The 67,033-nt window shown below is 55.8% G+C and overlaps 5 protein-coding genes across 15 annotated transcripts; 1 reads left to right on the top strand and 4 right to left on the bottom strand.

Moving 5' to 3' along the window:
- Positions 1–18,388: 18,388 nt before the first annotated feature.
- CNGA2 (cyclic nucleotide gated channel subunit alpha 2) lies at positions 18,389–25,713 on the bottom strand. Of its 2 annotated transcripts, XM_039731100.1 has the most exons (7): positions 25,553–25,713; positions 24,653–24,785; positions 24,018–24,128; positions 23,357–23,527; positions 21,057–21,164; positions 20,567–20,673; positions 18,389–19,930 (listed from the first exon to the last, which is right to left on the bottom strand). In XM_039731100.1, the coding sequence occupies exons 2-7, from the start codon at positions 24,739–24,741 to the stop codon at positions 18,504–18,506; spliced, it is 2,013 nt and encodes a 670-aa protein (XP_039587034.1). In that variant the 5' UTR covers positions 24,742–24,785; positions 25,553–25,713; the 3' UTR covers positions 18,389–18,503. The 2 variants fall into 2 exon arrangements, with proteins under 2 accessions (XP_039587034.1, XP_039587033.1); XM_039731099.1 differs by lacking the exon at positions 25,553–25,713 and having other exon boundaries at positions 24,653–25,054.
- A 2,928-nt stretch (positions 25,714–28,641) lies between these two features.
- LOC120512608 (mitochondrial fission factor homolog A-like) lies at positions 28,642–39,320 on the bottom strand. Of its 4 annotated transcripts, none has more exons than XR_005630055.1 (8): positions 39,045–39,320; positions 35,378–35,573; positions 34,727–34,875; positions 33,919–34,007; positions 33,202–33,363; positions 30,856–30,930; positions 30,280–30,447; positions 28,642–30,208 (listed from the first exon to the last, which is right to left on the bottom strand). XR_005630055.1 is itself a non-coding variant. In XM_039731105.1 (8 exons), exons 2-7 carry the CDS (start codon positions 35,571–35,573, stop codon positions 30,316–30,318), a joined length of 807 nt encoding a protein of 268 aa, XP_039587039.1. In that variant the 5' UTR covers positions 39,045–39,318; the 3' UTR covers positions 28,642–30,208; positions 30,280–30,315. The 4 variants fall into 4 exon arrangements, 3 of the variants coding, with proteins under 3 accessions (XP_039587039.1, XP_039587041.1, XP_039587038.1); XM_039731105.1 differs by having other exon boundaries at positions 30,852–30,930; positions 39,045–39,318; XM_039731107.1 differs by having other exon boundaries at positions 28,642–30,447; positions 39,045–39,319.
- Positions 39,321–39,815: 495 nt separating this feature from the next.
- Positions 39,816–50,006, bottom strand: PRRG3 (proline rich and Gla domain 3). 7 transcript variants are annotated; one of them, XM_039731101.1, is made up of 7 exons: positions 49,905–50,006; positions 46,574–46,615; positions 45,804–45,972; positions 44,861–44,930; positions 44,690–44,775; positions 42,576–42,736; positions 39,816–42,069 (listed from the first exon to the last, which is right to left on the bottom strand). In XM_039731101.1, exons 3-7 carry the CDS (start codon positions 45,919–45,921, stop codon positions 41,530–41,532), a joined length of 975 nt encoding a protein of 324 aa, XP_039587035.1. In that variant the 5' UTR covers positions 45,922–45,972; positions 46,574–46,615; positions 49,905–50,006; the 3' UTR covers positions 39,816–41,529. The 7 variants fall into 7 exon arrangements, 3 of the variants coding, with proteins under 3 accessions (XP_039587035.1, XP_039587036.1, XP_039587037.1); XM_039731102.1 differs by lacking the exon at positions 49,905–50,006 and adding an exon at positions 46,935–48,483; XR_005630052.1 differs by lacking the exons at positions 39,816–42,069; positions 42,576–42,736; positions 44,861–44,930 and adding an exon at positions 44,407–44,594 and having other exon boundaries at positions 44,690–44,852; positions 49,905–50,005.
- Positions 50,007–50,036: 30 nt separating this feature from the next.
- Positions 50,037–54,023, bottom strand: RIPPLY1 (ripply transcriptional repressor 1). The gene is made up of 4 exons (XM_039731109.1): positions 53,521–54,023; positions 51,066–51,141; positions 50,614–50,678; positions 50,037–50,536 (listed from the first exon to the last, which is right to left on the bottom strand). Exons 1-4 carry the CDS (start codon positions 53,703–53,705, stop codon positions 50,308–50,310), a joined length of 555 nt encoding a protein of 184 aa, XP_039587043.1. The 5' UTR covers positions 53,706–54,023; the 3' UTR covers positions 50,037–50,307.
- A 47-nt stretch (positions 54,024–54,070) lies between these two features.
- CLDN2 (claudin 2) lies at positions 54,071–55,479 on the top strand. The gene has a single exon (XM_039731108.1). The coding sequence runs from the start codon at positions 54,334–54,336 to the stop codon at positions 55,027–55,029; it is 696 nt and encodes a 231-aa protein (XP_039587042.1). The 5' UTR covers positions 54,071–54,333; the 3' UTR covers positions 55,030–55,479.
- The last annotated feature ends 11,554 nt before the right edge of the window (positions 55,480–67,033 follow it).

Below are 67,033 nucleotides of genomic sequence, written 5' to 3'. Positions count from 1 at the left end.
CCTGCTGCTGCAGTGCCCCTTGTCCCAGGCTCAGGAAAGAGGACCCAGCCCCACAGCAGCACCCCAGAGCTGAGGAGGTGCTTTCCTGCCCAGCACCAGCGGTGCCTTGTGGAGGCTGGGCTAAAAGAGAGATTACACAGTTAAAGAATAAAGTAGAGATTTATTAAGAGGCTTCAACAGATCCACTTTGGGCAGCACAACTCAAAATGGTCACAAAAATGTACAACCAGTCATGAGGTCTCTCACTTTTATAAGTTCTGCTCCATTTGCATATTGGAGTTAATTGTCCAGTTACAGCTCCAGCCCATGCAGTCCCATCATTCTTGTTTTTCTCTCTCCAGCCCACGTTGTTTGTGCTCTTGGGGCTGAGATTTGGATCATTTGTCCTTGGTCCCCAGCTAGAGCGGGAATTGTTTTGTCTCCCTGCTCTGTGCACAGAGCTCACCATCCCCTCATGTGAATCCCAGACCCACACACTAAAGCAGCACAGAATCTGAAAAATAGAAAAGCTGAACCCTGAGGCATGGCCAGGTGTACAGAGCCCTCAGAGCTGCTCCTGTGTGTGGCTGCCATTGCTCAGAGCCCGTGCTGGGGGCACAGCCCTGCTCTGCCTGCCCTCCACACGTGCCCTGCTCTCCTGCCCAGCTCTCAGAGCAGCAGCTCTGCCCGGTGGGCTGAGCTTTCAGCAAGGCCTTGGGGAGTGTGAACCCAGCCAGCAGCAGGGCTGACCCAGGGGCCTCTCCCCAGCCTGGGGAGATGGGTCACTGTCACCTCCCACGGGCAGGGACAGCTCCAGCCCGGGACATGGGGACACAGGGACATGAGAAGAGCAGTCACAGCCCTGCAGACCCCACAGCCACAGAGGGAGGCCACGGGAGCTGCCTGCCTCCCCCTCTGCAGCCAAGCAGCCTCATCATCTGTCCCCAAGAGAGAAAGAAATCAGGTAAGCAATGTCTACGAGCCCATATGGACGGGCTGGGATGCTGCCCAAGCTTCAGCTCGAAAAAAAGTGCACATTTTATGGTATAAATATTTTGGTTTGCCTCCTCCTCGCCAGCCCACGGGCTCCAGCACAGGAAGCACAGCAGCAGCCCTCCTCAGTCTGGCAAGAGGCTGATCCCCACAGCTCCCAATGTGTGCTGCAACAAAAGCCCACACACGCTGACCTGCCTGCCCACACACTCCCAGGCACTGCCACCAAGGAGAGAGGCTTCTGGCAGAGTGAATGGGGCTTTCAGCCCCTGGAAGGTGCTGCTTCCCAAGGAACCTCAGTGGCTGCCACATTTAGGACCAAGGAGATGCCTCGTGACACCACCCGGTTCTCATGGAGCTGTTTGGTACCTTTTGTTCCTCCCATGACAGAAAAGAGCTGATTCCTTTCCTGTTAGCAGCCTGAAATCACACAACCACAGAATGGTTTGGGTTGGAAGGACCTTAAAGCCATCCCGTGCCATGGGCAGGGCCACCTCCCACTGTCCCAGGCTGTTCCAAGGCCCACCCAGCCTGGCCTTGGGCACTGCCAGGGATGGGACAGCCACAGCTGCTCTGGGAAACCTGTGCCAGGGAACCCTGCTCTGCCCACCCTGCCAGAACAGCATTTCCTAACAGCTAATCTCTGGGAATGCTTGCTCCGAAATGCAAACAGTGGCTGTAGTGCAGGGGGACTCTGCCCACCCACCACGAGCCCTGTCACCAGCAGTGCAGCAGCTCCCCAGCACACACCCCCACCCCACTTTCCATTCTCTTCCTCTTTTCTCCCCCCAGTACCCCTGAGAAGGTCTCAGTCACCAGAGCTGCTCTGTGCCATGGCAGGAGCAGGGTCTGAGCAGAAATAGGCAGGAGCAGGAAGGGGAGACAGGGATGTGACCTTTTTAACCATCAGAGCACCTGTGGCCATGTCTCCAGTGCTGGAAACAAAGAGGACCAAGGTGCCACACCCCCACAGAACAACAGTGATTAAATCCAGGTGATGGCCTCAAAACATTCTCCAAGGGCTTGGAAAAAATACAGTGGGAATTTAGTGCTGTGAAAACGTGTTTATTTGATTGAACAGGAATGGAGAGGAAATCCATCAGGGCTTTTCTTCACTGAGTCCTCTTGATACAAGAACAACAGAGGGAAAGAGAATTTGTCTAAGAGTATGAAAAGCAGTTTTTCATCAGTGTAAACTCTAATTTAATTATTTTCATTCTTGATAAAGGAGTGTAAGTCCTGCCTCGCCCAGCCCAGCCTCGGCTGTGAGCACAGCTGGCCAGAGGCAGCCCCTCACCTGCCCTGGTGGCACTGCAGGTGCCCAGGGAGGCTCTGGAGCAGCTCTCCAGCTGCTGCACTGCTCTCAGACACCCAGGGCAGCACAAGGAACCTGCAGCACTTGCTCAGACAGTGCCTCCCTGTGTGTGTGCTCCTCAGCTACACACCCAGAGCCCAGGCTGAGCCGGGGATCTGCACTTACCTGGGCAAACATTTGTTTTGTGCTCTAACAGCAAGGTGAGCGTGCTATTCCCCTGTGTAAACAGCAGCTCCTCAGACATAAGCACTTCTGAGCTGTGCTGCACTCCCCTCTTGGAACAGCCACTTTCCACATGAAATCTGCTGCATTCTCCTGTGTCAACAGAGTCAGTGCTCGAGGCTGTCCTGGGCTCCTGTCTTGGATGGGAACAGTCCCAGGGTGTTTCTTTATCCTTTTTTAGATGCACTCTGTTCCTTGCGCCATCTCAGTTGATGGGTCTGCAAGGCAGGAGCAGGAAGAAAGGATGATGAGCAGCAGAGACACAGGAGGAAAAGGGCTAAAGCACACTGGGTTTGTCCTGCCAGGCTGGGTGGACCTGTCTGAAAGAGAAAGGCAAAGGGATAAAGCAGTTTCCCCTCTCTGCTCTTAGTGCTGGAGCTCCCTGGAGATGGTGACCAAAGCAGGGACGTGTGGGGAGTGGGAGGACCCAAAAGCAGCCAAAAGTGAGTCCTGGAATGGGAAGAATGAGGCTGGAGGGAAGGTGCCAGCAGGGCTCCCTGCAGGGCAGGTTTGTGAGCCATCCCAGGGTCTCTGTGACCTGGTGCTGGTGGCTTTGGAGCTGGGCTGGGGCCAGGAGGGGCAGATGGAGCTGCCCAGCCCAGCCTGGGGCTGCTCAGAGCCCACTGGGAGGGGAATGAGGAGCACAACCTGCAGGAGCAGCTCTTTCCACTGCCCAGCAAGGGCTCATCCACGGGGAAGGGCCAAGAAAGAAGATCATCTGAGTCAATGAGCCCAGGAAAGCTTTGATAAACCCTGAGTGTGACAGAACACCCGAGGAGAAAAATGACCATGGGGTCCAAATGTCTTCTGAGACACTCAGGAAACCTCTTCAGCCTCAAGAGATGGTGGCACCACACAAGCCCCCAGCTGCTGTTTTCACTGGAAAACATTTTTGCCGTGACTTTTCTCCAGGTTTTAGGCCCCTGTCAGGACACGTGTGGTGATGTGGGGGTGAGCTATCCCCATCCAGCCCACTCTGGATGCTCAGTTGGGTTGCTCAGCTTTTCTGAGCTGCCTGCAGTGGGCTGGGGCAGGACTGGTGGTTCCATAACTCTGCTGTTTGTGTTTCTGTTGAGATGGAAATGCACAAAATACTGAAATGAGCCCACACTGAGGAACTGGGCTGGGAAGGGGAAATCTCCTGTACCTCCTACAGCACCTAACTCACCCCATGCCACAGGATGGGGTCTCTATGGGTAGGGAAGCCAAGGCAAGAAAAGTAAAATTATTCGCCCAGATCACCCATCAGAAGGCTCTGCACATTCAGGAGGGTTCAAAAGGAGCAGGGAAGGGCACCTGAGTGAGCTGGTGAATGGAGGACACATGGTATAAAAGCTTTGTAGAAGAACAGAGCTTGCTCAGCCTTGATAAAAGCAGACTGGCAGTGATGTGATTTTTTTTCTCTATAAATACACCTGGAGGCCAAACACCAGGGAGGAGGGGAAGCTATTTAAGCTGAAGGACAATAGTGGCACATGAAAACATCCATATTTATGTCTGAGGAAGTGAAAGAGCAGGTCTGGGGAGAGGGAAGGGAGAAGTGAATGGCCTGAAGGGGAGGCAGAGGAGATGCAGGCAGGGGCCAAGCAGGAGCTGCCTCTCCCAGAGGAGGATTCCTGGAGGATCAATGGCCCAGCAGAGCTCAGGGGCCTCACCCTTCCTGCAGGATTAGACAAGGCCAAGTGGAGAAGGGAGAGGAAGCAGAAGCAGGGATGTGGGGGAGAGGAGGAGATGTTCAGCCCCGTGTGGTGTTCAGGGGGCCCTGGGTGTTTATCTGGGGGTGTGTTCTACCCCCATCTGTCAGAGCTGGGGCAGTTCTTTCTGTTCATGGGGCAGTTTTTTCTTTATCTCTCCCACAGCCAATCCTCCCTCCAGGAGATCTCTGCTGTTCATGGGTTGTTACTGCCTTCCTTAGCAGACACCTGGGTTTTCCAACCAAGACACTGGGGAAGAAGGTGACTGCCAAACTGCTCCTCACTGTGAGCAGCAGGAAAACAGCTGCCTGGGCCCACAGGAGGAGCTGGTGCTTCATCTTCTCATCCCCAGGCTTTCCACACACACTTGGCAGGTGCTGGGAGGAGTCCTCACATCCCTGGGCTGTGCCTGGGCCAGCAAGGGGTACAGATCCCCCCAGAATGTCACCACCCAGCAGCCCCAGCACACCCCTGTGCCCTGCTGTCCTCTTGGCTCGAGCAGAGCCAGACATTCCTTTCTCACCCCCGCTTCTAGGAGCAAGCTGGGATTTCCATAACCATTAAAAACAAGCCTTTGTTATTAGCCCTGTGAATTATTTATCCTGTCATAATTAATGCAGGACTGTGAAGGGCCGTGGCAGAGCTCCCCAGCTCTCCTGGCAGCACACACCACTGCAGTCCTGCTCACCCCTGGGGCATTAAATATGCATTGGGGCTGATAGCTGGCCCCAGCTCCTGATCACTGCCCTGGCCATGGACACTTCCCTGGGGAAGGGCTGGGCTGGCATGAGCTGGAGGTGAGGCAGGGAGGGAGGCAGCTCCAGGGAGCCCAGCTCACCCCCCTTGCAGCTCTGCCCTTACCGTGAGCAGAGACGCCTTCCTGGGGTGGGATCTGAGCCATCCTCACACAAATCTCTCCCCTCAGGCTCTGGATTCATGTCTGGCCCCTCGTTTCCAGGTCAGGTTTGGGCAGGATGAGCCCCTGCAAGTCCTGCTTGCTTTTCAGAGATGCCAGCTGGGCTGCAGGGCTGCAGGGACACTGACCCCAGAGGGAGGTGCCCACCCTGCCTGGCTCCCGGGACCATGCAGAGGAGGGCTGGGCTCCTCTGCCTCGCTGGCTTCACAGGTTTTAATCAAATGCCTGCCAAGAAGGAGGGAGATGGGGAATAGCTTGCCTAATTAATAAAACAAGAGGAAATCAACAGCTGCTATCGAGCTGCTGAAATCTTTTGCTCATTGCTCAGACCAGCCCTTAAGAAGCGAAGCAATTCCAGAGTATGAGGTTTCTCAAACTCAGCAGGCTTTTAGGCAGAGAGCTGTGCTGGGGACCTGGGGAGCAGGATCCCATAAGGACAGGACACCACAGGGACTCTGTAACAAACTCACTGGTCATCAGGTGGGTGAAAAACAAACCAAACCCAGGCCTAGTGCAACAGGTCAAGCTGCCAGGGATCAACACCTGGATGCTGATACTCCTTACCCCACCAAAATCCCCTCCCTTCAACTCCCCTCTGTCAGGCTGGGTCCTCCAGGACACTCTGTACCTCAGCACCCCAATGCTGCTTGGTTAACACCTTCCTCCTTTCCCAAAACTGCCACTCCTCATGGATGACAGTGGCAGGGTCCAGAGAAAAGCTGGTCCCAATTACAGCTAAGTTGATTTAAATCCAATGTATGATACAGAGCACATAGATTTGATCAAGAGATATATATGTCTGTGCTCAGACATATATAACTGTAAGAGCAGTAGTTTTGCAGCCTGGCCCCATGAAGTTGCTGCAAGCAGCCTTTTCCTGGCTATGGTGGTGCCTGAGAAAGGATTATTTCAGAATATTCAATGAACTGACTCTACCACACAGGCCTGAACCCACTGGCATGAGTGGAGCTGCCCCCATCCCACCACTTAGGAGTTTTAAACCTAGGAGAGGAAAAAAGAAGCATTAAAACTTATTGTGTGGGCTAATCCTGGCCCAGCAGTGAAGTGCACTCAGAATGACCCTTCCCTCATTTGATGTTTCTCTTATTCGAGGATCTTTCTGGCTCCAACATCTATTTCTCTGTCAACAGCCCTCAGTGCATCTCTCTTGCTATCTTTAGGCTCAGTTTATTGATCCCTCACTCCTATCTATCCATCTCATTCTTTTGTGCTCATTCCTGCCTGTCACTCCATTTACAGCAGGACGCCTGTGCTGCTTTACAATGTGCAGCTCATTTCAGCCCCTTTTTTCCACATTTCCCCTGCCCTGGCGAGGAGGGCCATGAGGCAGGGACCTGCTGGGCAGCCTGCAGTGCCCACCCAGCTGGGAGATGAGCAGACAGAGCTGCTTTCTGTCCAGGAGCAACCCCCTTTGGCAAGGCTGGAACATCCCCTCGACCGCTCCTGGGAGGGAGTTAAATAAAAACCAAGCACCAGAGATGGGGTGTCAGACCTTCTGCCCTGCAACTCCTGCTGTGACACTCCTTATCTGAGGAGATTAGTCAGAACTCTGTCCTGAAGCTGCCTCTGAATCCCAAACACCAGCCATACCCTTGGAGATGAGGGCATCCGTGTCAGCGGCCTCAGTGCCCCACACGCGGGATCACAGCAGAGCAAGGAACAGGGAAAGGCAGGGGAATGGAGGGGAAAAAAGGGCTGAGAAAAGGGGGAGGATGAAGGTGTGCCCTCAGAGCTGCTCTGGTTTTGTTTTCTCCTTTCATGTCTCGGAAGGTGAGCTGGGGAAAAGAGAGGCCAAGAACAAAGCCCTGTCCCTTATCCTGGCTGGTTAACTCATTATCCCTAATGTGTGCCACGCTGTGGCAAGCAGAACGAGGTGAAGGAGAAGGATTTTCTGTCTCAGAGCAGGGAAATAAAGTCCCTCCCTACTCAGCAGACAGCCACTTTTCAGAGGGTTTGACCTCAGGGATGCCCAGACTGTCCAGAACCCCTCCCCAGGGCTTGGCAGGGCTGAGACCCTCACCAAGGAAACCCAGCTTCCCTAAGCATGGTTTGTAACTAAAAAGCACCCTGCCCTGCAAGCAGGGACACACACAGAGTGTGGAACCACCTGGAAAACCAGCTGAGAGCCCAGTGCCTCAGTCTGAAGGAGACTGAGGCCTCAGAAAATGTCAGGGAATCCCCAAATGCTGAACTCACCAAGAGTACAACATGGGGCAGTGAGAAAGGCTGAGGGGGAACAGGCAGCTCCATGAAAATATGGGTATGAAAGAAGGGAAGTGCCAAACCTGACAGCCCTCTCAGTGGAAACAGGGCAATCATCTCCATCAGAGCTTAGGGGTTTCACTGAGGACTGCCCTGTAGGCTAATATCCTTGAGGGCACAGCACTGCAGATGTGTCCTGAGTCACAAAAGCCTTGTGCAGTAGAAATCTCAGGGCTGAACCTCATGGCCCAAAGCAGCTGAGGGGCAGAAATCTGCTCCCTCCATTCCTCTGCCTGAACCACCACATTGCCCCTGCTTGGGCAAGCAACACGCGAAGACACTGATGCAAGAAACATTTTTTGTCCTTCTGACAAAGCCACAAAAGAGAGAGATGAGGGAACAGCCATCCATGGCAGACAGACACTGAAGAAGATTCATGCCCCCAGTAAAAACTGTCTTCACATTGTAGTCCCAGCAATTCAAATGGAAATTGTTTTTACAGAAAAAGGACAATAACAGGTAGGCTGGAAGGGCACATCCTCATTTAAGAAGTCCTGTTGGATTCTGGGGAAGGAAAGGAAAAAGGGATGGGATGCTCTGGCTCTGGGTAAAACTGCAGTCCAGAGCTTCAAAACCAGGAGTTCAAATTACTCCCAAGCTCTTTCTAAGCTGGTGGCATCTGAAGGTGCATGCTTGCACTTCCCAAGCAGGAGTTTCCCCCAGCCCTGTCTGGTGCTCTCTGGCTGGATCCCAGGCCCAAAACCCTGAGCCAGGGTGGGTGGTGGTGCCTGGGCTCAGCCCCTGTCCTGCAGGGATGCTCCAGCCAGGCCACAGCAGCAATGGCACTCACCAGACCCCCCTTCCCATGTCCCTTGTTTCGGGTTCCCTCTCTGGTTGAGAGATGATCCCGAGGTGTGTTAAAGTCTCTTTTCCCCAAGCCAGCTGTCTGAGAAGAAATCAGAAATCTTCGGCTGTCATTCTCAAGGCTGTTTATTATTTCTTATCTAAAACATTTTCTGTCTGGCCTGCCAAGGTCTGTTCTGCAGGTCAGTCTGAGGCACACTGCCCGCCCACGGGGCTGGTGTTGTCTTTTATACTATAAACTACGTATTGATATTTACAGTTATGTTCCAATACCTCTCACCTATGTTAGACAGTGACTTTGTATCCTAAACCAATCCCAAAGTGCCACCATCACCAAGCAGATGGAGGCTAGGAAGAAGAAGGGAGAAGGACAGGACATCACCAGGCCAGGACAGAGCTGGGTTTGGAGGGGGCAGCTGAGAAATTTTCTGAGCTCAGGAGACAGCAGGACCTGTGCTGGTGAGCAGGTAGGAAACACCTCAGCCTGAGGTGTGCCAGCAGCAGAGCCCCACCAGCCTCCCACTGAGGCTGGAGAGGGGAAAAGGAAAAATAGCCTCCGTGCAAACAGGTCTGTCAGTCTGAGCTCTCCCAGAAGAACAAGCTCTCTGTGTCTGACAGAAAGCAATCAAGCCAAGGCCAGCTTACAGGGAACCTTTGCCACTGCTGTGCAGTAGAAAGATTTCCATAAACTGCTGGTTTGGTTGTTTTTTCGTGAGACATTTTGTCTCAATTTGTCTTTCCCTAAAGGTCATTCTTACAGACAGCAGCCCACTGGCGCCCATCAGTCAGGGCTCTGACGAGCCAGAGGATCTGTCAGACCTCATTCTGCCTCCCAGCTACATTCAAGGTTTTACATTCAGCATTTTTAATTCCCCTAATGGAGTTTTCCCTTCAAGGCTAGCACACTATCAGAAACCAGGGAGCACCAGCACGAGGCAGAAGTTGGCACAGGAGAACTCTTACAGCGCACATTACTGCCAGGGAAATGCAGGCTGCCACAGCAGGAAAGCCCAAAGCAGACTTCAGGTAGGAGGGCACAGAACAGCCCCAAATTTAGGAGCATCCAGGGAAAGGTGAGAGACACAGGGATCACAGCAGCTTGAGGAGCAGTCAGACTCTCTGTGTCCCAGGTGAGCAGGCTGGGGAAGGCATCAGGAGATGGCAAAGCCGTGTCTGGAGCAGGACATGTCTCCGTGTCACCTGCTGGCTGCAGGGCTGGCAGGAGACCCAGTCACAGGGTGTGGGCTCCTCCTCCAGCCCTGAGAGTGGTGAAGGAACTCCACAAGAAACTTGTTCTGCTCCTGCCAGTCCTGGAGGGCAGCCCCTGAGCAGGGGCTGCAGCTGGATGACCAAAAGCCATGAACGTGGAAGGATCAGCTCCAAGAAGAGCTGTGGCAGCACACAGCATGAGGTGTAATCATTTCCAGCTCCTTCTGTTGAGGTGCTGGGGGCAGGTGTGAGCCATGTCTGGGCTCACAGCAGCCCAGATTCACACTGAGGGTGTGAAGGGTGGCTCTGGGTACCTCAGGACTATTGTATTTGCGGGGTGCCCCAATGAAGGAAGGAATGATGCATCTGACTCCATGATCTCAGAAGGCTAATTTATTATTTTATGATGCCATATAATGGTAAAGAATAGTGTACTAAACTATACTAAAGAATACAGAAAGGATACTTACAGAAAGCTAAAAAGATAATAATGAAAACTCGTGACTCTCTCCAGGGTCTCAACACAGCTTGGCCCCAATTGGCCAAAGAAGCAAAACAACTCACACCAGAAACCCAGTGAAACAATCACGTGTGGGTAAACAATCTCCAAATACATTCCAAAGGAGCAAAATACAGGAGAAGCAAATCAGATAATCATTATTTTCCTTTTTCTCTGAGGCTTCTCAACTTCCCAGGAGAAGAATCCTGGGTGAAGGGATTTTTCAGAAGATGTGAATGCCACACAGGACAGCGACCTGGACTGGGAAGCAGAGACCAGGTCTACAATGGTCTCACTGTAGAGTTCAGCACCATAGAGTTCAAAATCATTATATAAATAAATTATTTAAAAGCTGGGGTAGGGTGAACCCCCTAAGCCCCCGGATAAGCTGCAGAGGCAGCGTTTTGCGCCTGAGTCTTGAAGATGTGGGCAGAGATGATGTGGGACCCCCACATCTCAGGGATGGCCGTGCACACTTGTGAGCTGAGCAGAATTCCCCTCAGGGAACAGGAGCATGGGGCAGGGGCTGTCCCGTGGATGTGCAGGGGAACAGGTTTAGTCAGATGCCACACGAACCTGCAGACCAGAGAAGAGTGAGATGGGCATAAAGCCTGTTGAAAAATACATAAAACCTGTCCCAGGTGGTTCCAGGAGGAAGATGAATGGCACAGTGCTCCTGGCAAAGGGCTGAGAAGGGTGATGGCTTCTTGTCCCTTCTGGACCCCAGGGGGAGCCCAGTGCCAGGGGCACGGGGGAAATGCTGGCTCTGACCTGCCCAGCAGCTCTGCAGCTCTGCTGATAGCATGTGTTAGGCATTGATTGCACAATCAATAGGCTGTCAGTGCTAGCAGCATTTTAACTGGACTCATAATAACAACAACTGTTCATTGCATTTTTGGTTATAGTGTTAAAACTTTTAATTAGACAAACAATAAATTTCGGGCTTGGCATAAGGCGTGTGTAGAATGGCCTGGGTTTGGCTGGTGTGTTTGGCTTTTGTTAGCACCTCGCAGCTGGATGACACATCTGTGTCCTGCCCTGCCTCCAGGGGGATGATTTCAGGGTCTCTGAGTGCAAGGGAAAGCTCAGCCCCACACCAGCCTGATGCAGGGTCCATCCCTGTCTGCTGCACCCCTGCAGCCTTCCCCAGGCTGCTTCTGGGGACAGATGTGACAGGTACCACCATGAAAATGGGCACAAGCCTGACAGCCCCGAAATTCTACCCCAGTGTGGGGCTGCTCAGCCCTGGCAAAGCTCCTCTGTGTGCCCATGACAGCTTCACCTTCTCAGTCCAGAGGGCTTCCCACCACGAAGACACAGAGGAGATTGGCCAACCAGCACAGAGCTGGTTAGCCCCAGGTCCCTCATCTCAAGTAGAGACTTCATCCACCTTCCCTCAGCAGCCCAAATAAGACAGGCATTTCTCCATCATCTCCCAAATAAACCAGGCATTTCTCCATCTCCCCTGCATGCCCTCCCTTGCCACTCCTCTGACTCCCTGTCCCAGTGACTGGCAGCATCTCAGGGCTTCCAGGGGCAAGAAACAGCCTGTGCTCACAGCCCACCCAAGGTAACACTCACCACAGCATGCTCACTTTTAATTTGCTTGTGCAAGCAATAAAGCAGAAATGAGGAATGGCAGCTAATTAAAAGTATCGATTCCTGCGGCATTCAAAACCACCCGGGCCAAGTCAGGGCGGGGAAGGAAGGAGGGATGAGGGGCCTGGAAGAGAACAGGGCACAGCAGGACTGCAGAGCTGCAGTCAGGGGTATTCTTCCTCCTCCCTGATGTGGTTTCCTACATGGGGAAAACTCTGGTCTAACAACTCTCTCCTACAAGGCACCATCCCTGAGATGCTGTGTCTTTACCAGAGGAATCTCCAAGATTTCCGTTCCCTCAGCTCCCTGTGAATCCTCGTTTGACTTGCCCCATGTATTTTTAAGGCTGGCTGGCAGCAGGCAGACAAGCACCCAGAAATGGGGGGGAGACACAGTCAGGATGTGTTTCTGCAGCGAGGCTCTCAAAGGTCACTGCTTGCAGAGCCCTCTGCCCTTCACGTCAGGAGAAGAGCACAGGGAGATGTTTGTCGTTGTGGCTCAGGTACGTGCAGGACTCACGGCGTGCCTGGGGCCAGAAAATCCAGACAACTTCCAGCTCACCTGCTTTGCACACCATTGCACAAGGTGGTTTTAAAAACCAAAGTCAGTGTCTGTCACTCACAGGGGAATGGGGGTGGGAAAGATGGGGCCAGCACCAGGGTCTCAGGTGTCTGCTGTGGCCAGGTGTCTCTCAGCAGAGAGTTGGTGGGAATGGGTTCAAACTGAGAGTAGATTTAGGTCAGCTATTAGCAAGAATTTTTTTCTGTGAGGGTGGTGAGGCACTGGCACCAGAGAAGTTGTGGCTGTCCCATCCCTGGAAGTGCTCAGGTCCAGGCTGGATGGAGCTCTGAGCAACCTGGCCTAAGGGAAGGTGTCCCTGCAGACAACAGCAGGGCTGGAACCAGATGATCTTTAAGGTCAACCCAGGCCATTCTACAGTTCTGTGAAGAGGAAGATGCCCATGACAAGACAGGAGCTGGGGTTCCCTAAGCCTGGCCAGTGTGGGTCTGTCTGGAGGGGAAGGTGGCTGCTGAATCCTCACTTCCCACAAGAGTAAAAACTTTGCATCTCAAGAGACAAGCCAAGTGAGGAGCATCCAGACAGTGCTGTGCCAGAGACAGAGCTGGGAACACACTCAGAAGCATCCACAGCCACTCATGATGTAAGAAACTGTCACTCTCTTCTTTCTCTATTACCCATCCATCACCTCCCCATCCCTCTGTGTGGCATAGCCACCAACAGCTGTTCTCATAGGATCATCAAAGAGCCAGAAACTCTGACTGGAAGCTTGCTCCCTGTCCCTCTGACCTCACACAGCAAGCAGGTGCCACCATGGCCTGGAGTACAGGGAGCAGAGTCCCCAAGAGCATCATCCCACCCCCATCCCAGGACTTAGAAGCAAAGAGGAGCCTGCAGGAAAAGGGCTCCTGCTCTGAATATGCTCCAAAAGCTCCTCAGAGAAGTGACAAACTACCTTCTCATTTTTAAAACTGCCCTGGCAGCTCCTCAGTGAGGTTTGCACCCACATGGTGGGCATGGGCCAGGGGGGGTTCTCCATCCTCTGCCTGTGGAGTTATCAGTGCTGCCCCTGAGCTCAGTGGGGACTGCAGGCACAGCTCAGGCTCCTGCTCTGCTTCCTCTCCTGCAGCCTGCTCCACCCAAGCCATTGCAGACCCTCCTGCCTTGCCAGGCACCCAGGCAGCTCTTCCCAGAGCACAGCCACACACAGAGGGCAGTGGCCCCTCCACAGCTGCCCTGCCCCATCCCACAGCACGCCTGGGCATCGCAGTGCTGGAGGAGATCAAGGATCTGCAGTGATCCATCCAGGCAAGCAGGCAGAGGGATCCACTCTCTGTGACAGACTTTATCTGGCTCCAAGGAGGATAAGCCTAAATCCTCTCCCGTGTTTCCCCTCCACTCTCCAGTCCAGAAGATGCAATGTGACGTGTGGCCAAGACTGAAAGGCAACGTTTAGGATCAGGCAGGGCTGGGCACCAGAGAGAGCCCCAGGATGGGACAAGGCAGCCCCTCAGAAGCCCCAGACTGGTGGGTCAGGGGCAGAAGTGCTGTTGGGAAGGCATCCCAGGATCTTCCATTCCATCCCTCCAAGGGAGGTGGTTGAGATGGCTTCACCTCCTGCTCACCCATCACCCTGAGCTGCTGTCATGGCAACACATGCTTGGATTCAGGAAGGAACAGGTACTTCAGCTTGTTTACCCAAGAAGGAGGCAGCATCCTGGTATTCTGAAGAGGAGAGAAGGAGGGGATGAGCCAGCAGTCAGCACGGGAGCCCACAGACCTGGACCTGCATGGTGTGCAGGTCTGCAGCCTCCATCCACTGTGGTTCTGCTGCTGATGGCTGGGAGCTGTGCTCGTGGGGATGGTGACAGTCCCCACACCACGCTGGGGCCCCACATGAGCATGGGGTGATAGAGGACAGGACAAAACTGGGACATGCTGGGCACTCAGCACCAGCTTTGCCCTCCAAAGGAGGGACCACACCTCAGAAAGGTCCTTTAATGCTCACCAGGGGCTGCAAGGAAAACACAGATTGCAGCCCCACCAGGGCTCTGGCAGGGCTCCTGCTTCTCCAGCCATTTCCCAAGAGCAGCCCCAGGACAGGGCACATCCATCACCACCCGAGGACCACGAGAAAATGCAGAGCCTTTCCTTTGGGACCTCCCTCTACCTGGAGGAGAAGCAGGCAGTGCTTTGATTTCAGAGCTCCTGAGCCCAAAGGAGCCTGAGCAAGATCTTTCCCCCTGCAGGAAAGGGCTGCTTGGGAGGCTGGTGACCACCTCCACATGCAGCCCCTTGAGAAGGGGTGGAATCTCACTTGCAGCAGCCCTCTGCAGTCAGTGCCTCCCTCCTGGGATAGCAGCACCAGCACCAGCAGCACTCCTGGCTCCCCTGGGTGCAGAGCAGGCAGGAGTTGGGGGAAGAAAAGCTGTCTAGGAAGCTCTAAAAGAGGCCCATGCTGGAGGGTTTGGAGTTGCTTCCAAACTTTCTTGATTTTCAAGAGATTTGGTTGCAACCAGCCCGTAGGAGAGCCACAGTGTGGTCAGGATGACAGAGCAGGATGGGGGCTTGCCCCTGTGCTTCACACCATTCCCCTGGCACACAGATCTCACCAGGCTTGCCCCTGTGCTTCACACCATTCCCCTGGCACACAAATCTCACCAGGCTTGCCCCTGTGCTTCACACCATTCCCCTGGCACACAGATCTCCTCACCAGGTTGTGCCTGCTGTGCTTCAGGCTTCATGTAGGGTCTGGCTCAGAACCAGACCCTACAATCCCTAAATCCACTGCTCCAAACTCACAGGAACCTTGTCTGCAGCTTGCTGACCCAACTCAGCTCTGGAGAGTGGGCAAAGCCAGGTGGCCTCCTGTGCTGCAGCCCTGCTGCCCACAGCCTGAGCAGAGGTTATTTTGGGGCTCGCTCACTATCACCAAATGGCCTCTTCATGAACACCTCAAGAAAAACAAAAAGCAGGCAGTTATCACCGTGGTGTCCTGCAGGCTCCCTCCATTTCCCCAGCTGTGAAATGGGTACTTGCACTTCCCACAGGTCGATGAGAGCTTTTTCTGGGTATCATCCAGACACTCATTTCATTCCTGGAAGCAATGCTCACAGGGGAGGGAAGCCCAGAGAGGCACAACGCAGTTATGGGTGACTCAGCTGAGCATCCCAGGCCTTTTCCTGAAGCTCTGGTGCAGGCAGGCCAGTCTGAAGATGTGTCCTTTGATAGCAGAAAACATCTGCTGCAGATGTCAGGGGGCTTCCCTGGTCTGATAGGTGGCTGTCTGGTGAAGTACATGTTTCCCCCTGGCAGGACCTCTCCCAAAGTCAATATATTTGCTCCATATTTGATGTGTCCCATCCACAACACACAGCTGAGAAAACTCCCTGTACAACAGAAGCTATCTTTGGAGAGAGCTAAAAGAAGGAAATTATTAATAATATATGGACAAGGCAGCTCAGTGCTTTGTGGCACATGGGCACATCTCTGCAGGGCGCTGAGCAGACCCTTACAGTGGGGTTTTCCTCCTGGATGCCTTTGGCAGCTCTCTGCTCCCCATCTCCAGGACAGCCTTAGGGAAACCACCTGTAAAATGGGCAGCAGCCAAAGCTGGATCTGCCGAGCCCCATGTCCGCTCTGCAGGGAATTTAGGCAGCCTGCAAGTGCAGCTGTGCCACTGTGTGCTTCCCTCCAACATCTGCCTGTCCTGCTCACTGAAAAAAAATCATGGAGCTGCTGCTAATTTCATTAGCAGGCCCGTCAAGCGGTTCATCAATCCATGATTTCCTGGCTTGCCGCCTTGAGGAAACAAGCGGGATCTGCTCTGAATTCACAAAGCCATCCCCTGGGGTCATTTGTCTGAAGGCTTAAAATTTCCCGAGTGCATTATTATCTCGGATTAGAACCGGGGGAGGGAGGGGCCTCGGTTTGTTTTTCTGCCCATCCCGGGGGGCGAGGCAGACCTCCCTCAGCCTCCAGCAGCTCCGGAGCCGCGGCAGGAGCTGCCCCGTGCGGGGCACGGGCGGAGCAGAGCCCGGGCCCTGGGGGTGCAGGGGGCACCGAGAAACACCCGTGCTGGAGCTGGCAGAGGCCTGGCCCCGCGCCCCGAGGGGCTGCGAGCCGCACCGAGGGTCCCGCACGCCGGGTCCCACCCGCCCGCAAGGACGGTCCCGTCTGGATGGTCCCGTGCCCGCACCGAGTGCCCCTCCCGCACGGGGATGTCGCACTGAGGGTCCCGCATTTCACACTGATGGTCCCTCTTGTCGCATGGGGATGTCGCACTGAGGGCCCCTTGTCACACTGAGGGTCCCCCCCTGTGGCACTGGGAGTCCCTCTGTCTCACTGAGGGTCCCCCTGTCTCACTGAGGGTCCCACTGTCGCACAGGGATGTCACACAGAGGGTCCCTCTGTCACACGGGGATGTCACACAGAGGGTCCCCCTGTCACACTGAGGTCCCCCTGTCACACTGAGGGTCCCCCTGTCACACTGAGGTCTCCCTGTCACACAGAGGGTCCCTGTGTCACACTGAGGGTCCCCCTGTCACACTCTGGGTCCCCCCTGTCGCACGGACGCTCCGCAGGGTCCCGCGCGGGCGCGGCGGTTCCGCGGCACACAGCGCCCTCTGCCGCCCGCCCGCGGCACCGGCTGGGAACGGGGAAAGGGAACGGGGAAAGGAACGGGGAACGGAACGGGGAACGGAACGGGGAAAGGAACGGGGAAAGGAACGGGGAACAGAACAGGGAACGTCGTACAGAACGGGGAACAGAACAGGGAACGGGGAAAGGAACGGGGAACGGAACGGGGAACGGGCGGTGCGGGAGGGAACGGGCGGTGCGGGAGGGAACGGGTGGTGCGGGGCGGGCTCTGCAAAGTTCCAGCTGCAAATCCATGGCCGGTAATCCCAGGAAACAGGGAATTTGGGAACCGTGGTTCGTGACATTATAAGGAGTAGGAACTGCAACTACGCCGACTTCAGCCAAAAGCATCTTGATAATAAAAGGAAAAGAAAAAAAACCAGAAGTGCCACCCTTTAATTCAGATATGATGAAAAACTTTTATTCTTACCCCATCTTCTAATTTTGGTAATGTAACCACTCCTACCCCCACAGTCCCAAAAAGCAAGGCCATTATTTTTAAATGGTAAACATTCCTATAAAATGCAGAGAGGCAGTTTTATATTGGAGGGAAAGAACAAAGGAAAGAACAAAGGAAGTACCCCCAATTTTCCACTATGAACCCTTCTGGGTTGATATTTATTTCCCTGTGTGTCCTACCATCATTTTAGCCAAACTCTTCGCTCAATTTCACTCAGAACATGAACTCCCTTCTGCACCAAATATTTCCCTGCTTGGAAACAGCTCAAGCCCACCCCACGGGTGCACAGGCCCAGAAGCAAGAAGTGAGGGGTCATTTATACATACCCTGAGGCATGGGTGACAGTGCTGCTTGCACTGGTGCTGCTGGCAGGGGTTTGGGGGCTGTCCCTGCACTGTCCCTCTCTCCAGCAAGCTGCTCACACCATGGAGCCCCCATGGCTGCAGCACAGCCTGGCAGAGCTCTGCTGGCTCTCACAGTGGTGCCACATTTCCACCCTCACACGTGTCCCTGTGGCTCCTGCAGAAGGCAGGGGCCTCTGCAGCCTGCAAAGCCCCAAAACTCCCACTGAGTACAAGAAAACCCCCTGCCTAAGAAAATAAATGTGTTCTGTGCTCTCTCTGAGCTACCCACAGCCAAGAAAACATGGGCAGTTGGCTCCTGCCATGGCTTTGTTCTTTAAAAACATGTCCTTTCAGTCAGACCTGTCCTGGCACATCTGGCTGTCACTGGACAGAGGAGAGAGATGCTCTCAGTCTGACTCCTGCTCGTAGCACTGCCAGCACTGCACTTGTCACCCAAGGCACCCACAGCCCCAGTGGGAATCACACTGCTTCCACGGGAAGGGCTGGGGAGCGCTGTCCCCAGGAAGGTGCAGTGCTCAAGGCACCAAGCCACCTGCACCAGCTGCCCCCTGACAGCACCAGACAACAGAAGAGAGGGGCAGCAGCTGCAGGCCTGCCAGCTCAGTGCCCAGCCTCAGCGAGGGTGCTGAGCAGGGCAGTGGCACTGACCCAGACACGCCTCTCCATCTGCAGGTGTCAGAGGCACAGTCTGGCCTGTCTTAGCTGAGGCTGGGCATCCTGTGGGTAAAGAGTTTGTGGGTGCAGACTGGGCAGTGTTTGCAGACCCTCACTGAGGACTGGTGATCTGGAGTGAGTTATAGAGGCTGAACCCAAAAGGCAGTGAAAAAAGTGACAGGTCAGAGGAGGAGCTGGGACAATCCCCTGATTTGGAGCTGCCATCAAGGCAGTGCCAGCAGCAGTGCTAAGGGCATTAAAAAAGGCCTTGGCAAGGCAGCCACAGGGTCTGCCTTGTGAAGCAGCAAGCACTGCCTCAGCACCAGGTCAGACATCATCCAGCTGTGTTCCCCCTCACTGCATCCCACCCCCAGGTGAAGCTTCCTCCTCATCCTCAAACAGACTGTCTGAGCTGTCAGAGAAGAAATCATCCCATTCCTCCTGCCTCATCTTGGACTCCAGAGCAGTGATGCGCTGCTTGAGCTTCATCTGGGCGTCGTTGTACTCAGCCAGCAGCCGGCCAAAGCGCGTGTGCAGCGTGTCCAGGTTTGAGGCCACCCTGTCCAGCCTCTCCTCCATGCTCTTCCCTTCTGTGCTTTCCTCTGCAGCTGACTCATCCAGCAGCCCTTCCTTCATGAGGATCTCCCTGCCACGCTCCTCCAAGATCCTTTTGGCGTCAGGATACTCTGTGACTGCTTCCATGAGATCTTCCTTAGACAGGCAGAAGAGATCAGAGTAGCCCAAGCTGCGGATGTTGGCTGTGCGCCTGTTGCCCATCTTGCTGCCTTTGATGTTGAGGATGCTGATCTCGCCAAAGCAGCCCCCTGCAGTGAGCAGAGCATACTGTGTCACGCCATCATCCGCCACCACGGCCAGCTTGCCCTCCTTGATGATGTACATCTCCTTCCCGATGTCCCCTTTCCGGCACACGTAATCCCCCGGGCTGAACACCTGAGGGCGAAGCTTCAGCACCAGCTCCACCAGCAGCCCTGCCTCACAGTTCTGGAAAATCCTCACCTTCTTCAGCGTCTCCAGGTGAACGTTGATGGCAATCTCTGCCCTTAACTTATCAGGGAGGTTCTTGAGGACCTCCCGTTCGTCTACTGCCTTCTTGTTGGTCCACAGGTAGTCAAACCACTTGATGACTTTGGTTTCCAGGTCTTTGCTCACCTTGCGGAACTGCATGTAGTGTTTGACGGCATCAATTTTGGCCTGGAACTCCGCCCTGGTGGCGTTCATGTTGGAGATCATGGACCCCACGTTCCCCACGATGGTGGCGAAGATGAGGACGCCGATGAGGAAGTCAAAGATCACGAAGAGGTACTCCTCATCCCGCACAGGGGGAGGGGTCTCCCCAATGGTGGTCAGGGTCAGCGTGGACCAGTAGAGACAGTAGACGTACTCGCGGGTCAGAGAGCTGTACTCAGGGTCTGTGAGGTTGGGGTAGACCCAGCTGTCCTCCCCGAAGCCTATGGCCTTGGAGATGGCGTAATAAATGCAGGCGTTCCAGTGGATGATGACCAGGATGTACAGCACCAAGTTGCTGATGCGGAAGATGTTGGGGTGGCTGGTCCTGGTCTCGGTCCTGTCGAAGAACTCAAACATGCGGGAGAAGCGCAGCAGCCTGTTGAAACGCAGCTCGGGGCAGTGCAGTCCCACCCAAAAATAGGCCAGGTCTGTGGGCAGGGTGGAGAGAACATCCAGCTTGAACTGGAGCGTGGGGATGTAGTTATCCCGTAACTTCTTCAGGTCCTTAACCAGGAGGCCCTGCTCCAAGAAACCTAAAGAGAAGCAAATCACAGGATTATCTTGGCTGAAGTTTGACTTTTCTGCAGGTTTTGTCTATGGTATGCCATGGATTTGTTTGCATAAATACACAGGGTCACACAAATATTACCAGTTCCTGCTCTACTCAGTTTGTTATCACTCAAGGCAAAAGCCACCCAAAGATATAACTCAGGGATTTAGTCTCTTGCCACGAAGAAAAAGGAACACAAAGGTTTCCATCCTGCAGATCATGAATTATTGCAGTTCTGTCAGAAAACGTACAGCCAAGTGCTGCCTTCCGAGAACATTAAATTCTACCATTTTTCCATGCAGATAATTCATTAGCTGAACTGATGCAAAATCAGAGATACAGACCTTCAACTATGCCCGAATACGAATAGTAATGCAGGTAATTTTGTACAATTATTCGAAGGTGAAGTTGAAAGCTGGGATGATTAATCTTTCATATTGAAACTTGCTCCATTTCTCAGATCTTCTAATTAGATTCTTTCTCTGGAGACTTTTTCATACCAGTGAACGCCAAGGTAGGCAAAACCCTCCTTCTAATGGAACCGTGGATTGGGCCTGTCCCTTGCAGCTCATCTCCACTTGTAAGGGATTGAAGGAAAGCCAGCTCCTGCTCTGCTCACCTGTGTGCAGGCGGATCACTGTGTCCCCGAGGTAGAGAGCATCTGAGATGTAATCCAGCACCAGCCACAGCACAAAATAGGTCTTTTGCAGGTCAGTGAAGCAAGCCCTGGAGGAAGGTCATCAAACAGGGTGTGAGACCACAAATCCCCACATCTTCTCTAACTATTACAGCTGAATGTTGGCTGATCCTGAGGCGCCCAGCTCTGCAACAGAGCTTGGCCACTGGGCACTCCTCTTCTAGGAATTAAAACTCCCTGCTCTGAAAAATCTGCCCTCCCTTGATGGAGGTAAAGCAACACCTTGAAACCACCTCCCAAATGACCCTGAAACCAAGGCCCTTTCCAGAATTCACAGTGACAGGGGAGGGTCTCTTTCCTCTCAGTGCCCACCAGCCCCAGCACCACCAGTGTCAGTTTGGTCCTGGAGCCACGGCCACCAGGTGATCAGGAGGGTCAAAGGAGGAAGGAACTCTACAGGCTCCCAACTCACCTGGCTATGAGCAAGCACCAGTTATAGAGGACAGGAACTGCAATCACAGCCAGCCAGTGGTAATAGCAGTCCCCCGCAGGGTCCACCACAAAGAACAGCCATTTCCTCCTGGAAGCAGAGATAGGAGCAGTGTATGTGGAAAACAGGGCTGGAACAAACCATGTGAGCCACGTCCTTCATCCCTTGCACCACACTGCCTCCAGCAGAGCTGCAGTTGGGTGCCAGCCTGTGAGCCAGGACCAGCCCCAGCAGTGCCAATCCCAGCTCCTTTATCCCTAAAACTGAGCCAAGAGCGCAGCAGAAGAGGAACCTGTGGGATGGTGAGGCAAAGCAGGTGGCCCACATGACAGCACCCCAGTGGCAGAGCCAGGAACAGATGCATGGAAGGGGGATCAGAAAAGTTCTCATGATGTGCATGACATTGCTTCTCCCAGGTGAGGCAGGGACCAGTGCCAGGCAGATCTGAAGAGTAATTGGAACAGGAAGGAAATTGTGCTGCAGATCAGCGGCAGCACCAGGAGGGGCTGCCCAAGCCCCAGAGCAGTGGCCCCGGGGGCAGCTGGCACGGCAGGGCTGCCTCCTGTGCCTCCTGCAGGCTGCACAGCCCGGGCTCCAGCCTTTGAACTGCTCCCAAGTGTTTGATCCTGCTCGCCTTGGGACTCTGAGATAAGAAGTGTGTGCTCCAGTTGCCAGATTCACTGGAGAAGCTGGGGAAGAGAAACTCTGTGGCTGGGTTGATAGGCTTATAGCAGCCTGGTGGGGCAAAACACCCTCCCCCTCCTTCCCTCCCTCCCAGCTTTTGAACACACAAAACTCCCTCCAGTGATAGAAAAAAAAAAACAAACAAAAAAAAAAAAACCAACCCCCTTGCCAACAGATTCCCCATGCCCACCCCATTACTCCTGGCAGCTTCAAAGACAGAACCCCTGCTTGGAAGTCTCCTTTCCCTAGGGTACAGGCAGTGCCCAGAGTTTGGGGACTGGCACTCATCTCAAAGCCAGCCCCAGTCCCTCATGTTCACCCTCTGGGCACCCACAGACAAGTGGTGAGCCAGCCTCCCCATTAAAGGGCTTATTTTTGACCAGAAAGTGCAGCTTGAACATTTGTTTTTTGAGAAAGGGACTCTGCTCCCTTTCCCAGTGCCAGGGGAAGTTCTGACCCACCTGCAGCCAGCATCCACAACCACCAATAACCTCAGTAATGCTGTTAATGATGTTGGTAATTTCAACTTTAAATCACCAGTGCTGCCATGACAGGAGGCCAGAATCACTGGTTTTACACTGGCAGCAGGGCCAGGGCTGGAAAAACAGAGTTAACCCAGGAAGAGGGAATAATCATCTGCCTCTTCCCAAAGGCTTTGGAGCCGTGGAGCCTGCCACGGCCATGAGCAGCTCATGTGTGGGATTGCCAGACTTGGGGCTGTTCTTACCTGTGGAGCTGAGGGCCTAAAAAACCCCAGCAGTTCCCACTGGAGCCCCAGAACCCACTGGCACTGAGCAGCCCTTTCCCAGCACACTCCAGCTCCTTCTGGTCATGAACAAGCCCCCCTGGCCTCACAGGGCAGAACAGTCTTTTCTTCCATTACTAGTAAAGACCCAGATACAAGGCTCAGATTATTTTTCTCCTAGAGAAAACAATTATTTCTTGGTGTTTTAATTACCATGTATAATGGTAGGGTCCAGAGTAGTCTGTGAGCTTTGCCCTCTAATTAGCCAGCAGAAGAAAAGCCAGGTTATTGCATCTCACCAGGAGCGTGAGCTGAGGAGATGAAAGGCCTGGATTTGAAAGAGCCTTTTCAGAAAGCTGCTCTTTGTGGGGGCACAGGCAGCAAACACGCTCCCTTCATCCTGCAGATGATGAATGAGAGTGGCAAATCCCAGTTTTGTGCCTCCTGGGTGGAGCCCTGCATCCCTTGGCCTGTGTCCAGCCCCTCACATGCACAAGCTGCAGGTGCATCTTATTGCAGACCCAGGGCTGGCTCCAAAAACAACCCTAGCGTGGGACTGGTGTGAAACTGGGGAGGTCTGATGTGTTTCCCAGCAGGGCATGGACCAGGAGGGAAGGTTCCCCATGGCTGAGGGACAGGCCAGGTCTGGAATTTCCACAGGCACAGTCCAGCAGCTCCTGTGTGTCAGGAGAGCCAGGCTGGCTGCCAAGACAGGGGCTGGAGGGGGCAGGAGGGACCCTTCCCACCACTCCACCCCACCTCCTTCTTTCCCACCCCCCCTGGAGCCCCCTGAGCTCCACACACAGCAGATCCCCAGCCAAGGATGGCTGGGACCACAGGAAAGGGACCCTACTTTTTGTTTAACCTCTCAGTCTCCTCATCCCGCAGCTCATCACCAGCTCCTGCAGGCACTGTCAGGAGCTCGGGGCCTTGGAAACGCTCCAGGAAGGGGTCTGGGCTCTGCTGCTCCTCGTGCAGGCTCTTGTTGGCCCAGTCCCTGAGCACCAGCACCAGCCGGACTATCCTGCACGGGGAGACAGGCACGCCCAGGGGCTGTTAGCAGAGCAAGGACACAGCAAAAGCTTCAAAACAGCATCAGGGGAGCTGCAGCTGGGGAGAAAACTCGCACAGCTCCCTCCCCAGCACTAGAATTTGTGTTTTATCCCTCTGAGTGAGGATGTGGGACCAAAAATATGCAAGCAATAGAGAACCCCTGATGGAGTTCCACAACTTCTGCCCCAGTGCTGCTGTCAGTCCCACAGGAATAGGAGGAATCTGTGGGGGACTGAGGCAGGGGGAGGCTGCCTGCAGGGAAAGGAGCCTCTGAGCCCAGTGGGGGCGAAGCCATGCCCCACCAAAACCCTCTCCACGGGCACTGGGGCACCAAGAGCAGCATCCACAGACACTCCTCCCATGAATTCCATGCAGCAGAGGGGGATCCTCACCCCACAGAAGGCCCCGGTGCCACGGCCAGGCACAAAAGGCTCACCCCACACCAGGGCACACACCAGTACCTGGCCAAGGCTCCCTGGCCTTGGAAAGTGTGGGCAGCCCTCTGCTCCCCCCCAGGCAGGCTGGCTCCTCTCTGCAGCTCTGAGCTGGTGCCATCCTGGGTTGAGCAGGTCCTGCCGTGGGGAAAAAGGGGGATTATTGTAACAGTGAACCCTGGAACGGGGAATAATGAGTATTGACTCCATGATTATAAAAGGTTGATTAAATGTTTTACTAAGTTATACTATATTAACACTATCCTATACCAGACTAAAACGAAAAACCCATGACCCTTACAGACAGTCACAACACCATTTTGACCCAATTGTTTAATTAATTAAAACACTATCACCAGAGTCTAATTAAGAAATCCCTTTTGGTAAATAATCTCCATAATACATTCTACACGTGTCAAACAACAGATGTAGCAAGTGAAGATAAGAATTGTTTTTTTTTCTTTCTCTGAGTTTTCTCACAGCCCTCCCCAGAAATCCTGGGAAAGTCTGTGCCTCTGTTCAGAGGGAATGTGACACCAGAGGGGATCACACCCACTCCGTGCCCCCGTGGCACTGCCACTGCCAGGCTCACTGCAGCAGAGATTGGGCAGCACAGCCCTGCCCGTGCCAGGCGTTCCCTCCCCTGCCCAGCAGGGACTGACCTGCTGGTGCTGAGCCCTGTCCCCTCGGCGTCACCCGCGGGCTGGTGGCTGGCCGGGGAGCTGTGCACACCATTGCTCTTGGCTGGCATCCTCAGGGAGAGGGGAGCACGGGCACACGCCCTGCCCCGGGCACCTGCAGCAGGCACAGAACACCACAAGGGAGCACATGCAGGACACAGCGCAGGGTTTGAACGCAGGGATCCAGCACAGCGTGGGAAGAGAGGGTCCAACACCACGGCATGGCCCACACCATGTTTCCCAGGAGTCCTGCAGGGCATTTTGTTCTCTCCAAGAGATCCCCCAGCTGCCTGGAGCCATGAAAGATGCTCTCCTCATCATTCAGGCTCCTCATTCATTGCCAGAGGAACGCCTCTTTTCCCTCCTCTTCCCTGCTCCTGCCTCCTCTCCTTTGCCTTTCCTGCTCTCCTGGCCTTCTGTTGCCTGGCCTTGCCTGCCTCTCCCCTTCCCATTCCTTGCCTTGTGCACTCCTTTTCCCTGCCTTTCCCAGTCCAAACCCTCCTTTACCATGCTTGCTTTCCCCCTCCTTGCCTTGCCTTCCCCTCCCCTGCCTTGCCTTGCCTTTACTTGCCTTGTCCTTCCTACCCCTCCCTTGCCTGCCTCCTCCTCCTTCTTTGCCTTGCTTTGGGTTGCCTTACCTGGCTTCTCTATGCTTTGCCTTGTCTTCGCTTTCCTTATCTTGTCTTCCCTTTCCTTGGCTCCTTTCCTTTCCTTGTCTCATCTCTCCTTTCCTTTTCCTTTCCCTTTCCGTTCCTTGTCTCATCTCGCCTTTCCTTTCCTTTCCTTTCCTTTCCCTTTCCCTTTCCTTTCCTTTCCCTTTTCCCTTCTTTTCCTGTCCCTTTCCCCTCCCCTCCGTTCCCGGTGCCACCATCGCCCACTTACGAGCCCGGCGTCCCCCGGAGCGCTGCCTCAGGCGGGCTGGCAGGGCTGCCAGGGGAGCATCCCTGCCCCAGCAGCTTCCAGGGCTTTTCAAGCACGCAGGCAGGGAGGTACGGGCATGGTGACAGCGGGGACAGTGCACACCCCGTGTGGCTGCCACCGCCCCGCAGCAGCCCCGGTGCCCCGGGCAGCAAGGCGCTCTCCGAGGAGCTGGCAGCAGCAGCACCGTGCCTGGGGATGAAAGGGGAGGAGGGAAATGTGCTGCTCGGGGATGCTCCATTTCCCCATGCACGCGTTCCCTGCTCCACCCACCCCGCAGCTCCTCGGGGGCCGGAGGGACAGTGCCCGGCTGGAGACCACAGCCACCCTGAGCTGCTCTGTGTCCCTGGGAGATCACACCATCCTGAGCTGCTCTGTGTCCAGGGACAGTGCCCGGCTGGAGGTCAGACCATCCTGAGCTGCTCTGTGTCCAGGGACAGTGCCCAAGATCACAGCCACACTGAGCTGCTCTGTGTCCAGGGACAGTGCCCAGCTGGAGGGACAGTGCCCAGCTGGAGATCACAGCCATCCTGAGCTGCTCTGTGTCCAGTGCCCAGCTGGAGATCACACCATCCTGAGCTGCTCTGTGTCCAGGGACAGTGCCCGGCTGGAGACCACAGCCACCCTGAGCTGCTCTGTGTCCAGGGACAGTGCCCAGCTGGAGATCACAGCCATCCTGAGCTGCTCTGTGTCCAGGGACATCCTTTCCTTTCCTTTCCTTTCCTTTCCTTTCCTTTCCTTTCCTTTCCTTTCCTTTCCTTTCCTTTCCTTTCCTTTCCTTTCCTTTCCTTTCCTTTCCTTTCCTTTCCTTTCCTTTCCTTTCCTTTCCTTTCCTTTCCTTTCCTTTCCTTTCCTTTCCTTTCCTTTCCTTTCCTTTCCTTTCCTTTCCTTTCCTTTCCTTTCCTTTCCTTTCCTTTCCTTTCCTTTCCTTTCCTTTCCTTTCCTTTCCTTTCCTTTCCTTTCCTTTCCTTTCCTTTCCTTTCCTTTCCTTTCCTTTCCTTTCCTTTCCTTTCCTTTCCTTTCCTTTCCTTTCCTTTCCTTTCCTTTCCTTTCCTTTCCTTTCCTTTCCTTTCCTTTCCTTTCCTTTCCTTTCCTTTCCTTTCCTTTCCTTTCCTTTCCCTTTCCCTTTCCTTTCCTTTCCCTTTTCCCTTCTTTTCCTGTCCCTTTCCCCTCCCCTCCGTTCCCGGTGCCACCATCGCCCACTTACGAGCCCGGCGTCCCCCGGAGCGCTGCCTCAGGCGGGCTGGCAGGGCTGCCAGGGGAGCATCCCTGCCCCAGCAGCTTCCAGGGCTTTTCAAGCACGCAGGCAGGGAGGTACGGGCATGGTGACAGCGGGGACAGTGCACACCCCGTGTGGCTGCCACCGCCCCGCAGCAGCCCCGGTGCCCCGGGCAGCAAGGCGCTCTCCGAGGAGCTGGCAGCAGCAGCACCGTGCCTGGGGATGAAAGGGGAGGAGGGAAATGGGCTGCTCGGGGATGCTCCATTTCCCCATGCACGCGTTCCCTGCTCCACCCACCCCGCAGCTCCTCGGGGGCCGGAGGGACAGTGCCCGGCTGGAGATCACAGCCACCCTGAGCTGCTCTGTGTCCCTGGGAGATCACACCATCCTGAGCTGCTCTGTGTCCAGGGACAGTGCCCGGCTGGAGGTCAGACCATCCTGAGCTGCTCTGTGTCCAGGGACAGTGCCCGGCTGGAGACCACAGCCACCCTGAGCTGCTCTGTGTCCCTGGGAGATCACACTATCCTGAGCTGCTCTGTGTCCAGGGACAGTGCCCAGCTGGAGATCACAGCCACGCTGAGCTGCTCTGTGTCCAGGGACAGTGCCCAGCTGCAGATCACAGCCACGCTGAGCTGCTCTGTGTCCATGAGGTCACCGTGCACCCAGGGACAGGCACAGCCAGCAGCCCCAGCTGGGCTCAGGTGCTGCCACACCAGGGGATGCACCTGGATTGCTGCCAGGGTTCTGCTCCACTCCCCTCCCAGCCCCTGTCCTGGGGAAGAGCAAAATGGTGAATATTTCCCTGCTTCGGAGGCTGTGCTACTGCTAGGATGGAAAACTGGGAAAAGCAGAGACATTTTAACACCCTCACATCCACCTGTTTGCCTGCTGGCAGAGCAGGCGACCAAAAGTGCTGCTCTGGAGTCCCAGCAAACAGAGCTGCAGAGTTTGAAGGTGACCATGAAATGCACCTTTCACCAATTTCTGCCCTCCTAGTTTGCTCAGGAAGTCATTCTAATGCCCAGTTAGCAAAAAATCTGCATCCCCAAGGCATCAGGAAGAGGTCAGTTTTTCTCCTCTCCCTCAGGATGTTTTTGCAGGGGCTGAGGCTGGATCTGTCCCTGACAGGCACATGGAGTGCTGCACCTTGTGCAGGGCTGATCTGAAAGCACCAGCACCGGGAGTCTCTTTTATCTTTGCTATCAAAGGTTTACCTTTTCCTTTCCCCTTCAAAGCCGTAAATTCCCCTTGTTCTGATCTCCCTGAGCACCCACGCAGCAGGGAGTCCAAAGGAGCACACAGAATTTCTCAGCCTTGGCTGGGGCTCTGGCTCCTGGGCGAGCACCCAGCAGCACAGGATGTCACCCTGCTCTTGTCCCCACATCACAGATGACAGCAGGGTGACAGCTCACCAAGAGCACCAGCAGCAACATGCGGCCCTTCCACCTCTCTTTTGCTCCCTGCCTGCAGCTGACTCCAAAAGGAACATGGGAACTCCAGGAGCTGCTCCCTCGAGCACCATCGTGCACAAAACACTTTATTTGCTGTGCCGTTGTTGTGGCAGTGGCCCTTGGGGACACCCAGCTCTGCCACGTGTGCTACCTTGGGACAAAGCAGCCAGGAGGAGGAGGCAAGGAAGAGAAAAAAGGAAATAAAGGCATCACACTCCAACAGGGACAGCATTAACCAGAAGCTTTTCTACTCAAGACTCCCCCTCAGCCAGGGCAGCTGGGGCTGAGACACCCATGAGCAGGTGACAGTCCTGCTGCCAAGGGAATAAACCTTACCTGTTCCCACTGGGACATCAGGACAGACTCCACAGAAAATAAACACGTCCAGAACACACAGAGTTTATTAAAATATGCATTTTGTGATCAGTGCTTCCAGGTTTACACCAGCATTTATGCCTTACATAGAAGTCATATCATCCACAACCTGACAGTAACCAGCTCATGAGAACACATCCAGTTTGGCCACCTCTCCTCCAAACACCTTCAAGCCACACTTTGAAGGTGATGTGCCTTCCCAAAGTCATCCCTTCTCACCCTAAAATAAACCCCAAACACAAGCTTCCTCCACAACACATTAGCACCTCTCCAAGGAGAGAAACCAGACCATTTCCCTCATTTCCTGGCCCGACTCCCACCCCCTTACACAGACCAGGAGTGCCAGCTCCTCTGCTGACCCTGCCCACAAGGCACAGGAGCCACCCGCCCTGCCCGTCCCCCTGGCACAGCACAGCACCCTGGCTCTGCCCTGCAGGAAATGCAGCACTCAGCTCAGCAGTCAGCCACAGGTTCAGAGCTGCAATTACTTGGGGACAGTTATTTATTAGTCCCTGTCCAGCTGCCAGGTTTACAGTCACGGACGCTTGACGCGGTGTCAAGCGGAAAACACCCGAGCACTGATGTCTGTAAATAAGCTATTGGGACATCTGGATGACATGTAGATCCAGCTATAATTAGGTACAGGTGACACGGAGAGGTCCTGTTAAGCCTTGCCAAAACCTGCCCCCAGGGCCTGCAAGCACAACTCCAGCAGATGTGCTGGATGAACCTCCAAAAACGTCTCAAAGTCACCTCAGAATCAAGTGTTAATAAACTCTGGAGAAGGGAACAAACAGAAAAGCTGTTAAGCTGAGCTTGTTCACAGCTAAAGAGCATCTGGGTCAGGAATTTCCCTCACCCATGTTCTTGCAGCATCACTGAAGTTGCAGCTTGGCAGCAAGACCTGGGAGAGACACTCCTCCACTCCCCTCTGCCACAGGGAGCCTAACAAATATCTATTTTCTCTGACCTTTTTGGTGCTATTGCTGTTGCTCTGAGGTTTTATAATCCAGAGAGTCACCATGGGGAGGTTTCCCACGTAAATCTCTCTGGGAAAGAGCCAAGCCCCTGGATAAGCCCAGATGTCAGCAAGGCTGTTCCATGTGAACATCTGCAAACCTGCTGTGGCTGCAGGGATGGGAGCTCCTGGCCCCTCCAGCTCCACTCCTGGAAGAGGGGCTGTGCCACAGGAGACTGGCAGCACCACCCCCACCAAGCAGCAGCTGCACAAGGAAGAAAAGAAAACCCAGCAGAAGTTTAGAAACACTCAGTCACACTACAGGAGGTGAGGAGCAGATCACAGCAGCTGGCTGAGAACTTTTATGGGGTCAGAGTTGAGATCTCCAAGGTGGGATGTGGCCAGGCTGTGTCTGTAACAGGACCACACAAACACCCAGCCCCTTGAGTTTGCATCTCCTCTGGCAGCCTGGGGGCAACTGCACAGAACAGACACCTCCTGTGCCAGCACCAGGCTCTTCAGAGACCTCAGCTCTGCACAGCAGCTTCTCACACCTTCACTGCCACCAAGGCCTGAAGGACACACATTCTTGAGGGTCCACAGTGCAAGAAACAGTCCTAGTCAAGAAAAAAAGAGTTTCACTGCTGGCAAGTGCATGAGAAATGCCCCTGTCCCTGCCCTCACCCACCCTGCCAGGTGAGCAGGGGAGGCTGGGCACGGGCTGTCATCTTCTGAGCCAGAGCCATGTGTTGACGAGGCAAGCAGAGATCATCACAGAGTACACCAGGGCCTCCTTCTGCCTCCAGGCGTGGCACTGCTCCTCCAGCACACGCAGCCTCCCCGAGATCCTGGCCAGCTGCAAGGGAAGCACAGGGGCACTGTCACACCCAGGGGCATGGGGCAGCAGGGGATGCACAGATGGAGCTGCTGCTCCTTCAGCTCCTCCTTCTCTAGAGGTCTCTAAAGGTCCTCCTCTTTGTGTGGGAGTGGCAGCAGCACCTCGGGTCTGCAGGAGATGCTTCAGGAAAGGATTGTTCCCATCAGAGAGCATCTGAGCCCCTCTCACTGCCACCAGAGGGGTCTGGCTGGGTCCTGCAGCCCCTCGGGTTTGGAACTCAATGGATTAACACACATCCAAGTCCTCTCCTGAAGGCAGGACCAGTCTGACAGCACCAGCCCACCAGGACTGAGCAACAGTCCCCCGCAGCCTCCTCACCCATCCCTGTGGCTTTCCCAGCAGCATCTGCAGCCCCATCTCACCTGCCTTCTCATTGCTGCCACCTCTGTCACCCCGGCCTCCTCCACGGGGCTCTCTGCAGCTGGGATAGGCTCCTGGCAGCTGGGGAGGAAAGCAGAGATGCAGGTGGACCAGAACTGCTCGTGGGGTGCAGCTGACCCCCAAAATGCAGCACTGGCACGAGGAGCTGAGCCATGCACGAGTGTGTGCCAGGCTGCGCTGCACCAGGAGGAAGCAAACAGCAGCTGCACAGCACCCACTGATCTCTCCTGAGCCCCCAGCATGCACCCAAAGGGGCCAGCCAGACAGACAGCACATGGCAAGACAGGTAACAGAAACACATGCTTGTATTTGTTTAGAGGTGCAACAGAGAGAAAACATTTCCACTAAGCATCCATCCTCTGTAGTCCCAGGAAGTCACTGAGGGCTGGACAAAACATCTTTAGGGGCAGCCAGGTAAAGAGGAGCCACAGGACAATGCTGAAGTGGAGGGGGGATCCCATTTACATCAGCAGGTGAGGAAGCTGCCATCAGGTGGAGGGAGCTATCACTTTTTGCTCTTGTAGCACATTTTACCTGCAATTTGAAACATAAACAGGCAACCCAAATGTTCAGCACCTTCTTCCCTCCCTGGAAACACTGGAATGAGCTGTGCAGAGGCAGCACAAACCACTGGTCTCTGGGGCAGTCCCTGGAGGCACAGCCTCACTGCAGGGTCCACACCACTGAGTCACAAATAAAGCAGATCCACAGTGAGAAAAATATGAATTCCTGTCATCATAGGCTAGCCCAGAGTCAGCTGTTCTATCACCAAAACTCCCCTGTGCACACCAGTAACTCACACAGGCACTCACTGATCTCCGAGGGGTTAAAAACACCTAACCCCACTCCTTGGAGCCCTGGGGGAGAGGGTGTTTATCCCTGTCTGCAACATGATGCAGATCTCACTGAAGACAAGCCAGAAGAGCCTGTGGAGATTCACTGAATCCCTGTCTGAAACTCCATTTGTGAGATAATACCTGCACAAAATGTAGCTGCAGTGTAAAATGACAGTCACAACAGAAAGAAAATGCAATTTTCCCCAGTAGAGAACCATGAAAAAAGGACACATCCTGCAGCTTTTCACTCAAAATCCCAGCTGATACAGGTAGACACCCTTTAAAGTAGACTAGAAATTGCCTTCTGGTGACTCATACCCTTCAAGAGGTCACTGTCAGATATTCGAGGCTCTGAGACCAGACTTTGCTAAAATTTCAGGACAAACAAGTCAGCACAGTCTTCTGGTTTTTTTTATTGTTGCACAGGGGTACAAAGCTGTCATATTGAAGGGATGTCTGCTTCTGAAGGGATGTAAAGAACTAAGAAGAGGTGTTTGAGGGTGGCTGGTTTCAAAAGGAGATCAAGGCCTGGGGAGGAGCCCCAGAGTGACCCCACAGCATTACAGCAGCTCTGCAGGCTACCATGGCCTGCATGTCCTCCACTGCTGGAGGGAGGAGGGAGAAGGTCTTTGTAGCCACTAACCAGATCTCTTGGTCATTAAGAAATGAAAATGATATCTGAAGGCAGCCTCAGCCTCCAGTTTTTAAGAGCAGAGACATCACTTTGGATCCCCAGCAAGCAGCAGCCAGCTGGGGAGGGAAGGCAGGATGTGCCCTGATGATGGATGTGATGGTGGATGCTGGTTCTCCTCCCTTTCTGCCTGGAGGCTTTGCTCAAGGAGAATGAGCAGTATTTAGATGTTCCTCCAGGTGCTCAGCAGCCTTGGAGCAGTGGGGACACCTTAAGGCTGCACGGATGTTTTTGAGCAAAGAGAATTTACCGCACTGGCACAGATGAGGGTGGTGGAGATGGTTCCTCCAGCACATCTGGAGGGACTGAGGCCACTGCACACCTGCTCCAGGGAGCACAAAGGGACACCCAGCCTGGCCAGGGGCCCTGGCTGTGGGAGGAGAGCAGCCAGCTCATGGAAAGAGCTCATTAAGAGTGACCAAGGCACAGCCACGGGTGCTGGGAGCCTGCAGGAGAGGCTGTCTCAGGGACAGCACCGGGGCCAGGCCGCCTGCTCTGGATTGTCATTCCCTTCACACACCCCCTCCAACAAGCTACGAAAGCACAGAAAAATTACTCCTTGCTCAGCAGCAACCCCCCAGCAATGCCACAGCAGCACAGGGTCACTCAGGGTGCCCAGGGTGTTAGGCTGAGCAGCCTGGCTGGGTTAGTGAGGTGCACCAAGGCCCTGCACCCAGAGCTGGCACACAGGTGAGAAAAGAAGTCCAAGGCAGCCGTGCAGGACCATCCTGCAGCCCAGAGCTTACAGAGCTGGCACAGGCCAGTCCTTGCACAGTGGCAGAGGGCTGGCTCAGGACAAGTCACCTGGAGGGCGCCGGGTCCCGCAGAGAGTCCTGGACACAGCGGAAGAGCACCTGGCCCAGGAGGCACATGGTCTGGAAGATGTTCTGCATGGAGTAGATCCTGCCTGCCTCTGTGAGGAGGGGCAGTGGGGCACTGGGAGCAGGCAGGGGACAGGAGTCTGGCCTGGGTGCACACAGAATCATGCCTGTTACTCCCTGCCTTGCACGACAGGGCGCAGCCTGGCACCAGGCACTGCCCCTCATCGCTTCAGCAGCTCCAACATCTCTGGGCAGTGCCACTGGCACCCACACCCTGATGGCATCAGCTGGGAGAACCCTCTCCAGAGCCCCCAGGCTCAGAGCAGCACCTGATTCCTCCAAAGCCAAGCACAGCTGTGTGCCACACTGCCCTCCTGCCAGCCAGAGCAGCTCAGGACTTCAAGAGGGACACCAGTCCCTGCTCCAGGACTAGCTCAGAGACAATTGCCCCACTGCAGAGACTCTGGAGCCCAAGGCCACGAGCAGAGACCTGGGGAACAGCACAGCTGCCTTCAAAGCTGCCCAGCACAAACATCTCTGGCAGCAAAGGCCACGTTCCCCTCATGATGAGCAGGACTTTGCTCTGATGTGGATCCCCCATGGCCCTCCCAGGACACCCACACCAGAGAGCTCCAAAACAGCCCAGTGAGAGGAGATGCTGCTCCCCACCCGCCCTGGGTGACTCTGGGCCCGTGCTCACCCCTCGTGGTGCTGTCCTGGGCTGTGCAAGGCCAGCTGGGCACTGTCACTCGGCGTCCTGTCCCTCCGTGCCCTGCTGCTGTGATGGCCCTGTGGGAATGGGACACAACCACGTCAGCACAGGGCTGAGCCCAGCCTGGAGCCCTGCGTGGGCTGCAGGGCCAGGGGCCCATCAGCACGGGGAGAGCACTCAGTGGGAGCCCCAGAGGAGCCCCAGCCTGGTGCTGCTGCAGGGGGGAGACACAGGGTCCCCAGCACCAGCCTGCTGAGCTGAGCTCTAGCCAGATCAAAAACCCTGATCCTAACCCTCCCAGGATCAGCTCTCGATTGCAGGGAGGTTGAAGCACTTGAGGGGGAGGAACAGCAGCTCCAGGAGCCAAATCAAGTCTTTGCCTGCCCATGCCTGGGACCTGTCTTTGAAAGAGTCTCACACAAGGCTAAAATCTGCTTTTGGCTCTGACCCCAGAACCCTTTACACTGCTGTAATGAACCAGCTCTGCCACATACTTCATCAAGAAAGAAAACAGGACTGAAAAAGTAGCAGCAGCAGCCAGTGCTGGGACTGCAGCTACCTCAGCCTACCCCAGGCCCACAAAATGCAGCAGGAGATGAGGCTGGATCAAGGTCCCAGCACACAGGTGTGCACTGGCTCTGGGTCAGAAAGAGATCCCACCATCCCTACCCCCTCACTCCTAGGGCCTCCTGGGAGATGAATCCTGGCTTGGGGTGGTAACAGCTATCTGGAGAACCCCGAATTTGGGATTACTCCCATTCCCCACCCCAGCAGCCCGTCCCTGCCCGCACGGTACCGATCGCTTGCGGCGCTGGGCGCTGGCTCTGCTGGCTGGGGGCAGGACAGGGAGGTCCCCAGAGGGGGCTGGGGACACGTGCACCACAATAGAGGGGACCTTCCTTGGCTGGGTCAGCAGGACTGGCCTCAAACCGGTGTCTGATGTCTCTACAGGAAGGAGAGAGAGAAGAATTAAGCCAACCTGAATGGCCTCAGGAAAGAGAAGACGCACCCACGTGGAGACAAGCCTGTGTTTAGTGCCAGATGAACACTATGCCCTGGGTTTTTGGGCAGCCCAGAGAGGCAGAGGCACTGCTTCAGGACAGCAAGGTTTCAGAGCTGTTTGTCAAGGACAGGTCCAAACGTCCTGCATCCCAAAGCAGGGACCCTAGCAAAGGCCAAGAGGGAACTGCAAGAGACATGGAGGGAAATGTCTTTACATTTTGCTCCCTACCTGTTGGACTTAAGGCCCCTCCAGACTTCTACTGGTGACCTTTGCCCACCTCTTCCCGAGCCATCCACCTTCCTGCCCTACGCTGCTGAAGAAAACTGCCTGCATTATCTGCCCCCACCCTCTCCTCCAGCAAAGCAAAGCAAAGGTGGGGTTTATAAAGGGGTTCTACTCCCTAGGATGTTGTGCCCCACCCCAAAAGACAACCCAGGGCTTTACCTGCCAGAGAAATCCTATCAGGGATGTGCATCCGAAAGGACGCAGGGACATCCTCTGTCCCTGTCCCCGTGTCCCCAGGGCTGCAGCTCTCTGCCACCTTCAGCCTGTTGGGGACCTGCATCCTCTGGTTGATGGCCTCTGTGAAGAGCAGGTCACAGCGCACGCGGTTCAGGTCCAGCCCCCAAAGCGGCCACATCTGGGGTGAAGAAGGAGGGATTACAAGGGACTTCACCCCTGGAAAGGGACAGCTGGACTAATTCCCAAAGAACAGCCTTGCCCTGCATGGTCCCAGCTGCGACTAATAAAGGTAAGGGTGATAAAAGGGGTGGGTTGGGCAGTCAGGGAGAGCCTGGAGGAACAGGATCTTGAGGAGATCTGAGGAAGAAGGCATGACCCAGAGAGACACAAAGAAGAATGAAAGAAGGAAGAGAGCTGCTGCTGCTGCTGCTCTGCTGTGAGGTCAGTCTGGGTCTCATAAAATTAGAGCCTGCAGTCACAGCCCAAGCCTGTGGTCAGAGGCAGCAAGGAAACACTTGCAGTCGTGCTCCAGCAGTCAGCCTGTTGGAGAAGCCAAAAGCAGGAGTTTGCTGCAGTGAGTCAGGATGGCTAAGCTGTAAAGAAGAATAAACAGGACCCTTTACATGTTGTTAAATGAGCGTCTGTGCCTTGGCTCATTTATACCCCTAATGAGAGGTGTGCTGCAACACACATCTTTGCACGTGTCCTCAGGTGTCCTGGGGTTTCACACAGAGGGAAAGAAAGCTGCAAAGTGGCAATAGGGACAGCTCTCCTTGCACCTGCACAGGGACAACACAACAGGCTGTAAGACAGCTAAAATACAGGCAGAAACAAGGCAAAAGACAGGCTCTGCAGGAGTCTGGGACAAGGGGATGCCCTGCAGTGCCCAGCTGGCAGGGACAAGGCTGCAGCTCTCCTGGGAGCCAGGTATGAGCTTAGCACCCACTGCCTCAGCTGACAGCAAGGAAAGGGCTCAGCACACAGTTCAGTGCTAGTGAAAAAATTATCCTTCCATCCAGAAAATAATTTTGAGGGCTGAAATCACATTTTTGTGTTCATACACACCTTTGAGGGAAAATGAAGTTTTCTAAAAGCAAAACACACCTTTTTTGGGGAGTGGGCTCCCAGGTTACCACAGGAAAGGCTTTGGTGCTCAGTTTTTCTCCACACACAATCACTGCAGTATCCCCAGGGCCATTCCCCCCCTGATCCAGCACTCCTTGGGTAACCCACATCCAGCAAGAATGGACTTTGTCCTGAGCAGAGCTGCCAGATGCTGAACCACCCTCCCAGAGGGGAAGGAAAACCACACATCCCCTTCCTCAGCTTGGAGCAGAGCCCCCAACTCTGCTTTCCTCCAGGTGGGACCAAGGAGGGACACAGCCCCCAGTTCTCCCTGCTCCTGGGAGCAGCTGACAGCAGGACCAGGACATGGGGTGTTGGATTATAATTTTTTTTTAACTTGGAGATGGGGAAACTGAGAGGTGTTTTAAAAGCTTTTATTCTGTTTTTAGCCTTATGTGAAGGGTGAGACAATACAGTAGATTGTAAACAAGAAATAGTTAACTTCTGATTATAATAGTGTATATTATAACATCTTAAATTTTGCTTGTATGATGGGTAAATCTTTTTTATCTGTTTTCTCTTGATGGTTTTTTAACACTAGCTGTTATCACAGTGAGCTTTAAGAATTTTCTATAAATCCACTTCCCACAATGGGACATGGACACCTCCTGGGGCTTTGTAGCTCTCAGCATGCACAGTGTCCCTGTGCCTCAGTTTCCCTTTTGACAAGTCCCAGGGTTTTGAGAAGTACTCTGGGGCCACAGTGTCCCAAGACTTTCACTGAGCCACACAAGCAGAGGGCAATTAATGTACACTTTTGGGAGAGGAGCCCCAAAAGTCACCTTCCTGGCTCCCAGCATATGCACTCTTTATTCTTTCCCAAAAATCTGCAGCTGAGGAGAAAATCCCAACAAGCAAGAGGTGCTGAGGCTGGAAGACCCCAGCCTAATCCCAGTGCTGCCCAGGCACTCCAGACATGCGTGCACAGCATCCTGCACCCTCCTTGCTGGCACCTTTTGATCTCTCAGTGCCCAAAAAGGTCCTTATTTTCTTCTAGAAAAAAATATCCATTCTAGGAGGGGCCAGCAGTAGCCAGGGCTGCCCACCACATCCCTCACTGCTGCTCCTCAGAGCACTTTGGACCCCCTCACCTTCCCCAGCCCCCTGCAATCCTTTAGGATTTCACCCAGGGCAGAGGAGCAGCAGGAAATCCCTGGGGAAGGATCATGGGACCTGTCCCCTGCAGCTGCCAGGCCTGACACTGGGTACAGGAGGGTGGCAGAACCAGCTCTGCACCTGCCTCAACCAGCACTTCCAGTGAGCACTCACCTCGTGCTGCTCCCTCCTCCTCTGCCATTAAAAACCTTTTAATTACTCAGGGATTAGCCCAGCACCAGCAGTGGTGATTCCCTGCCTGCAGCCTTGCAGACACTGCATCCCTGTCCACGTTGGGTCTGTCCTGGAGGCACTGTGGGGCCCCACACCATCCCCAGCACCCTCGCCAGCCCCAGCCCATGGGTCTCATCACACACACCCTCCCAAACCCCAAAGAAACTTTTTTTGTTTCTCCCAAAACCCCAAAGAAACTGGATTTTTGCAGGCACCCCCTTCTCAGAAACAGGACAGTAATTCCTGGGATGGTCCCAAAACGTGTCAGTCCCCCAGGAGAAACCTGCCTCAGAGCCCCAGCCAGGGTACACAGCCATGGAGAGCACCAGGTTTCCCTTCACATCTGTGGTGCTTCAGAGGAGCCAGCAGCCTGTGCTGCGTTCCCAGGCTGCTCTCTGGGAAACCAGCTTATATTAATAACAGTAAATCTGCAGAGGGCAGATCTGTTCATTCTCTAATCACCTGTGAAACCACTGCAGCTCCCAAGGAACAGAGGGATGGGAGGGAGTGAGAAGCAGGCTCTGAGACTAAGCTATTAAGAAAGGGAGAAAAAAAAATCAGCTGTCAAAACTCATAAGAACAAAATGCTTAAGTGGCTGGATTTCCTCCTTTAACTTTCTTTAGGGCTTTTTCGAGCTCCTGCCAAGCACCCCCCGCTCGCCTGGAGAGGCTCAGCCTCTGCTTTGGCACTTCTCCTTGGATTTGCAGCGACAGGGAATTTCCGCCTCACTAAACCAGAGCAGCTTTAAGTCCTGCGAGCCAGGAAAACCTGCCCTGGGGAGGGAAACTCCACAACCTCCCTCCCTGCGTCCCCCTCCAGCCCGGGACACCCCGAACGAGGCAGGCGGGGTCCAGCACACCCCGTTCGGGGTGGGGAGATGGAGGGGGGCGGTGGGCTTCTGCCAGCTCTGCCCTGCGGCTCGGGGACACCCCTTGTCCCGGCAGGGTCCGGTGACACCCCGTGTCCCGGCAGAGAGGGACACGGGCACGGCAGGATCCTCACCGGGCTCGGGGTGAGCCCGGCGCGGCTGCGGGGACACACGGCAGGGGACGGGGAAGGCACAGGGGGGTCCCACGCCCTCCCGGCCCTGGGGACATCCCGGCCCTGCCCCGGGGACGCTGCAGCGGCTCGCAGAGCCCCGGCCCGGCCGTGCGAGCGGACAAGGGACAGCGTGGGCCGGGGAGGGACACTTACTGTGCACCGCAGAGCCACGCAACGTGCCGGACCTGTAAACAGCCGGGACGGGGCGGTGCCGGCAGGGGCCCCGGCCCCCGGCACTGAGCCCGGCCCCGGTAATGAGCACTGCCCCGGTGCCGGTCTCTCGTCCCTTAAAGCCGCAGCCGGTGATTATTAACGCCTTGCGTCTCATCCTGGTGTCACCTCCCCCGCCATCCCTCGTGTCCCCAGCCGTGCTGGCACACCAGGATTGCTGTCGCCAGGGGCAAAGCGGAGCCAGGACCCTCCCCGTGTCCCCAGCCCCGGGGCCGCCCCGTGCCGGAGCTGATCTCTGCCCCTCGCCGAGATAAAGGATCCCTCTGGCATTAACGGCAGTTTTAAACACTCCTGGATGGGGACAGGGTCCGAGACCTGACCGTAAAATCTGGGTTTGAAAGGACTTAAAATAAATCCCCCGCTGCCCTAGTCTTGCTATTTAAAGGGGATTATCTAAGGGGTTTAGGAGCGCACAGAGGAGGGCAGGACAACCTGTGCACCTCAATCCCCGCCAAGATCCTCAGAAAACCTTTCTGCACCTCACCTGCCGGCAGCTCGGGGCTCGCAGGACACCCTTGAGGTTCCTCAGAGGGTGCACCACATGGCCAGGTGAAGCTCAGGGCTCCAGCTGGATTTATGGGGTTCACTCCCAGACGCTCCCATCCTCACTGGGGACAGTCCAGCAGCCGTGGAGGGGGTTATTGGTGTCACTACCCCACAACACAACACCCTTTGTGGGAAAAAGCCACCCGGTGCCACTCAGACAGTGAGGGTTTTTTAATAAATACCTTTTTTTTTTGCACAGAAATATACCAAGTTTTACAGAATACAAACTGCAGGGATAATGACCGAGCATCAAAGACAGAGGATGCAGAGCACCCTTGTGTCTCCCTCCGGTGTTCTCTAGCTCTGGCCCTGAGCTCTCTGTCAGCTCTCCCCAAAACCCCGACCTGCTGAGGCTGGGGAGGGGACAGCCGAGGTGCCAGCATGTCCTGCCCCAGGAGCAGCCACGCTGGGCAAGCCTCAGCTCTGGGCTGAGGGCACCAGCTGCGAGGGCATGGCTGGGGCCGGGCGGGATGCAGGCCACGGGTGGATGGACAATAGCCTTTTGGTGCTGGTGGAGAGGCTGGTGCTGGGAGAGCACCGGGTGGTGGCAGTGCTGGGAGCTTCTGGGGGGTTGGAGCACAACCCTTGTGTTAATCCATCAGACACGGCTGGGGAAGGACAGCCCTGGTGCCTGGACCCTACAGGCAGCTGCCCAGGGAAAGGGGACACTGATCCCACAGCAGAGCACCTGGCTCTGCCCTGCCCTGGCAACACACCCACCTGAGCAGGCTTGGCACTGCTCCTGACTGCCAAGGCATGGCCTTGTGGCTCCTGCCCCTGCCAGCAGGACTTGCAGGGCACAGCCCTGGACCCCAAACACTCAGCCCACCCAAGAGGTCACCCCGAGTGGGGTCCTGCATTCCACTGTACCTGCTCTGGAGGACAGAGCCCCAAAGAGAGGAGCCAGGCAGGGCAGAGGGGTTTGGGGTAGGGAGAGGGGAGGTTTGGCCTGTCTGCAGGCTCTCTCCTCTGGGGCAGACACCAGGTAGGCCACGCTCCAGGAGAGAGGTGAATCCCCATCACTTAAAGCCATGAGACCACAGTTACCTGGGGTCAGAAAGGACCCCCTTGGCCAGCTCTGCAGCACCAGACCTCCAGCTGCTCAGCACCCACAGGGGAGAGCAGAGAGCATCAGGAGAAGGTCCTGCTACTCCAAACTCACTTACCTCAAGTACAAAACCACCACGAGCCCTTTCTCCTTTTCCAAAGAGATCTAGGAGATCAGAGAGCACCTTCTAGCTGCTCCTCCCTGATCACACAGCAAATATCCCTACAGGCACCACAGTGTGGACCGGGCTCCCCACTCCCACTTGGCAACAAATCCACACGGGGGAAGCACCATGTCCCCACAGAGCTGGCCCCACCAACTGCAGGGATGGACAAAAATTTGCCACACCAATCCTGCATCTCCATCACCTAATCAGAGCCCTGAGCAGTAGAACAGGGCCCAGAACATGGGGTGAGGCCGAGCAGCAGCCCAGGGAGGCAGCAAGCTGCTCTAATCATGGGAAATGTTATGTCTGTTTGAGGGGGAAGTGAGGAAATCAAATGCACCATGGGGAGACCCCCAGGCTGAGCCAGGAACAAGCTGCTGCTCTGCTCTGGCTGCTACAGCACTTACGTGAGTGGGGAGTGAGGGGCAGGAGATGGCTGGCTGGCTCCAGAGCCATCCCACAGCCCTGCCTCACCCCACCTGGGGACAGCTATTTTTGGTTAGGAGGGTAAGGCTATTGTGTGATGGCACCAGATTGTACAGGTGAAATGGAGCCTGACGAACACCAGAAGGGAGTCCCAGGCATGGCGAGGGGAGGGTGGCTGGGTGAGTGTGGGAGTGTGCAGAGGCAGGAGGGAGGCACACCCGCTATTTGCCCGCGGCAGGGGCCGTGGCCACGATCTCTTCGTACTTGGGCGGAGGCTCGTTGTAGGAGACGCTGGTCTCCTCGCCGCTGCTGCTGCTCTCGGGGTGCCCCGTCACCTCCTCGTAGGACGGCGGGGGAGTGGCACTGGACAGTCTGGAGAGGACGGAGACAGAATGCTCTGGCGGGCACAGGGTGCCGTCTGGCTGGGGGGTGCCCGCGGCTCTGGCGTCCCCAGCCCCCCGGCTGCTGCCCTCCCGCTGGCACTGGGTCTCCCCCTGGCTCTGCGAGCGCTCGCGGTACACCATGACCCTGGGCAGGCTGCGGCCCGTCCGGCTGGCCAGGTAACGGTTCTGGGCGTAGGAGGGGCGGTGGCGGGTGGCCTTCTGCAGCTGGCACCTCCAGATGATGAAGAGGGCGATGACTATGAGAAGAGCCACTCCCAAGAGGGGCACCACCACGTACATGGCGTCGGAGCGCTCCGTGCTGTGCCCGGGGTCCTTGACAGAGTACACAGAGCTGGTGTAGCCCTTCCAGAACTCCATCTGTGACAGGAACAGAGAAACAACCATCACGTGCTGCAGGTGGGAGAAGGACCCAACCACCACCAGCAATAACCACTGCCCTCCCCAGGCCCACAAAAGGGGCAGTATTTTGGATGTTCCTCACCCTTTCAACCAGGGGTGCTGTTGGACCAACACAGAAGGTCCTGGGAACATCCCCCAATATCCCACAGCGAGCAGGGAAAAATTTATTCCACACCAAGCCCAGCCTAGAGAATCATGGACAACAGCACAGATTTGCCACACCTGCCATGGGAGCACCAGCTCAACCTGCAGCTATGGGCAGGGAGTCCTGGCAAAAGCAAGGTGAGGCCATTGCCTGGGAAGGGGAAGCCACGCTGGGAAGTGAGGCCACAACATGCTGCTGCAGCCAGAGGAGCACAAACAGAACAGGAGAGGCTGTTCCCCTTGTGCTTTCCCTCTGTGTCCAGCCTGCTGAGGTGTGAGCCCTCCCACACGCCCTGGGGAGCAGAGCAGGACACACGCACCGTCTTCTCCTTGTTCTCAAACACCTCCTTGACCTCCTCATAGCTGCAGACCTCCTCGATGCACTCCCGCTCGATGGTGCCCTGCCGGATCTCCTCCAGGAAGCCATTGGCTCTGGGAAAGCGTTTCAGGAGCGAGTGGGCATTCCTGGCCCCCAAGAACACTGCAACACACAAGGCAGAGACATTCTGAGCAGGGACAGCTCAGAATAGCTGCCCTCTGCCCAGCCAAGCTTTCCAACCCAGCTTCCTGACACCACATGCATCCCCAACACCAAAAACCCAGGGCTACAATCAGATAGGACAGCAACTAGGACAGCCAACAGGACTGTTCCTGACACCACATGCATCCCCAACACCAAAAACCCAGGGCTACAATCAGATAGAACAGCAACTAGGACAGCCAAAGGGGCACAGGACTCTTGGGTCTGCAGCACCCAGAGCCCTCCTGTCAGGGCTGAGGTGCTAGAAACATCAGAAGCAGCAGCTGCAGGCACACAGAGCAACTGAGGAAGAGACAAAAGGTTCCAAAAATATTTCTTTCCAACCTTCTGCTCCTGATGGATTTCATCTTTCTGCCCCTTTGCTGCAGGACAAGGGAGAACCCACCAGGAGAGCAAGACCCCACAGGGCTGGGACACAGAGCTGTGCCAGGACACGGGGCCAGCACCGAGAGGGACTCACGAGCCCAGAGTTCAACACAAGAGCCTGCTGGAAGCTGGTGTCCCTGCTGCCAGCTGCTCAGGGGTCATGCAAGCTCAGGTGGCATCAAGGACTCTGTCCAGGCCCCAGAGAAACCACTGTCTTCTCCCAAGCCCAGGAGAACAAGTGCAAACATCCCCAAAACACAGGGACAGCACAGGGGGATATGAGTCGGGGGCCTGAGCAACCTCTCCTCACACAGCAGCACACTCTCATCCCCACTGTGCTTTGATGCCAAGGCCTCACAAACTTCCCTCTGTTCCCAAAGCCTGGGAGACTCCTCAAGTCTTCCCACAGCACATGCAGTCCTGAAGCCAGGCAAAGCAGGAACAGCACCTTCCTGCCTGCACGAGAGACATCAAAGCCTCTCTCCATATCCTGCAGGAGGGACACCTCCATGGGTGCAGGAGGGAAGGACCTCCCAGGACCTGCAGCAGCACAGGAGGCAAAGAAGTTCAGAGAGCAGAAACTTCACACAAAACATGATCCTTCCAGGATCCAAACACACATTTCATGAATGAGTGTTTCCACAATGCAGTTCAACAGACCCAGCTGTAGGCTGCTTCCAGCTCTTCCCACCAAGCCACAAAATGCTGCTGCTTCCCTTGGGAAGATGAATCAGTTCAGCTGGGTGATCCACAGGAACCTATTTGCCTCCTTCACCCTCAGGCTCAGTCTTCCACTGGATCATCAAGGTGAACCCATTCACACAGCAGCAGCATCAAAGGAGGCAGGGGGACAGAATCTCCCATGTGACCAGCTTGGTGCTAAAAAAATACTGGCTCCACAAGCAAAACAGTCAGTGAAAAGCCACCAACTTCTCTCCTTAGGAGCCTTTTGCCAGGGAGAAAGGCAAGTTTCCTTCTGCTTTACCTTCCATGTATCCTGCTGCTGAAACAATACAGCAAGGTATTTGTGAGAGTGCATCAACAGGGACAAGATTGTGATGTAAGAAACAACTACTACTGTGCTACACCAGCCTGGGCTTGGTGAGCTGCTGAGCTGCTTTTGTGCTGTGTAGGTGCATTTTCCCCTCGTGATTTATTAATGCCTTCCTTCTGTGAGAGTTTGCAGAGGGCTGAACCATCGAGGTGTGAATGAAGAGCAGCATGAATGATGTGAGTCACAGATCTTCCCTCAGAATCGACTTTATTATGCAAACATTATTTTTTTTTACATGGACAACCGAAAAAGCATTTTCAAGAGGCACAGAAGGCATGTTGCAGAAGGGCAGGGATCAGCTTGCCTTGGCTTTCACAGCTGGGAAGGGCTATCCTGGCTGGAGAGGGAACAGGCTGGCAGGCTGACTTTGTCTTGAGCCTTTCCAGAAGGAGATGAAATTTTACAAAGACAACATTCATTCTGCAAATGTCCCACTTCTGGAGAAGTCTGGCCTCACCTCCTTTGCCTCCCACCTTGATGAGGCCGTGGTACAAACTCTCCCCTCCTTGGCACTTGAGCCTGAGACTCGGATTTCAACTTCCTCAGCTTGGCTGCAGATCTCACTGTCAGGGTTTTCCATCCCTGCAGAAAGCAGTCACTGGACCCCTTCCCTGCTTTGCCATGCTGAGCTGCCCGCTGCAGATCTCACTGTCAGGGTTTTCCATCCCTGCAGAAAGCAGTCACTGGACCTGCTTTGCCATGCTGAGCTGCCCACTAAGGTAGGAAATAAAAACAGACACACAGGCAGGCAGGTATCAAAAGCACTGTCCCAACTGCAAGCATGCTGTGACAGAGGTGTGTGTTTTTCCCCACATACAATTTCCCTCAGGGACATAGAAATGGCAGGAGGGAAGAAACTGAGTCACTGCTCCCTCCCCTTGAAAGTGCAAAGTGGCTCAGGACCAGAGCAGGAAAACCACTGGCCCTCAGGAAAGGAGCCTCTCATCCCTACTGGATCCCCAGCTGACATGAGGAGCAGACAGCCAAGCAGGTCCTGTTCCCAAACCACGGGGCTGAGGGGACCTGCCAATGCCCAGCAGCCTCAGTGCTCATCCCCTGTGCCTCTCCAAGCCTCCCCACACCAGCTGGAGAACCGGTGCTCAGGAAAGATCAGAGCTTTTAGGCAGGGGAAGCAGGAGCAAGGGCTGGGCTCACCTCAGCCCTGCTGGGTTTCCTGGGGTGCTGCTGGCCCCTGGTGGACACCACCCCATGTCTCAGCTGCCCTGCTTTGGGGGGACACCCTGGGGCTGCTGCTCTGGGGAAGGACTGTGGCTGTGCCTGCAGAGGGACAGCCAGGGATAGCAGGGAGCATGTGGTAGAGAACCTGCCCATCACATCCCCCCTGCACATCAGGGTCACCATGAAGGAGACACTGCCACCACAGGGGACACCTTGCACCACCTGGACATGCTGGTGAGCCAGCACCTGAGCTCTGGGAAGGAGAAAAGGCAGCAGTGGAGAAAGGCAGGGACCCAGCTGGGCACCCTCCTCATTAACTGAAGATTAAAGCAGCCTTTTAAAAACACTGCCTGAAAATCTCTGCTCCCTCCCGCACCAGCACAGCACAGATAATGAAAGAAGGCATACCTGTCATCCCTGGGGTCCTCCTCCTCCCCAGCATGGCTACTGCCTCCACCTTCACAGCAGGCTCTGGTGACACTCCGAGCAGATCCCGAGATCCCAGACAGATCTCCCCATCTCCCATTCACTGCTGCCATCCTCCTGATGCTCCTATCACACGCAGCCTCCATGCAGGCTGCCCAGGAGAGCGAGGAGGGAGGTTTGAGCCCAGCTCTGGACAGACCACACACCCCTCTGCAGCCTCACCAGGCTCAGCCCATCTTCAGTGCTGGCACAGCACTGCTCTGGGTGTGCCACAGCGAGCTCAGGGTGGGGCTGAGCTCGGCAGCTTCCACAGAACACAGAGCCCCAGTGGCACTGCCACACAGGGCAGCGTGGCCCCCAGGGTGGGCACTGGCAGGGTGCCTGCCATGGGCATGAGCAGCACTGCTGATGAGAGATGTCAGCACAGACAGGCAGCCCAGAGAGCCCTGGGGAGGCCCGTCCTGCACAGCAGGCACCACACAGAGACAGAAATGCTGCAGCTCCGGGTAGTCCCGGAGAGGTCAGACCTTCAGCACCTCCTCTCGACTCCCACCTTGCAGAGGGGAGAGAAGCACAAGTCAGGCCGGACCTCAGACCTCACCCAGGGCCAACAGCTGATGGCAGCTGCTCCCCAGAGAGAATAACACCCCCCAAAATGCACAGGCACCCCTTTCTTGAGAGGTGGCTGTCAAACATCCCCCTTCTCTCCTCCGACACCACGGCACCTCTCCGCCTTGCCCGGGAGCACTTACTTGCCATGCTGCCTCACTCGGCCAAGGGGGGCTCCTGCCTACCTGCAGGGAAGAAAACAGGACAGTCACTGACAGCTTAAATCTCCAGCCCAGTCTCAAAGCCCAAGCCTCCACCACGCAGGACCAGATTCATGCAGAAAGCACGGTGCTGAGCAGTGGAGCCATGACAGAGCCCAGCCCCGCGGTGCCCCTGCAGAGAGCCCAGGATTCCAGCTGCCTCCCTGCTCCTCAGCTGCTGGAGGGGCTCGGGGCACCCTCAGCTCCCAGAGTGCTGGGGCAGGGCCCAGGGAGAAGCAGGGCCCTTGCAGACCAGAGAAGAAGGAAGGGAGAAACTGGATGAAGGATAGACCCCATTTCTCACCAGCAGACGAGATGACCTGCATGTCAGACTGCTGGGAGCAGCCTGGTGCTCTTCCCTCCCACAAGAGATTGATAGATACAGGTGAAGCAATCATCTTATTTTAGAGCAACTTCACAGACGTGCCAGTTCTCACTTCTGCAACTCCTACCCACAATCTGGTTGTTGGGCCAAGCTAAGGGCAGCAGCAAGAGTGTCGAGCTCCCTGCACACCCAGGACAACAGCTGTCCAGCTGGACAAGCACCTTTTGTGCTTCAAAAGCAAAACTGCACTAAACAAAACCCCACAGAAGTTAAACAAAGCCCTGCAGAGGATATCTGCTTGTTTTCCATGCTTTGTCTTCTCCCTGTGCTCAATGCCCCAGGGATCAGAGTGCTGCCCTGGACCGACTATTGCTGTGTGTGACACTTCTGTGGCAAAGCCACAACTCTGTCACGAGACAGAGGGGACAGGACTGCCCAGCTCCTGCAGGGATTTATTGCAGATGAAGGAGCAAGCATGGTTAGAAACAGCAGGAACTAAACCACACGCTGCTCTCAGGCCCAGGACTTTAGATATCCAGTTATTCCAAAAGCACTTGGACCTGCTCTGCTGGAGTGAGGTGAGGGACAGCACAGAGCTGTTCACAGGGTCAGCAGGGCTGGAAACACACTTCCCCTTTCACAGGAAAGGCAGGCACACAGAAGGGCTGATGCTGCACACCAGCACACCTCACAAGAGCCTCCTTCCAGTGAACGGAGCACCTCTCCCTGCCAACATCAGGGAAAGCGTGCTGTGCTTTCCAAGGCTCCTACACCCTAAAGTGCCAAGAGGGCGTGCAAGCCTGGAGCTGCATCCAGGGAGAGAAAGCAGCTTCTTCCCAACAGTTTGGGAAGCTCAGGTTGCAAACCTCAGTCTGGAGTTGAAGCAGGAGCGAGGGAAAGCAGCAGAGTACCAGAAGGGAGGGATCTGCTGCCTCCAGTGCCCCACAGCTCAATCCCACTTCTCTGAGCCCTTCTGGGGGATGTGAGAGGCCTCTGGATCCATGAATTCCCCCACGGGCTCTGAGCAGGGACCACCTGACCCAGTTCTGCTGTCATCAGTTTTTACAAAGAGACCCAAAGCCCCAGGATAAAAGAAAGCTTAGCACAGAGCACATGCCACAGCTTCCACACAAACCCGCCTTGTTACAGGCATCCTCCCCCTCTGACAGACAGGAGAACAAAGGCACAGAAAGAAGGATATTCTCACGTCACACATCAGGCAACAAATTTAATACTGTTTCATTTAATTTACACTCTTTCACTTTCTTCCATGTATCTGTGTCAGCGCACCCAGCACCACAATCTGGGAGCTGCACACAAGCCTCAAACACAAACAATGCCGGTGAGAAGGGCAGACGTCCCAGACGCTTATTTTTATTTCCACATGCAAATTCCTAGCCACCTCCCCTGGCTCCAGCGAGCAGGAAAAGCCGGAGCAGTGCACACGCTGACGCCAAGGGGAGCAGCATCTCTCCTGCCCCCACGCGAGCCGACAGAAGCCTGAAGCTGGAGGCTGACCTAGCAGACGCCCACCCATTCCCGATCCCCTCCCTGCGGCTTCCCATCCTCTATAAATACCCCATCGATAGCAGGTTGCTAAGGCAACCGTGAGGAGGCGCGAGGGATGCAGCCACGGGAGTGAGGATGCTGCAGTCGCACATTTGTGTCCCCCCCAGGCTCCCCCCATCTCCGCCCCCGCTCCCGTCACTGCTGCCAGAGGAGGAAATCGTGCCGGGAGCGCACGGAGCGCGCCTGGAGCCGGGCCCCGAGGGGCTCCGGGGGTCCGCGCTGGGAGGGGACAGCTCCTCGGCAGGCCGGGGGTGGCCAGGCGGAGTCGGGGGCCCGCAGCCCCCGGTGACGCGCAGGGAGGATGCTGACCGTGCCAGCATCACGCACCGCGCTGCCAGCGGCTCTGCCGGATCCCAGCTAGAGTGGGGCTTTTCCGTGCCGAGATCCGCGGCGAGGAGAGGGGCAGGAAGGCTCGCCCTGCCAGGACAGCCCGCACACCCCACCCTGCTCCCGGCCGCTGCTCACGCTGCCCAAACCCAGCTCCGAATGATCCCCACTGCGCTCAGCCTCCGAGCCACCACGGCAGGGACCCCCAGGGCATCTGTCACCCTGCAGCAGGGACCCCAGCCCGGGTGGGCAGGGGCCTTCCAGCCCCCCTCCGCCTCCACAGCCACCCCAAGGCAGAGCTCTCAAGCCTAAGTGTCACCCCACGGCCGAGACCCCCAGCTCACCTGTGACCCCACAACAGGGACCCCCAGCTCACCTGTGACCCCACAACAGGGACCCCCAGCTTACCTGCCACCCTAAGGCAGAGCCCCCCTGCCTACCTATCACCCCATAGTGGGGTCCCCTTCCTCACCTATCACCCCATAGTAGGGTTCCTTTCCTCACCTATCACCCCACAGTGGGGTCCCCTAGCTCACCTGTCACCCTATAGCGGGGTCCTCTAGCTCACCTGTCACCCTATAATGGGGTCCCCTTCCTCACCTGCCACCCCACAGCGAGGTCCCCTAGCTCATTTTCCACCCCACAGAGGGGTCCTCTTCCTCACCTGACACCCCACAGAGGGGTCCCCTTCTTCACTTGCCACCCCATAGCGCAGTCCCCTTCCTCACCTGTCACCCCACAGCGGGGTCCCCTAGCTCACCTGCCACCCTACAACAGAGACCCCCGTGTCACCTGTCACCCCACAGGGGGCTCCCCCAGCCCACCTCCCCGCCTGTGCGGGGTCTTCCCAGCCCCACCCTCCGCCCCACCGACACGTCCTCCTCGTCTCCGCCGTTCGCCGCGCGCCCAGACACGCCGCGCCAGTCCCAGGGCTCGCGGCTCCCCGCTCCGCGGCACCAGCCCGTTCATCCCCGCTGCAGCCCCGCAGCCGCGGCCCCGTGGCCCCGCTTTCCTGCCCGCGGCCCCGCTGCCGCGCCCCGCGCCCCCCGGTACCTCATGGCGGCCCCGCGCCCGCCGCAGCCGCTCCCTCCCGCCGACGGGCAGGGGAGGGGAGGCTCCGCCCCCCGCACGCCCCCTCCCGCCTCTCGGCCAATCACGTCCCTCCGCGGCCCGCACGCGCCGCCTTCCTCTTGCAATGGGGATGCGGGGCGGGAGTGTGGGCGGGGCCACACGCTCCTCGCCCTGCTCGGGATGGCTCGACAGCCAATCAGAGCGGGCTGCGGCTGCCGGGCGGTGCCGCGGTGGCCGCTGGGAGTCGTAGTCCTGAGCCCCGCCGTGGTGCGGCGGAGCGCGGGCGCGGCCCGGGGGCGGCCCCGGGGGTTGGCCGGGGCTCCGGGCGGGTCCGGCCCCGCTGCCGCACGCAGCGCCGTCTGCCTTCCCCTGCCTGCCTCTTGCCTCACGCCGGCCTGCTGGGGCTGCCAGCATTCCGCGGGTGTCCCGCGGTCACATCCCCTGTCGCCTCCTCCTCTTCATCATCCCCCTCTTCTTCTTCCTCCTCCTCCTCCTCCTCCTCGCTGCCCGAGTCCTCATAAAAGCAGAGGGTGGCCTGCACCGGGAAGTTCTCCAGCAGCTTCTCCCCCACGTTGTAGAGGTGGTCAAAGGCCTTGGACTTGGGCCAGAGGAGCCTGTGAGGGAGAGCCGGGCTGAGCCCCCGCCCGCCGCGCCCGCCCGCCCGCCCGCGGCCCCGGGCCGGGACACCTACCTCACCGGGTGCTGGAAGAACGCCAGCGCTTTGCTGGGACCGCCGTGCCCCTCCGCTGCCCGAGCCTGGGGAGACACAGCCGGGTGGCACCGGGCTCCCGCTGCCCTGTGTGGCACCGGGTGCCCCGCGCCCAGCACACCCCCTGCCCTGCCCCGAGCGCCCACAGCCCCGCAGGGAAGCTGCCCCCACAGCCTCCCGACAGGCTCTCTGCCAGGGTAATCTCTCCCCCGTGCTCCAGAGCGGGTGCCCAGGCATCCGCTAAGGCCCTGAGGAATGCCCGCGGCCCTTTCCGGGGTCGGGTCCCCTCAGGGCTCAGCCCGGCCCAGGGATGCTCCCGGGGGTGGGCACGGCACAGCCGCGGGACACAGGGTTCCGTGGGACACAGTGAGCCTCTGGGGCGAGAGGCGGGTTTTGTGCCAGCAGGGACCCCACGGGGACAGTGCCACACTCACAGCGTCCATCTCCTCCCGCCGCGGCGCGGGTCCCTCCTGCGCTCGGGGCAGCCACGGTCTCCAGAGAGGAAGGGCTCTAGGGGCGAGAGCAGCTTCAGCCCCACAGCCTCACCCCCGGCCAGCCCTGCCCCAGTGCCAGCCCCCTCTGTGCCACCCACGGCCGCTGGCATCAGCGGTGTCCCCGGCGCCGCAGCCTTCACCCAAACCCAGCCGGAGCTTCCCCATCCCTCCTTCCTCACCCCTGCCCGCCCCACTCCCCCCAGTACCTCGCCCCTTGCTCCGGCCCCGGGGCTGGGCAGGCACTGGCCACCGGCACCCGGAGCCCGTGGGCAGGCAGGCAACAGGCAGCAGCTTGCATGGTGGCAGGAGACGCTGTCCCTTGTGCCACTGCAGACCCTTGGTGGGACACATTTATAGCCCTGCCTCGGCCGTGACTCACAAATTCTTTGGGGCAGGGCAGCGAGGGGCTGGGGCTGTGGGGACAGCGGTGTGAAATTTGTCCCAGTTGTGTAAACAGAGGGCCGGGGGGAGGCTGGGGGCGGAGGGGCTGCGATCTCTGGTGGAAAAGCAAAACACAAAAGGGAAAATTTGGACACCATTTGTGAGAAAATCCCCGGGGGGGAACAGGGGAGGGTAGAGACAATTAACAAGGATGATTAAGTGCTCTTTGTAGCCATTTGCATAAGGGAAGCAGGGGAGATGGGAAAGGGATGGGAAATGGTGGGGCAGCATCATGGGCATGGGACTGGGACAGTGCAATGGGCATGGGATTGTGTTGGGCATGGGACAGTGTTAGGCATGCCACGGGCACGGTGTGGTGGGCTTGTGCTGGGGACAGCACAAAGGGCATGACGAGGACACTGATGGGCTACAGTGGTGGCAAGCACAGGGCCACCAGCAGGCAGCTGATGGCTCAAGAGCAGACAGGGAGGGAGGACATGTGGCAGGGATGGACCCCAGGCACTATCAGGGCAATGGTCTTGCTCAGGCACCCATGGCCCATCACCCCAGGGAGCTGCCAGATGCCATTTCCACAGATGGCAGAGCAAGCACTTGCCAGTGTTCCCTGCCCTCTCCTTTGAGTTTTTGAGATGTGGACCACAGCAGGAGGGACAGAAAAGCTCCTCAATGTGAGGGTGCAAGGCTGATGCAGCCCCTGGCCCCAGCAGGGCCACTCATCCTGTCCCTGCCCACTGCTCCTGCCCAAGCACTCGAAGAAAAGTGCCACTGGCAAACTGGTCACCTCCTGCTCCTGGGAGAGTTTCAGTTTGGGACAAGGAAAGAAAATAGCAAATGGTCCCTGCTGTAGCTCTGCTATCAGCATCCAAACACTGCTGTCCAAACGCTGGCCGGACCCTGCTCAGCTCCCAGCACAATTTGTCACCAGAGGCCCTCCCTGCCCCTCTCCATCTGTGGCAGCCGGTGAGCAGGAGGGGGCACAGGGCCAGCTCAGCTCTCATTACCTTCCCCATTTGCTCCTCATTTGGGCCAGTAGTCTTACAACAACAAACCCCGTGGAGGACAAGCAGGGCCAGGAAGAGTAAACCAAAAGTTCAGGCTGGCTCTGAGGAGTGGGGAGCTCAACCTGCTGGTGTTTCACTGCCCCTCAAACCCCAATACAGGCAGCACAGCCCAGAGCGGACACATGGATGGTGGCACAGTCACCTGCCAGCCACTAAGGCTGTCCAGAAGGATGACAAGAAGCCTCAAACCTGAACACATTAGGTGAACATGCCCCAGTAATTCACAGACAACCAGCAAAGCGAGGCATCCCAGCTCCCCAATCCTTCCCGACACCCAAAGGGTTTAATTCTGATCTGCAATAAGCCTCTGATCCAGGAGATTTGCAGGTGGATTGTGCAAAGCTGTAGCTGAACAACTGCAGCCCCTGATCCCCTGGGCTGGGGCCCTGGCTGCTCACCCTGCCCGAGCAGCCGCCTCCAGTGCTGGGTGCAGCCACCCTGGGTCCCACCCTGCACCTCCAGCCACCTCCGTGAGTACCTCAGAGCTCCCTCCCTCACCTCCTGCTGGCACCCTGAGCACCCCGAGCACCCCAGGTGTTTCTTTCCCAGCAGCTGAGACAGTGTGGGAGGTCTTGGTGCAAGCACAGGGGAGCAGACGGAAATGTGGGAAACTTTGGTGCCAAGCGTTTGAGGGGCAGCGGGGGGCAGGAGCAGGGGCAGGAGCAGCAGCAGGAGCAGGGGCAGGCCTGGGTGGTGGCAGCACGCTCAGCCAGGAGCGTTCCCAGGGTGAGGGAGGCCACTGGCCGCCGTGCCGGGCTCAGCCCAGTTTCGCAAGGCACCACAGAAGGAGGAATTTTTAAACAAAGCAGAGGGAAAACAAACCAGCCCTGTCCACCACCTCTGCCAACCTCTCCCCGCCCGTGTACAGGGCTGTGGGCGGGAGGTGGCACTGGCACAAAATCCCAGCAATAGCTGCACCCCGAACTGCTCACCCCTCCTCAGGACAGGTCACCCTGCTTGGCTGGCATGCTTCCACAAAGCATCCCAAAGGAAGTGCCAGCCCTGGTGTAATCCTGCCCTCTGTGCGCCTCCAGGCTCTCCTGGGGATGCAGGTGTCACTGTCACATGCATCCCTCTCCATCCTTGTCCCCAGCAGCACAGAAGGGCTGATATCCATGGTTCAGTTGCAGGTGGCCATGTCCCTTTGTCCCAAAGCAGCTCGGTGTGGATCGTGGGTGACTGCAGATGCCTTGGGTGAGCCCCATGCAGATGGGGACGAGGTGCCATCCCCTTTCCTCAGCTGGGGGAGCTTTGCCTTCAGCACCTCAAGTCACCTCCAGCAGGTCCCAAATAAGATGGTGCAGCCATAGCTTTTTGGCTTCCTCAGCTCGAGACACCACAGAAGACAGGAGCCCCGAGGAAGGCAGTGGGCTTTCCCCAGAGCAGCAGCTGGCTCTCCATCCCTGCCCGCGGCGTCAGTGCAGGGGAGGGCTTGGCGTCCTTCCTGGGCAGCGCTGCTCCGCTCCGGAGCCCGCCTGGGGAGATAGCGGGGGTGAAAGGGCGCCTGGCGCTCCTCCACGGGCTCGGGTCAATCGTTAATCGGGGAGGGATTGCTCTCCGCTCCCGCAGGTAACCTCCCCGCGGCTCCCACCCCGCACAAAACCAGCACCCCCGGCAGCGGGGTGGAGCTGCAGCGCTGCGAGCCGAGCCTCTCGCAGGGCCATGGGAACGTGAGCACACGGGAGGGACCTGGGCGACAAGCTGCGAGCCTTGGCTAGCGACAGAGGTGACAGCCAGCCCTCACCATGGTGTCCATGGGGCTCCAGCTGCTGGGCTACACCGTGGCCTTCCTGGGCTACATCGGCACGCTGACGGCCACGCTGCTGCCCAGCTGGAAGACCAGCTCCTACATCGGCTCCAGCATCGTGACGGCCGTCAGCTTCACCAAGGGGCTGTGGATGGAGTGCGCCACGTACAGCACGGGCATCACCCAGTGCGACATCTACAGCTCCCTGCTCAACCTGCCCGCCGACGTCCAGGCGGCCCAAGCCCTCATGGTGAGCTCCTGCGCCGTGTCCTCGCTGGCCTGCCTGATCTCTGTCCTGGGCATGAGGTGCACCGTCTTCAGCCAGGGCTCGCCGGGCAAGGACCGGGTGGCGGTGGCGGGCGGCGCGGTCTTCGTGCTCGGGGGGCTGCTGTGCTTCATCCCGCTGGTGTGGAACATCCACGTGGTGCTGCGGGATTTCCGCAACCCCGTCATCCCCGACAGCATGAAGTTCGAGCTGGGGGAGGCTCTTTACCTCGGCATCATCTCCTCCCTCCTCCTCCTCGTCGGCGGCTTCATCCTGTGCACCTCCTGCCCTGCCCGGGACACCACGGCCACCTACACCAGCGCCTACCAGCCCCAGCTGCTGGCCAGCAAGAGCCCCCAGCCCTCTGTCAGCCAGGCGCAGAAGACCAAGAGTGAAGTCAATTCCTACAACCTGACGGGATACGTGTAGGGCTGCAGGGGGGAACCAGGCTGGCACCTCTCCCGGCTCCCCAGAGCGTCCGGGCTGGCACCAAGGGAGCGCGGTAAGAGCAGAGGGCACGGCAGCATCGCCCTCTCATCTGCTTGGGGAGGGGGGGTTGGCCCCGCTCTCTCCCTGGGATTCTGAGAGCCTTGTGACTGCTCGGAGATCCCAGCTGGTGGCTTACACTGCTGCAGGACCCTGAATCCACCTTCTGTTCTTTACTCCGCGCTGCCAGCTCGCAGGCAGCTCCTGGCACGGCGGGACCCCAGCCTGCAGCCCCAGTGAACCTGCCTGGAAAGGGGAGTGGGCTTGCGGGAGCGGCCCGTGCCCATGGAGGCACCGCGGCAGGGTCAAGGGCATGTGCGTGGTCTGGAGTCGCTGCTGGGGGCGGGGGGTGAGTGCTGGTTGCAAACCGATGTCGCAATAAATCCGTCTTTCTAGCCACACTGTTTCCGAGCTTTTCTCTGCAGCGGGCTGTGGAGGGGGCCACGATGTGAAAGGTGCCCCTGGCCCCTGCTCTGGCCTGCCTCCCCCACTCCACAGCTGATGGCTTTGTCACCCGGGAGCCCCGGCAGGTGGGAGCGCTGCTGAGGGGGAGGAGGGCCACTCCCGGGCACAGTTTGTCCCTGGGCACCACGCTGGGAGGTTGCCATGCACCACTAGTGCCAGGGTGCCAGCAGCGACATGCAGAGCTCCCTGTGGGACAATAGCAGGCAGCACCTTCCCTCTGTCCCCCAGCCCTTTGTGCTTCTAGGAGTGCAGGCGTGATGAGACTGGGGTGCCCACAGGGGGTTCATTGCCCCTGTGTGTGGCACACCCATGTCCCCAGGTGGTGGGCAGCCCTGGCATTCCCACATCCCCATCCCAGTGAGCACTGGCACCCTGGGCAAACATGGTCCCAAGGACCAGGGGCAGCTCCTGCCTCTGGTGGAGTCTGAGCAGCCCAGCTCAGCTGCAGAGAGGCCTCACAGGCAGGTCCTGAGCCCCAAGGCCCTTGAAGGGTCTCTTTTGGGAGAAATGCCACCAGTGAGACACTGGAAAGCTGCAAGGGATGGGCAGGCAGGAGCCAAGCGTGTGCTGGGACAGGCTGTGTGGCTGCAGCCCTGCACAGCAACAGCAGCAGGGCATCCACACAGGCTGCTGGTGGCACTGGGGGACGCTGGCACATGCCGGGCCATGGCAGGAGAGAAAGTGCAGGCAGCCCAGCCCCACGGCCCACAGGGAGCAAGAACATTTTAATCCATCTGCTGCACCACTGCCCCAGGTGAGAGAACCCCTGCTCTGCTGTGCTACAGCACAGGGCCACCCAGAGACCACCCCAGGAGACCTTGGTCTACCTGCTGACCCCTCATAAAGCAATTTAGATTAGGCCATGGAGAGGAAAGGACCATGTTCCCCACTCAAACGTCACCACCGTCACCCTTGCACCAGTGAAATCATGTTTGCTGTGGGGTTAGCACGCTCCTGATAACGTTGGGTCACGCTTTCTCCGCTCCTCAGAGAGCAAGGAGCTACACAGGAACCCATCCCCAGGGTTCCACTCGCTGAAGGGGACCAAGGTGGACATCCAGGCAAAGGCCAGTGACCCCATTTCCATGGCCAAGGGACAGAGCACAAAGCACAGAATCAACCCTGGACCAGCTGACTTATTTATTCCTGCCCTGGGGAAAAGAGTGCCCTGGGGCGTGCAAGAGGCTTAACCTGCTGGTGCAGCCCCCCAGGAGATGCTGCAAGTTCTGAGGGTCCTTTGGCCATAAACGTTTTTGGGTTTTGGTGTTTTTTTGGTTTTTTGTTTGTTTTTTTTTTCTGGGCAGCTGGTGGAGAGAGTGGGAGAGAAAATAGTTGGCACAAAATGTCACACCTTAAAGAGGAGGAATTCCTGGGCACTGGGTCCTTGCCCCTCGCCTCCCACTCCTGTCTGCGAGCAGAGACTGTGCTAATTAAACAAAGGGCCATTTGAAACACTCAGATCTTGATTAATGCTGGGCTTATTAATGCCTTAATTCAAGGAGCAGAAGGGAAGCTTTCCCCAGAAGGAGAAAGGCAGCTGGCACAGGCAGAGGCAGGCAGGGCTCAGAGCTGGGGTACAGAAACACAAAAACACTGGAACAGGGACCAGCCTTTCCCCAGGCCCCCGGGCCACCAGCCCTGCCACAGGGGAGCCCCTGCACTAAGCAGTGGAGTTCGGGGAGGGGAACATTTCTCCCCTCCAGCTTCCCTGGCCTTCAATGCAAATGAACCCAACAAAGTGAAACCTGGCTGCGGGGCAAGGCAGGTTGACACAGATTTTCCACTTGGGAAGGAGGATGGGAAGGGAGGGGAGGACACTGGGTGCACAGCTGTGGTGGCAGTGGTTATCTCTGCATCACGCAATAGCCATGCTCCTCATTATTGATAAAGCAGGTTCTTGAGGGCAGCCTGGATGTCACCCAGCCTAGGGACGGGGAGAACAGGAGCCCAGACTGCCCCGGGGCAGCTGTGCTGATGGTGAGTGTGAGTGAGGGGATGGAGCCCAGCCAGCCAGCACAGAGCCAGCCCCTCACAAGGCTCTTGCCCCTCACCAGCTCAGTGGCAAAAGCTGAGGGTGCTCCAGGATTCCCTGCAGGAAAGGCACAGGGGACAAGTTCAGGACACGATGGGGGAAGCAGGGGTGGGCAGAGGGCCGGGTGGGGAAGGGCTCTCTCCATCTCAAGCCCCCCCCTCACAGGCAGTGTGGTGGAGTGGGGAGCCTTGCAGCCCTCACTGGAGGGCCAGCTGCAGTGACTAATCCCCTGCCATAAGGAAATGAGTCCTTCCCCTCTCCTCTTTCCCCCCTGCATGATGCCTCGATGGAAGGAACAGGGCAATAAAATAATGTGCCCTTATCTTCAAAAGTGATAGAGGCACTATAAACACTTAGTACACCTCAACCCGGGATCAGGGACTGCAACCTCACCAGCTGGTCACAAGAAATGTGCAGAAAGTCACAACTTCTTCCAAAGAGGGAGCAACACAGCCCATCTCCAAGGGCCCTGCACCCAGCCCTTGCCCACCAAGCACTGCCCCAGGTGCAAGCAGAGCCTCTTCTCGTGCAGAGCACTGGGCAGGGATGCCCAGGTGAAAAAGGGCACAAGTTTGCCCTAGACCCACCAGGATCACACACCTCCTGCCTCCCTGGAGCCCTCCAGGCAAGCAGAGCTCCTTCTGGCATTCCCAAACTGCTGCTCATCTCTGCCTAGCACAGCTGACCTAAAGCAGCAGCACATAATCCATGCAAGCTCTCTGGGGAATATCAGACCACGTGCTGGGAGGGATCATCTCTGCCCACAGCCCCCAGGAATTGCTCAGATAGGAGAGGTGGGAGGGGGAAGGAGGTTCAGGCCAGGTTTCTGAAGGGCTGAGGCACTTGGAAAGGACCAGCACATTCCTCCACCCTCTCCCCAGCCACAGCACACTCCCAGCTGCCTCCCACACTGTGTCAGAGCCTCCTGGCCCCTCAGCAAGCCAGGGCTGATATGGAAGATTGCCCATGGCTCTGCAGCAGCCTTTTTGGGAGCAGCAGAGGATACACAACCAAAAGGGGCTGCTCCAAACACCCCAAATCCTGACTGCCAGGCTGGGCTCAAATCAAGTACTGGCAGGAATGGGAGAGGCATTCCCTGCCCCAGCCCCTGAGCCCAGGAAGGAGCCTCATGGATTCACCTCTGGGTGTCTGTGGTGCTCACTGGCAATTGCACTCACATTTCACTCCAAAGGCTGCCTGCCCTCCTGGAGCCATGGGGATGGCTCTGTCTGGAGTCAGGGCAGAAATGGGCTGTTGGTGCCCAGCTCTTCTGCTTCTGCTGGGAGACCTTGCACTGGAGGTGAGGAACAAGCTCCTCTTTGGAGAACACCTTCCATCAGGGAAAAAAGGTGCACAAACTCATGGCTGTCCACAGCCTCCCAGGTGAGACCTGTTTAAAGGCACGTTAAAGGATCTTGAAGGAAGATATGAGGGCAGAATGAACTCCATGACACTGCAGGGGACAGAGGCCTTTGGGTGCACCGAAGGAGATTGCTAGAAAGCACCTTCCTGTTTGAACAACAGCTCAGAAATCTATCAGGAGGGTTATAAAAGGTGTTTATCTCAGAAAAGCTGATATCCGTGGAGAGAACATGGAGGTTTGATCTTCCAGGTGTTGCATTAACATCACAATCAGATTGTTCCATAATAATTGGAGTCTAATCTCTACTGGAGGAGCTTCAGGTTAGTGATCTCAGCAAGCCTCATGTACATGCAATCTGTAGCAGCAAAAAAAGGCTTTGTAGTAGAACCCACTGCAATTCAGTGAGCAGGGCATACTTCTGTAGTGGTACAAACATAAGGTCTTCCACAGATTCTACAGAAGTATTGGAAAACAACATAGTCCATCTCCAAAATCTGCCAAAATCTGCTTTGGAGAAGTGGTGTAGAGAATTGCAGATAAGTTGTGATGGTTCCACAGCACCATGCTGGACAGAAGAGAGGAAGACCAGAGGATCCCAAACACATTTGCATGGACAAAGAGAGCTGCAACCCCCTTAGCAAGTCTAGAGAGTCATCCCAAGCAATCCCTGCCATCTGTCACCTCCATACCTGAGGGCACCAACATTTTGGCAGCTGCTAACAAAGGGTCGTACCTAGAAGATGCTCAGACCCCAGGCACAGCTGAGCCCTTCCAGGCTCCCTGCTAAGCACCACGAGTCTGGAAGAAACAGATCTCCCCATGAGCAGAGAAACCAGTCAGCTTTGGGGCTGCCTTTTAACTCTGCTCAGGATTTCAGGGTGTGCTTTGAATGAAGTTTTTCCCACACTGACAAGCTAGTCTTTCCCCAAGTCAGGTGTCTTTTTTCACAGAACTTACAACACCCTCTATTTCTGGGATGTCCAGCCTGTTGAAAAGGGCTGAAAGCAGAACAAGACTCACGTCAGAAGCAGCATGATTGCCTCAAACTCGCTTTCCCAGAAAAGCTGTCTCTCTAGGCTTCTCAGGTCACTGGAGCAAAGTCCCACAGCACCAGCTCTACCGGCAGGCGCTCCCAAGATTTCTACAACAGATGCATTTTCATTACCCACATTTTTAGCCCTTTCCTTTTGAGGCGGTGGCCACAGTTTCAGCCTTCATATTTTTTGGGGCATAGAAAAGCTCAGAGACTCTGCAGGCATTACAGAGCTAAGGGCAGATCTCAGCTATCTCTAGATGCACCACTGTGATGCTGGCATGCCCTTTGAACAATTTCAGTACACTTTTACAGGAACAAGGGCACTGCTCTTTGTCTCTGGTTCTTCCCCACTGCCACAGAAGCCAGGCACACATCTCACCGACCACTGGAGCACACATCTCTGATCCTCCGATGACTGAGCACCTCCTCCTGAGCCTTCTGCCCTTCCCAAACATTTTAATGTTTCCAGATTGTGAACTGGCAGGATGTTTCACCCCAGGCCTGGCTGCTGGCTGGGGCAAGGCTCACTCCACCTCCGTACTGCCTGGGGAGGTGGCAGGGGAGAGATATCAAGGAGAAAACAAATTAGCTCCTTGTTTCAGGGCAAGGAGAGCGGACTTTGGGTCCAGGGACATCCTCAGCAAGGGGAATGACCCCTCTGTTGCAAGGCAAAGCCCCTGGAAGTGGCTCCCAGAACAAAGTCCCCATAGCCCAGCCCAGGGAGCTGCCAGGATCCTGCTAGCACAAAATAAATTTCCACCCCCCTGGGCAGACCTGTCCTGTAGCTGACACCCCAGGGCCTGCTCACAAACAAGGGTCTTGCGGGGGTTATGGCCTCCTTCCCAAAGCTCAGGGAGTCCCATCTGCTGGGTGACCAGCGTGCCAAGGGGCTGATTTCTGCCTTGGCATTCTGCAGCTGAAAACTGTTTTACCTCACAGGTCATAGGCAGATGTAGCTAATCCACCCAACTTCAGTACTGAAGTAAAAAAAAAAAATCCTCATGGAGAATAAAAGGGAATAAGCAGTGCAAAACACAGTGCAAAGGCAGCCCAGCCTTATGTGAGGAGACAAGCTTCCCTCAGCTGTCCCCGAGTGCAGCTGCCCTTTCCCATGGGAGATCTTTGCACAGCAGAGAGAGGCTGCCCAGGAAATGCAGGACTAAAGCTCCCAGCTCAGTGAGGGGATGAAGAGAGCCACAGTGCCTTCAGCAGCTTGGGCTGAGGGGAAACACACCACTGCTCTTCCCTGGCTCCTTGCACCACTGCCTGCTCGGGCACACCCCCATGCAATGCTGGGACCAGGGGCAGGACAGGCTGGGTCCCCCAAGCCTTGCCAGGGCTGCTGGCTGCAGCCCCAGCACTTCATGGGGCACAGCATGGTGCTGGCACAGTGGGCACTGGGAGCTCTGGGAGGAGAAGGCTTTAGCAAACATCCTTATCTCTGAAGATACCTTTCTGACCTCCTCACCTCCAATATGTGTTTATCTCCACTATAAACCTAATCCCCCAAACTGCTCTGGCAGCAACTCCTGGCACAGGCATCCTCGAGAGAGTTTTGAAGGATGCAGAAGAGAAGTGCCAAGTTTCAAACCCAGCTACTCTGATACCAGTTTATCCAAGGAAAATTAATAGCTGCAGCTTGCCAAGCTACATCCATTTAGGAAACGTTCCATCACAGAACTACTTCGTGTGTTATTTCCTCACACTGGGGAAAACAAATCAGCTCAAGAAATGCCAGAAGACCCATGTATTGCTGTAAGGAGCATATATTTTTATCTTGCTGCTGATGTCAGACACAGAGAGGTGAGAATATGAAGCCTGCTAGCTGTTCACAGGCTGCTGAACGCTTCCGTAGGCTCACGGATCTCTGCTGATGGATGCTTGCATCAAAGCTGGCCTTTGCTCACCACCTCCTCATTCAGCAAAGCCCATTCCTCTCACCAACTCCTGAGTGTCTGTTTTCTGCACATCACTGTGCTGGGCTTGGCTGGGCAAACTGAATTTCCTTCACAGCAGCTGGGTTTGGTTTAGTGCTGGGAGCAGGGCTGATAACCCAGGGATGCTGGAGCTCTCCCTGAGCAGGGGTTGCACACAGCCAGGGCCTGTCCTGCTCCTCACCCTCACCAGGGAGGAGCTGGGGGGACACAGCCAGGACAGCTGAGCCCAGCTGACCCCAGGGATACCCCAGACCTTGTGGCATCACCCCCAGCACACAAAGCTGGGGGAGAAGGAGGAAGGGGGGCATTCTGGGTTTGTCTTCCCAAGTAATTGACGGAGCCCTGCCTTCCTGGAGCACCTGCCTGCCATGGGAGGCAGTGGATGAATTCCTTGTTTTGCTGTGCTTGCATACACGACTTTTGCTTTATTTATTGAACCGTCTTTATCTCAACCCACAGGTTTTCTCACTTTCACTTTTCCAATTCTCTCCCCCATCCCACTGGCGGGGAGGGAGTGAGTGGCTGCGTGGGGCTGAGTTGCTGGCTGGGGTTAAACCATGACAATCACTCATACATGTTCTCTTTTCCCTGGGTGGCAGGAATAAATCAGGAGACAGGTTTTAGCCCAAGGGCTTGACACACGCCATAAAAAACTCTGGGGATGTCTGTGAATAATCTTCTGAAAAATAAGGTCAAGTATGTTAGGGATAAAGTTCAGATCACAGAGCTACTTAAATGGGAGGGAATAAAAAAAGATGCAAAGAGGAGGAGCAGCAGCAGCTCAGATTACACATATGTGCCGTGAAGAACATTGAGATCAAGTCTGAAGGAGGTGTGGACATTTCCTGCTTTAGAAGCAGCTTTAGGAAGAAAATAAAGGTCTGTCTTTTCACCCACCCAGGGTAGATGTTTCAAAGGATGATTGGCTTTTGAGATAAAACTTCCCAGAATGGTCAGAAGCATGGATGCTTCCAAGATCATTGGCTATTTTGTACTTCAGAAAATATATTTCATGCAACCATAAAAACTGGTGCAAGCATCCCAAACTCTGCTAAAGTAAAACTTTGGCTCAATGCAATGTCCTGGTACAGATTCAATCTCTTCAACATCTCTACTGAAAATTGAATATGATTGCAGTGTAGGCCTGTGGTTTAAGGACTGGCTGGAGAAACGTCAGAAGCAAAACACCAAACAATGAATGAAGGTATGAAATGCTACTTTCAAACCATGAATGGACAGAGATAAGGGAGATACCTTCAATCTCAAATGTTCTCACCTGCAGCACTGACCTGGAAACACAGTAAACAACACAATCTGAAAAAGTCAAGAGAGGTCACAGAAACAGCTCTGAAATCTCAAATGACCTGGAAACAAAACAGGATTCAACCAAGCAGGAGATCAGAAATGGTTGACACAGACACAGATCCTACAGACTGCAAAAACCCCCACAGCTGTATAGACATGTCCTTTCTGCCTGAAATAGCAACAGAGAAAGCCCCTTCTGTGGTAAGCTGTAAGTGCAGCCCTGGGGGAAGTGATGTGGCACAACCCTCAGCATGCAGGATGGGGGATCTCTGTCCACATCACTGCGTTGCTCAACTCTGACTCTCAGACAACGCACACATCACACCCTTTGGTGATATCACCTAAGCACCAGTTTCTGTCACATGGTCTCATGCCTTTCCAGGTAAAATGAAGAGTTTGAGTCAAGGGAGTGATGCTGGGCTGGCCACCATGTACCCTCTCCTCCATACCCATGGCCTAGGAGAATGCACTTCAGGGAAGGTGTGACTGTAAGGGTGGGCTCTCCTCAGCTCCTTGGAGCCAGTCATTTTAAGGTATAAAGGAGGAAATCAGGTTTCAAGATGCTTCTGCCCTGAAAACCAGCTCAGGCTTGAACAATATTGAACTATTTGCCCTTATTTTCTTTCCATGAACCACATACTGCAGGCAGCACAGGGAGTTGCATCTTTTGGGTGCAACCTCTGCCCTTTGTCACATCTGGCTGCTCCCAAACCCCTCATCCTCCTCCAAACTCCCCATCATCCTCGACATTTCCCAGGTTTAAAGCACAGCCATGCTGCTGGAAGAAGAGTTGAAGAAAACAAGCCTAAAGAAGTGAAGCTGCTGGTCAGGACAGCCTCAGCTGAAGATGAAGGAGCAGGGCTCAGGGCCTTGCAGCAGATCTGAGGCAAGCCCGGCGTCAGCACCCTGCCGGCTGTTCCCATGGCTACACGGGAAGATAAATTGAGTTCAAGGAACCTCGTGTCGCTACATTATTTAACAAACAGACAGTCACGCTCGGGAGGAAAACACAGGCAGGGACCCAGTTTAGCAGCGCGTGGGCTGATCAGACCCAAGGATGGCCGAGAACATGGCGGGCCCGAACCAAGCTGAGCCCGAGCCAGGCAGGGTGCTGGCCACAAGGAGAGTCCAGCATGGCCACAGGAGAGCCGTGCTGGCCCTGCAAGGCCACAGCTGTTTGTACAGAAACACAACCAGACCTTGCACCTGACAGAGCCCCGGCTGCCTGCCCCATTTATGAGAGAATCCGAAGCCTGACTCAGGAAAGGCAAGGCCACCCCACAGCCAGTCTGTGCTCTGGCCCAGGCCTCAAAGGCAGCACTGGGCAAAGAGGAAAGGAATGTGGGCACAAAGAAAAGCATAGGAGGAAAAAAGAGCATGGAGGAGTTATAGGGGTGCTGGGAGAGATGAACAGGCTTTGAGGGAAAAGGCGTTGATGGAGCTTATGTTGGAAAAGTGGCTCAGCATGGCAGCAGTGAGGAGGAACAAGAGGGGCCTGGGGGAGCTGAGGCAGGGAAACAGGAGCAACAGGAGGGGTTTGGCCCCCTGAGCAGCGAGGGATGAGCAGGACTGCTCTCACCACACAGTATTTTCAGTGCTGGTGTAACCCAGCCTTTCCCCTTCCTCAAAATCCCGCAAGGAGGAGCACAAGGTGACCCAGATCACTCTGTGATGCACCAGCCAGCTGCAGAGGGCCACGACTCTGGGATTCTGTGAGATGCCGAGGTCCACAGGGCTGTTCTGGGGACCCTTCCCTGGGCAGGCAGTGGGGACACATGTGGGACACAGCCAGGCCAGCAGTGCCACCGTGTGGGAGCAGGTCACCTCCTTCTGCCAGGACACCGAGGGCTCCTGCAGCCTGAAAAACCAGCTGGAAACACAAACACACATACAGCTATAAATCAACTCAGCTCTCACCCTCCCCCTGTCCCCAAACTTAAAAAGAATGAGAGACTTATCCAGAGAAATTTTCTCAGCCAGAAACCTGCTCCTTGATGGAAGCCAAAAGACTGTGTTGTCTCTCAAGTGATTTTCAATAATGCCCAGAAAAATAACTCTCTTTTACCAGGCACTGAAGTGAGACTGACAGGACTGTAAATACCAGGGTCTTTCTTCTTGCTCATCTTGCAAACTAGAACTTTGGCCAGCTTCCAGCATGCAGGGACCTCTCCAGGCTCCCGAAACTTGAAAAATAAAGGAGCGAGATCCTGTGATGACAGGCCCTGCATTTTCAGTACCCTGGGATTAACCCCATCGTGCCCCAAAGATTTATGTGCATCCAGCCGAGCAGCAAGCCTCAAACACGTTCAGTTTTGGCTGGGAGCTCATCCTGCCCCTAATCACAGTCCTCCAACACAGAGCTCCAGGGGTCCAGGGCCCAGCTGATGTTAACGACAGAGGTGAAGAAGGCATTAAACATCTCTGCTTTGTCCATGTCCCTGTTTGTGAGGTGTCTGACCTCACCAAGTACACACCAATGTGATTTCTGAACCTCCTATTGCTGTTAACATATTTTAACAAGTCCTATTTGCTGTCTTTCACAGTGCTGGCAAGCTTGAACACTAATCAAGCTCTGGCCAAATGAAATGTTGAACAGCATCTCCCTCATTTTCCTGTGTAACCTGTCCTTGCTTCCAATGTGCATACACTGGGCCTTCTGTTCCCCTCAGGAATGAGTCTCTATGACAATAACCTGTCATTTTTTTCTCCACAGGAGTGATTTTGATATGGAATGCAGGTCAACTTGACCTTGTTGGTACCTCCAACCTCAATGGAGCATAGTCCTCAGCACTGTTCTGCTTGCAGAGCCTGGTATCTCTGACCCAAGGGCACCTGAGAAGGTGGGGTAGCCCCAGAGGAGCGCACAGAGAAATGCAGTTTAACCCCTGTGTGCAGCACAGGAGCAGCCGAGTCCAAGGGAAGGCACCAACACAGTCAGGAGTTACAAGGAAACAGTGTTAGGAGAAGTTCTCTCTAGGCACCACTGTCCATCTGTGTTGGTGTCCTGAAGCACAAGGTGAAAATCCAGCATGCAGGGGTTAGAACAGAAATGTAACTATCATTTTCTGGCAGCCACAAGTACTGCACAGCTGTTTTCACTGACCTTTCCCACACCTTCATAGCTCTCCATCCTCTACAACACTGCTAGCTTTGACATTGCTTCCTTCTCTGTTCAGAAGTACCTTTATTATCTGGTTTCTAAGTTATAAAAATTTACTTCTTGGCCTCAGAGCCAGCTGGTTTCCTTTCTACTTAATGATAAAGGCTATCTTATCTGGCTTTATGGAATGCTGAACTTCAACAGCTAACAGCCATCAAGCTATATGAACTGGTTGCACCCTGGAATTTGTTGATCAGAGAAAAAAATTTCCCTCCAGTAATATCCAGATAGTTGTCCAAACTCTAGCAGTTCTTCCCTCTTAGCATTTGAGCTGAAATTTTTGGCAAGGAAGCAAAACTTCATGTTCTGCAACAGATCAGAAGTTCTCAACAGGAAATTAATTTTGCTATCAGAAGTTTTGCCATTGGAATGTAAGTCAATCAGTCAATTTAACTAAAACCCACCCAATTCTCTAAAAGTTATCTAATTGAAATGGACAGATTCCTCTGGAACGAAAAGCTGTTATTTTAAACAGGAAAAAAGAGGTCAGGCAATGATCAAAGAAAGTAGGCACTTAAAAAAGTTCCTGATTTTATATTGTCTGTTTGAATGAGACAGGTATTTGCAGGTGTGTCTTCCTGTCCCGCACCCTGGCCCGGTGTCCCCTGTCCCGCTGTCCACTGTCCCAGCCCGCTGTCCCCTGTCCCGC

This window comes from Passer montanus, unplaced genomic scaffold (genome assembly GCF_014805655.1).
Source record: "Passer montanus isolate IOZ18808 unplaced genomic scaffold, ASM1480565v1 scaffold76, whole genome shotgun sequence".
Classification (NCBI taxonomy): domain Eukaryota; kingdom Metazoa; phylum Chordata; class Aves; order Passeriformes; family Passeridae; genus Passer; species Passer montanus.
This window is presented reverse-complemented; position numbering and strand designations above follow the sequence as displayed.

Excerpts from the sequence above, each read along its gene's own strand:
- CNGA2 (XM_039731099.1), bottom strand. The coding sequence starts at position 24,930 with ATGCCCTGCAGGACTCCTGGGAAACATGGTGTGGGCCATGCCGTGGTG. Across the intron at positions 23,528-24,017 it reads GGCCAGGGAGCCTTGGCCAG|GATAGTCCGGCTGGTGCTGG; the intron begins GTACTGGTGTGT and ends CTCCCCGTGCAG. Across the intron at positions 21,165-23,356 it reads ACTGAGAGGTTAAACAAAAA|GAGGAAATGGCTGTTCTTTG; the intron begins GTAGGGTCCCTT and ends CTCTGCTTCCAG.
- LOC120512608 (XM_039731105.1), bottom strand. The coding sequence starts at position 35,573 with ATGTGGCCGCTTTGGGGGCTGGACCTGAACCGCGTGCGCTGTGACCTG. Across the intron at positions 33,364-33,918 it reads CCAGGACAGCACCACGAGGG|GCCAGACTCCTGTCCCCTGC; the intron begins GTGAGCACGGGC and ends GTGTGCACCCAG. Across the intron at positions 30,931-33,201 it reads CGGGACCCGGCGCCCTCCAG|CTGCCAGGAGCCTATCCCAG; the intron begins GTGACTTGTCCT and ends TTTCCTCCCCAG.
- PRRG3 (XM_039731101.1), bottom strand. The coding sequence starts at position 45,921 with ATGGGAGATGGGGAGATCTGTCTGGGATCTCGGGATCTGCTCGGAGTG. Across the intron at positions 44,931-45,803 it reads GAGGACCCCAGGGATGACAG|TGGGCAGCTCAGCATGGCAA; the intron begins GTATGCCTTCTT and ends TTCCTACCTTAG. Across the intron at positions 42,737-44,689 it reads TGTACCACGGCCTCATCAAG|TGTTCTTGGGGGCCAGGAAT; the intron begins GTGGGAGGCAAA and ends TGTGTGTTGCAG.
- RIPPLY1 (XM_039731109.1), bottom strand. The coding sequence starts at position 53,705 with ATGGATATCAGCCCTTCTGTGCTGCTGGGGACAAGGATGGAGAGGGAT. Across the intron at positions 50,679-51,065 it reads GGCGGGAGGAGATGGACGCT|GCTCGGGCAGCGGAGGGGCA; the intron begins GTGAGTGTGGCA and ends GTGTCTCCCCAG. Across the intron at positions 50,537-50,613 it reads TTCTTCCAGCACCCGGTGAG|GCTCCTCTGGCCCAAGTCCA; the intron begins GTAGGTGTCCCG and ends TCTCCCTCACAG.
- CLDN2 (XM_039731108.1), top strand. The coding sequence starts at position 54,334 with ATGGTGTCCATGGGGCTCCAGCTGCTGGGCTACACCGTGGCCTTCCTG.